Genomic DNA, 72,089 nt, shown 5'->3' with positions numbered 1-72,089 from the left:
ATGAAATTTTGGAAAGTCAGAGGATGCCTGAAGAGTGGAGAAAAAGTGTTTTAGTACCTATCTTTAAGAATAAGGGTGATGTGCAGAGCTGCAGTAACTACAGAGGAATAAAATTGATCAGTCACAGCTTGAAGTTATGGGAGAGAGTAGTAGAAGCTAGGTTAAGAAGGGAGGTGATGATTAGTGATCAGCAGTATGGTTTCATGCCAGGAAAGAGCACTATAGATGTGATGTTTGCTCTGAGAGTGTTATTGGAGAAATACAGAGAAGGTCAGAAGGAGTTGCATTGTGTCTTTGTAGACTTGGAGAAAGCATATGACAGGGTGCCTAGAGAAGAGTTGTGGTATTGTATGAGGAAGTCGGGAGTGGCAGATAAGTATGTAAGAGTGGTACAGGATATGTACGAGGGTAGTGTGACAGTGGTAAGGACTGCAGTGGGAGTGACAGATCCGTTTAAGGTGGAGGTGGGATTACATCAAGGATCAGCTCTGAGTCCTTTCTTATTTGCAGTGGTGATGGACAGGTTGACAGATGAGATCAGACAGGAGGCCCCGTGGACTATGATGTTTGCAGATGACATTGTGATCTGTAGTGAGAGTAGGAGTCAGGTTGAGGAGATTCTGGTGAGGTGGAGATATGGTCTAGAGAGCAGAGGAATGAAGGTCAGCAGGGCTAAGACAGAATATATGTGTGTAAATGAGAGGGAGGGTAGAGGAATGGTGAGGATGTAGGGAGTAGAGTTGGTAAAGGTGGACGAGTTTAAATACTTGGGATCAACAGTTCAGAGTAATGGTGAGTGTTGAAGAGAGGTGAAGAAGAGAGTACAGGCAGGATGGAATGAGTGGAGAAGAGTGTCCGGAGTGATTTGTGACAGACGGGTACCAGTAAGAGTGAAAGGGAAGGTCTACAAGACAGTAGTGAGACCAGCTATGTTATATGGGTTGGAGACAGTGGCATTGACAAAAAGGCAGGAGTCGGAGCTGGATGTGGCAGAGTTAAAGATGTTAAGATTTGCACTCGGTGTGACTAGGATGGATAGGATTAGGAATCAGTATATTAGAGGGTCAGCTCATGTTGGACAGTTTGGAGACAAAGCAAGAGAGATGAGATTGCGTGGTTTGGACATGTGCTGAGGGGGGATGATGGGTATATTGGGAAAAAGATGCTAAGGATGGAGCTTCCAGGTAAGAGGAAAAGAGGAAGGCCTAAGATAAGGTTTATGGACGTGGTGAGAGGACATGCAGGCGGTTGGTGTGACAGAGCAAGATGCAGAGGATAGGAAGAAATGGAAAAAGATGATCCACTGTGGTGACCCCAAACGGGAAAAGCCGAATGATGATGATGATGATGATGACTGGTTAAGTGTGTATAAGTCCATAACCATCCATAAACAGCATTTTCTCATTTTTACGCATGGGGTTGAGGTGTCACATCATATCAGAAGTGACCATCATCTACAGCCAGTGTTCATACCACATACCACTGGGTGGCTAGCCTTGCCATGGTTTTGTATATATATATATATATATATATATATATATATATATATATATATATATATATATATATATATATATGTGTGTTCTACTTCTCCTTCTAAACTGCACTTCTCTGAAAATCAAAACCATTAAAATTTACATTTCAAACATATTTTTACTGGGGGGGGGGGGGCAAGCCCCTCTGCACCCCCCACACTCCCTGTAAATTATATATACCAACTCGAAGATCGCACTACATTGGGAAAAAGTGTAAATTTCCTTATCTTCACTGTACCACGATCTTTAGCAAAAAGCTCCAACCGCTGTAAACATTTCACTCCCGTTACTACTTTCATTACTGAAAGAAAAGCACCGTACCTGTTGTTCTCCAGCATACTGTAAGTGCTGATCATTGTTCGACAAAGTGTGCTTTGGAGTACTGTGTTTTCTTTGAACTGCACTTTCGCTAATTTGGAGTTGGGTTTTTGAAGTTCGGTGAAGTACAAATTCAGTGAGGAAAAGTATATATATATATATATATATATATATATATATATATATATATATATATATATATTTATATAAGGATCTAGGACTTTTGATCGAAAGCTCAAAAGTCCGAATCCAAAACCACCGAGCACACTTTAATGAAAGCGCTTTCACTGAAAAAGCGCTTTTGTTAAAGTATGTTAAAAAAAAAAAACACAAACTCTACTTGAATGCAGGGGAGCAAGTCCCCAGAACCCCCTGATGTGGGGGCTGTGCCCCCCCCACCGCCCTATTTCCGAGGTTGCACTACAGTGGGGAAAAGGAAATTTTCCTTTACCGCATCATAGTATGACCGGAACAACAACCTTACTTACGCGAAAGTGCTGCTTTGGTGAAAAGCACTTTCGCGCAAGTATGCTCACCACTTTGGGATTCGGTGAAAGATGCAGTCAAGCATCTGTATGGATCCCATATATATAAAGAAATCCAAATCCCTCCAAGCTACATGCTCTAGGGACCTAAACCTTGTCACCACAATAAACAGGACACGCTGGAGGGATAGATTCCTGTCCCAGAGACTTCCTATACTCTGGAACAAGCTACCCGTCTATGTCAAGCAAAGTTCTTCATTAGCACTCTTCAAGAAAAATCTTGATGAGTGGATGGGAAATAGGAAATACACCCCGGGATCACTTCTGTGTCTCTGCTGGACAGTGGCACAGGAAAATAACTTTCTTGGGTGGCTTAAGCTATGGAACTTTGCTGGCTAGGCTTACGTAGGCCCTTGGGCCGATAGCCTAGTACCTACCTATAAACCTATGAACATATATATATATATATATATATATATATATATATATATATATATATATATGTTTACTATCAAAATGTTGACTGGCAAAACATTTTTACGATCACAATATCAAAGAAAAGGGCGAATGTGAGAATTTCCGACTGTACAGAATGTCAAATCAGCAGAACAAATTCAGCACAGTCAACATTATTGTTGAGCAGTGCACGACTTCCATACATGAGCACACTTATGTGAAACTCCTATACTTTATATCATGGTTTTGCAGGGTGGCACCCCCCACACCCCCTGCTACCTATATATTCCAACTCCGAGATCGCACTACAGTGAGGAAAGGGCACTGCGATCTCTGTGCAGTTTTTCAAGTTCATCTCAGCGAATGCACAGTAGCATTCGCTGATAGGAATTTCGAACATGGAATGTTGGACCTATGTAATTAGTTTTTCCATCTGAAGAGCATCCACGTTCGACATTGTGATAGTAAACCAAAACCCCTGGGCTTTTGGATATTGGCAAAGGCTCTTGCTACCCCCATAGTGCCTTTTTTAGGCAAGGCTCAAAAGACAAACCCACCTCCGTAGGTATCACAAGGGATAAGAAACTAAGAGTAATGCTACTCAACGCCAGAAGTCTAAACCTCAAGATGCATGCACTCGAAACTCTCCTTAGCATGGAGAACATCGATATCTGTGCAGTAACAGAAACCTGGTTCAAGGCTCCCGAGAGCACCCCAGCACTACCAGGTTGTACCTCATACCATGCTTTTCAGCCCCAAAACCTGGACTGAACCACAAAAGGAGGGGGGAGTATCAATATTCGTCAAAGATACCCACACCTCCAGGTTGGTGGCACAGCACGAAGCATCAGAGACTATCTATGTGCAACTAACAGTGGGTAAAACTGCCTTCCAGTTTATAGCCTGCTACAGACCACCCTCCCAAACCCAGGAACCCCACTCGGCCTTCCTGAGAACACTGGAAAATATGAAGGTCTTTCCAAACACCATTATATTGGGCGACGTCAACTACCCAAACATAGACTGGGAGCATTACTCTAGCTCCAACACCCTAGCCCAAAGGTTCCTAGAATTTATAAACTGAAATGCTATGGAACAACTTGTTACCACTCCCACAAGAGGGGAAAACATACTGGACCTGATCATCACCAACATGGGGACTCTATGCTCCAGACCAGAAGTGTATCTCTCACTGGTAAGATCAGACCATAAACTAATCTCACTGGATATTCACATCCCGACTCCACCCCCTGCCCTGAAAACCACAGTGAAAAAATTCTCTAAAGCAAATTTCACACTCCTCAAAACCGAGGTGGAATCCTTCAAAGCCCCCGGGCCTGTGGAAAATACGGGCCAGACCGCAGAATCCTTTATAAACGCATTCTATGAACACCTTCAGGAATGCATGGATCATGCAATCCCAAATAAAACCAAGACTCAATCCTCCAAAGGCAGACGTCCTGTCTGGTGGATCCCAGCCATAAACAAACTATACAATAGAAGGAGGAAGCTACTACATGATAGAGCAAAATCCCAAAAAGGGAAGGCATCTCTGATCAGTATAAGCAAAAAACTACAGGCACTCATAAAATCGTCTAAGGCCAGCTTCGAGAGAAAAATTGCACAGGACACTAAGGATAATCACAAGGCTTTCTTTAGTTATGTTAGGAACCTGGGTGGGAATTCCCAGATATGCTCAGAATTAGTCCAAAATGACAAAAATACACGAACCCACAGACATTGCCAACATCCTAGCTGACAGGTTCAGCGCAAACCCCCCCCCCCCACCAAAAGGGCAAATATCGATCCCAGCAGAGTGCTGCCCCCCTGACATCTCAGATGCTCAGGTAAGAGCTGCCCTCTCCAAAGCAAAAACACAGCATCAATGGGACCAGGCGGTGTCCCGGGCTGTGTCCTACATAATTCCAAGAAGAGCTAAACCCAAACATAAAACTACTGTTCAATCTCAGCCTTACTACAGGATATGTACCCAAAGAGTGGTGTGCAGCAACAGTGGTCCCTCTCCACAAAGGTGGTGCCTCAACGGATCCTGGAAACTATCGCCCCATAAGCCTGACTAGCTTGGTCTGCAAAGCTATGGAAAGGATCATCATGGACCTCATAAATAAAGATATTGGGGACTTACAGACACTGGATCCTACCCAGTTTGGCTTTGTTAAGGGCAGATCCTGCCTCTTAAACCTGGTTGATTTCTTTGAAACAGTCACCAAGGCCATTGACGAGGGGAAGGTGGTCCACACAGCCTACCTGGACCTCGCAAAAGCCTTCGATACAATACCCCACTCGAGCATTATAGATAAGCTCACCAGCTTAAATATAAATCCCTATGTCACTAGATGGGTTGCAAACTGGCTCAAGGACAGAACCCACATGGTTAGAATTGCTGGAGCCATGTCAGACTCCAAACCAGTTACAAGTGGCGTCCCACAAGGCTCAGTCCTGGGACCTCTCTTGTTCGGTATATATTTCTCAGAGGTACAGGCCAACACGGAAGGACTGTGGCTGACCAAGTTCACAGATGACTGCAAACTGGGCGCCATAATCGACACAAGCATCCTCCTAAAGGGCCTCATAGAAACAGACAACTGGTGCCAGAGCCATGGCCTCAAGCTAAATGCCAAAAAGTGTATAGTCATCCCCTTTGGCAAAAACAAAGTGCCCACAAATTACCACATAGGTGGTAATCCATTAAGTACAGAAGAAGTAATTAGGGACCTGGGGACCCAAGTTGATAGCAATCACTCATTTGACAACCACGTGGCCAAAGTGGTTAGAAAAACATTTTATATAGCCCACCTAATCATCTAGATCAGGGGAGGTCATCATGCCTCTTTACTCATCCCTCATCAGGCCCATAATTGAGTACAATGCCCCTTTTGGGATGTACCTTACCAGACACCTGCAGCAACTGGAAAGACCCCAAAAGTACCTCACCAAGAGGATCAAAGGGCTCAAACAGATGCCATATGCTGCCCGGTTAAGGAAACTCCAGCTCTACTCAGTGGCATTCCGCCTGCTCAGAGGCGATCTGTGCCTGACGTATAAAGCCATGTCCAACCCGAAGTTAATGGATATGCTGCACCTCAGAAAATCCAAATCCCATTGAGCTACGCTCTCGAAAAACTTGAACCTCAGCACTGAAATAAATAGGACATGCTGGAGGGACAGATTCATAACCCAGAAGCTCCCTTCACTCTGGAATAAAATCCCAGTCCAGGTTAGGCAGAGTCCCTCATTGACTCTCTTCAAGAGGAATCTTGATGAGTGGATGGGAGATCGTAGGTTTACCCCGGGTATCACTTCTGTGTCACTGTTAGACAGAGGCTCAGTATACTAACCTCGAAAAGGGCATAGCAAAATAAATTTAAAATGGGTGGCGAAAGCCAAACACACTCTGGCTAGGCTTATAAATACCCTAGGGCAGATAGCCTAGTATGAACCTATGAACCTATTTATAAATAAATATATATATATATATATATATATATATATATATATATATATATATATATATATATATACGCACAAAGAATGAAAATAAAATAGACAATGGTCAAGGCCACTGCCACTAAAGGTTAGTACTGAAACATATAAATAGCTCAAAAAACAAAGTACAATATATATATATATATATATATATATATATATATATATATATATATATATACACACACACACACACACACACACACACACACACACACACACACACACACACACACACGCACACACACACACACACACACACAGTCAATGACGGTCTGCATTCGATGTATAGGACCTGATAAAAAGGTACTCGATGGTGGCTACTATATAAAACGCAACACTCTATGGATCTAAAGAAGCATCTTAAGACAGTGATATGGGAGGCATGGAGGGGATAGTCATAAGAATGAATACAAAATCTCCAAGAAGCAAATATCCAGTCACTTTAATACCTATTATTTAATATATAAAACATCTGATGAAAATGATATCATAACTGAAAAAAAACTTTCATCCCTTCCTCAGACTGTGATAAAATGTTAAACCAGTTTTGTGAATCACTATATGACAATACAGGAGTCAGAACATATCTGATGCTCACCTTATATGAAAATTATTAAAGGCTATAAACACTTTATTGTTGCTTTTTTATTTGGACAGGCAGTGTGACATCACTTGAACATTTTTTGATTTATTTAGATAATATTGAGCAGCATTTACAATGCACATATACTTTTGGTAAGAAAGAGATTCAGTTCTGGGATATTTTAATCAGTAAGAAAGGCAAGAAGTTTAATACATGCTTGTATAGGAAAGGATTAGAAAGTAATAGTTATTTGTGTTGTGACAATCTACAGTCAAAAAAAACTAAAATAAAATATAATAAAAGGACAAAGGATTAGAGTGAGCATACTATGAGAAGCTGAACATGCATCATTTTCATTAGAAGCAGAAATATTAAAAGAAAAAACATTTTCACAGATGGTTATCTAGAAAATATAGAGGAATCACAAAGACAAGTGGTGTAGCTGGGGGGTTCCTATTGCGTGATCGCAGATGCATTTTGTCGAATGCGTCTTGATCGAACCTAAAAGAACAAAAAGGCAAAATAGCAAAGCGGCTTTTCAGCGAATTCTTTCCCTGGGAAAGAATTGGCCTGACCACTTTCATTACTTTGCCATTTTCTGCACTGTAGTGTGATCTCAGAGTTGGTTTATTTAAGTAGGGGAGGTGTCGGGGGGGGGGTGAAATCCCCCCACATTATGTAATGTTTTAAATTTATTTTTTTTATTATTTTGGAACAGCGATTTTGAAGTTGTAAGTTTTCGCTTACATGTGGCCGATTAATTATCGTTCGCTTTTGTAAGCGTGCGATAATATAATATAGACCCTAGCTGGGTTGATCAAGTAAGTCTCAATGAGAAATGGACAAATATACCAATTACATTTATACATATAGATAAAATGTGATATATGTTGCTCTATGCTTGAAATGTTCAACATTTTATATTGGTAGAGAGTAAACAAAGTTACAACTGAGAATATATGAATGGTTCTATCACAGGAGTTTGTAGCTTGCAATACACCTGCTCGTTGCCACTTCCTCGAAAAAGGAAGTGCTCAAACTTCTACTAGCCGATCTCCCACTTGTGCATAACCCTTCCCACATCCAGTCCTATACAACCGTATAGCCCTACCCTAACCTAAACTGTAATCCTAAAATTATCTCCCAATTTCCAGCCAGAGCCCTCTCTCCCTTCCTCTATATCTCCAACCCAACTCCCTAACCCTAAAATCTCTGTTCCCTAAACCTTAAAGTCCAACCTTCTTCCCTAAACCTAAATTCCTTGATCACTCCCTAACCCTAAGACTCCCCTTCATAAATCTAAACCCCCCTTCCCATGTCGTAAATCTAACCCCCATCTTGCTCCTTAAATGTATAGCCCCCCTCGTGCTCCCTCCCCTGACTCCTTGCTCAAACCTGTATTTGAATTTAAGCATGAGCACCAGAGTTTAAGACACTAGTGACACTGGTTTTCAAGCAGGTGGGCCTCGAAGGCCTGTGGTGTTCCCTCCATGAATATATATACATGTAGTGGCTGTGAAAAACAGTACTAATGTCTTATCTAAGCTTTACATGAAAATGTGCTAATAATTTTATGTTTGTGCCAATTCAAAAAAGCTGATTCTGTGCTTGATAAAGGTTTTGGAAGGGAATTGGCAAGTGTTCTTGAATGCATGTAAAAAAGTGTTCTGAATGAAATAGAAAACTTTAAGGCTTATTTAAAATTCAAAGCTTTCAACATTAATTTCTGGTGTCACTTAACTTTTGTTGTCATTTGTTGAATGTATTTACATGGCTTGATTTTACATTTTTTCTCAGTCTGATATAGTCCATACGAGGGATGAAAATGCTTGCTTTTTATTTTATTTTTTTATTGTTTTTTTTTTTTTTTTTTTTTTTTATTACTATTATTTTTAAGTAAAGTGTGTGTTTTATTGGCTATGTTCAGTCTATTAGGGTGTTTCTCCTTTCATTATGGATGTGTGATTGTGGAGTTGATATACTTAAGTAAGGGGTATTGAGGCAAATGTCGATGGGTTTACAAAGAACATTATTTTATGTTTTGTTTTCCTTTTTGGAGGTGTTTTTTGACTGACTCAGCAGCTTATTTTTGGGGTGAGATTACCATTGAGTCTTCACACTGGAAGCATTCAACATGTCTTCTGTATATTTCTGCCCTCACTAGTGGCATAGGGGGATAAATCCCTGAATATGTCCGAGGTGACCCTGACTCAATTAACACCTTAGGACTCTGTCGTCACAGGCAAGGATGGTGGGTGTGCCCATCTTGAAGTCAGCATGTGCACGCTGGGCTCCTCTTCGGATGATCGAGTCTTCAGAAAGTCAAACTTTATATGGTCGAGGCCATATGATCAACTTTCCAAAATGTCAAAGCTTTTGTATGGAATTTGTGATACAGTGGAGATTTGGGAATTTACACTTTTCATCTCTGTAGTGCAATCTTGGAGTTGGTATATATAACATGCAAGGGGTGTGGGGATGCAGAGGGGCTTGCCTCCCCTGCAAAAATGCAGATTTGTTTGTTGTTTTGTGTTGTTTAGTTTTTTGGAAATTGATCATATGGTCTCAACCATATGAAGTTTGACTTTCTGAAGACTTGATCTTCTGAAATAAATTTGCTCCCTGATATACCAGTCTATTAGATCACTTGTGGAGGACTGGGACATATGGGGGATGCTGTGCTGTAGGGGGCAGTGACTCACTCAATTAACTTTGATGAAAATTAGAAACATCCATACTACAATACTATACAAGAAGGCTGTAGATGTTACACAGTACCATGAGTCTGTCAAGCTGGTCACTGGTGACCTATAGTTCAGGGAGCGCTACTGAAAAAACATGATATTTCAAAGGCAGGGGCAGGGTGCCTGTCATTTCATTCTTTTTTTTATAAGTATTTTTCATGCTTTTCAAAATCATTCTTATCTTCCCCAACTAGATTAACCTGCCCATCTATGCATTTTCTAAATGTTTGTTCTGGTGAGGGTTGAAGTGGCAATAAATTAAGCATGATAAACAAGATTTTCTTTTCTTATTTACACCTCAACTATCTCCTGTCAAATGGAGGAACAGTGGCTGTATTCTATGGTCGCTCTAGACTGCCAGGCTCCTTACTTTATTATGGAGTGCGAGGCCAGATACCCAGCGACAGGATCTTAGTCGTGACGTTTGTATCCACAATCTCATCCTTTTGGTCTCTTCCCAAAGTTTCGGCTCTTAGATGAAGACAGAGCATAGAATGGCTGATAAAATAAGAACATTGATCATTAACTCAATTTTGATTTCACCACCATAGTCTGGCATTAAACATGCTCTACCCATCTTCTGTTCCATTGTTTGATGCACTCTACCTTCATTCATAAACAAACCTCCAAGGAAAAAAACTCCTCCACTTGAGGTAGCTGCCCAACCTTTCACTTCCACAGGGCATCCAGACCTTTTCAGGAAAGAACCACAACCTTTGATTTGGAGTTGCTGATTTTCATTCTGTTTTACATGCAACAGTAATGCAATATATACATGCACAAGTTAATAGTTATTTGAGGTTGAGAAGATATCATTTGCAAACAACAAAGATACAACTCTCATGTTGGCCAGTTTAACACAGAGCACTCCTACTATGACCTGTTATCAAGGTATGACTTTTACCAAGTAATGTAACCAGACAGTGCTCCTGATTCTCTGCTGAAAATGGCTCTCAACCAAGTTGAGCAATCTATTTAATGAAAGATAAAAATAAGTAAATGCAAAGTAAAAAAAAGATAGCATGTCCGAAAACTAGATACTCTGCAAAAACTTGGCTGTGCCTTCATAACCTGACCATGAAAATAATTAGCTGGAAGGGATGCAAGATACAGCCTTATAAGGCATCTGCCTCACCTTTAATGACTTCATGCAGAGAATGCTGTTACACCACTCGCTCCTGCAGTAGAAGGGCCAAATGACACATGACAGGGGCCCTGAAAGATTAATGAATACTTTAATGGCTCTTTATTGTCATTATGGTGATCACATTTTAACTGCATTCTCTCCTTGAATCCATCTCTCTACCACTCTACCATTGAAGAATAAGTACATTGTTGTCTAGTCACATTTCATTTCTTCACATTTTGGAAGTGCCTCATAATACATACTGACAGAGACTGTCAAGCATGCGAAACAGAAGCCTAAACTTCCGAAAAAGGTAATGAAAAGTTTAATCGTCTTCACTGCCCATGTCATTTGCACTGAATAGGCTTGGTATACTAGATAAGAATAAACATAATTAATTTTATTAACTTATTAACCTGGTAAACCCTTAAGGCACATGGGTGATCCAGAACCACTGCATGGTTAATGGGCTTGTTCAGTCTCACACCAGACAAATGGAGACTGAGGGAAGAGAACTTGGGTATTACAGATAGCTGCTCATAGCCTTAGTCCCATGTACTGAGCTGCCATGTGTTACATAAACATTTTTATTTTTGTGCTACAACAAGGAACATGTGAAAAGTAAATGCACCAACCTACCCAAACTATACACACTATTTACAACAGAATCAAATTAAAACACTCATTCAACATTCATGTTAGCAATTACAGGTTTCTTTGCCTCAAACAGACACATTGAGAGTTTATCATTTATAAAGAAAACATCTTTAATTCAGAAGCATTGTGCACTCATTCTTAAGAAAAATGAATATTACACCAAGATTAAAGTAGTTAAATACTAGAGCTGTGGTTCTGAAGAACACAATAAAAACAACCCAGACTTCAGCTAACGACTTAAAACTGTTGCATTTCACTACACAAGTAGACTTCATTGATCAAGGTGAATGTAAATATAAAACTTTTGTCTTATATAGCTGGATAGGCAGGCACACAATGATTCTTAAAGTGAGTGTTATATAACTGGATAGGTAGGCACACATTGATTCTTAAAGTGAGCATATAGTGGATCATGAAGCTATCCACATCTGGCAATGATGTTGCTGTGTTGACAGAAGTCTAATAATGGTATAACCAACTACTCCACTTCCAATATTTCTACTTCTCCAGGAGAGCTAAGATACTCCCTGAGATTCAATAACAATCTTGTAGGCTTTGTGCTAAGCCTACAGGATTTAAGCGTGTTAGTGTGATGAGCAGCAGCAGCAGCTCTAATTGAACATGCATACCGCTCATCACGCTTACATGTTTGCAAGCACCTTTTCACGGCCAACAATAGTGTCCGCAGACATGGAATGGGGCTTGCAAGCAGGAGCACAGAATTTAAACAAAACAGCTTGCTAATAGGCAAACCTAATATATGAACACATGCTGTAGCCCAAGAATATTAAGGGCAAGTACAGTAAAAAAAATATCTGAAGGAGGGGAAGTGAAATATGGGAAGTGTACACAAATAACATTGGTTATAATGCAGAAGTAATTAAGAGCGGAGGGGAAATGGGAAAAATGTACACAGATACTGCAGACAAATGTGGTGAAGCACCAGAGAAACATTTATAACGTAAATAAGCATAACATAAATGCTGCCATACTGATGTCATGATAATTAGTCTCAATGACATTACATGGCCTATGTCATTAAATAAAAACATGCATGCTAATAAAAGATGTGAGAGGGAAGCTGTGTTGTACAAAGGGGAGTTAATCTGATATACGTGTTAATTAGATGCTGAGTTGAGAAAGCAGCAAGGACAAAATATACATTGTGGGATGAATGCAGACTGCAGTTATTGCATATTCGATGTATATATATGTAGGCGTATAACCAGACATCACTGCTATATTCTCCACCTCAGGTTGTATACACAAAAACAAATTAACCTTACAGCAGTCATGTCAATTACATCAGAAATGGACATGTTTTTTTCAAATAAATTACAGTGACACCCATAGGAAAGGGGTTTATCACCTTCAAACATTACCAGACAAGCAAGTGTTGTATAGTCATATAAATGCTAAATGGTAATCTAATAACACTCAACATACTAAAATGACAAATGAAATGACAACACAGATTGGATGACATGTTATGATTACAAGTTTTCTACTGGTAATTTGCACACCTTAGACATTGTTATACTGGGCATGGTCACATGGAATTACAGGGAACAGTACTATAACAGCAATTCAACAGTGTGAACAGACAAAAAAGTGTCTTAACAGAGGACTAGTCACACTTCCTGATGGTCTGGCAATATGCAGTAGAGTAAGAAACCTTTTTTATGGAAGTCGTCATCTGCCATTGTGCTGCATAGTATAACAAAAATAATTGCAGTAATAAAGAAATGTTTGAATGGACATGCAATACATAGCATAATTATTTTGGAAATAGTTAATATTAGTGAGCAATGAATGACATAATGAACCTTAGCGCCATGTCATGTTTGAACAAATGCTAGAATAGGCATCAGATAGAGGCATAGCATATCAGTCATGGATGCCACATAGTTGTGTCATGAAGAACACCCTTAAAGAGCTTACAGCCCTTTGCTATCATAAGGGCTATGGATGTTCTACCTTGTATGACAATGGCCTGAAAAAGACGGCCATTTGACTGTGCCACAGCTATTGTTTGTGTGTAAGCCACTGCTGTCCAGCACAGGTGTCTTGACAGACAGATGTTATCAGATTCAAATCCCTGCTTATGATACTAGGCTCCCTATAGATCTCTGTATTGACTGCATGTGACAGAGGAGATAGCAATGGAAGCTGTCACAAATAACTGAAGTCAATGTGTGTAGTAAGAAAGGAGTTGTGTGCATAATTTGATCAATCTGATTTAGTCAGAATGCTGAAAAGGAGCTACATATATTACTGTCCACCCAACAGTGAACAGTACATTATTAATGCTTCTTTGACAAGGAAGCTGTTTCCATCACATAATACACTCACTGTTGCAGAACTGAACCACTTTCTATCTGTGTAGGTATGCTATTCCAACCAGCACGTGCCACAGGAGCACTCAAAGCATGACATGCCCGGAATAACCTTTTCACTGCCATGCATTCACAACCTGTGATTATATTGTCCAACATAAAAATGGATACAAATAACTAGATATAATGCTGTTTGAGTGACACATTCATATACTGTTGCTCTTTTTGTGAACTGAACAGCAAGCTATGCAACTCTACCAACTAATGCATGCGGATAAAACACAAGTACCAGAGGAAGTTCTAACACAAAAGTGACACTCCACCTATGCTAACTTATTATATCATATGTATGTGTTGTAAACAATCTCTGAAATAAAATGGATTGTAGAGGCCTCTCCCAGTGCATATGTACACATTATAAGTGTGGTGGAAGCCATTTATGCATTATTGTATAAGAATGCACAATGGTAGCAGTCACTGTCTGTGGCTGTTGAACACATGAGCATTTGACAACAGAAAATACATATCTCAGAGAACTAATGTGCCATGGAAGAAATGTCACTACAGTTGTGAGATTTGTCGGTATTTCAAGGCATTACAACATGTTATTGCTGTAAGGGATATGTGTGCCTGTAATTGCTGTACTAAGGCAGCAGCATACAGAATGTTGTCTCAGTCTCTCGGGATGGGGAGAAAGCTTACTACATGTTATGTAAGCAAAATTTAGTCACATGTCATCATTACTCTGAATAAAAGCATTGCTATTTGAGAAATTATCACAGATTTTTGTAAGAGGAATCAACATCTATACGTGTACATAGCAGATGTGTTTGACAACAGTGTTAGTGACGTGTACAGTCACAGTAAAACTGACACAATGTAGTCTGAGCAGTAATGAACTAAGTACCCAAGATGACAAACTACAGATTACTGCCTAAATCACAAGTGCCACTTGACATGTTCTGGTACAACTGTGAGAGTGCACAGTTGAATGGATGACATCACCACTGTTTATTACCTGTATGTTTATGGTACAAAGTAGTTAAAGTGCACAATAATACTGCACAGCTACACAGCATGCATGCATTGGGAGAGTAGTCTACACAGTATGAGGGTGAAATACACACTCACAGCTGGCATCAAGCATCCTACGTATGTAGTTACACAATGTACAATGAACAGTATCAAACTTACTCATCACAGGAGAAGTTGCACTACAACGGTGAGATACTGCAGTTGCAGCAGCATTATGCAAGCATTGTGCTGCCAGAAAGTTATTTTCCCTGGGGAATACTAGGATTTGCTTGTTTAACACTGTGCCACTGTAAATCCATCTCATATGTGGAAGTGTATATAAAAGTGGTTGTGAGGTCGCCAACTGTATGCGACAATAAACATGGTCACACTATTTAAGCAGGGAAGGGCTCAAATCACCTACCTATCTAGTTACATCATACATTCAACACATTATGAGCAACCAGTACCACAGGAGGATCCTAGGTACCAATGAGGCATACAGCATCTATGAAGGGATGACATCAGCAGTGTGTTGCCAAGGAGATGTGTCTGGTAAAATGACTTTTACAGCCATCTGGGGTTGTAAATGTTGCTACTACAAGTGTGTGTAAACCAATCCTGAATTTATTTTCAATCACAGACACAGTTGTAGAAGTTAATCACAGCTGTATTTGAACCCCATTCTATCTAGTTACACATTCTTGAGAATAGTGTAAGAAATTGAAGCGCCACAGGAAATGTCTGCCTTTTGAATTGTAACAGTGCAGTTTAAAAAGACTGACCTCATTGGTGTGTTGCAGAGAAGATGTGCTTATGAAGGGTGGGATAAGGGGATGATGGAGTCATCTAGCAGTCTAAAATGTTTCTTCAGAGTAGAAGTTGATTGAGTACAGCTGTGTTGGAGGACATGTTCACCTGACTCTATACCCCCCACATACAAACAGACACACACACAAGTTCCCCACATTGAGCATTGAACCTAATATATAGCTAAGTACCTAATTGATAGAGAACAGTATCATATGCAAGCACCACAGAAGAAGTCTGACTCTTAAGGGGAGAGAGTGCACTTTTGTCATGATGACCTCATCATTGTGTTGCAAATGGGATATTTCCATTAAAAGTGAGATAAGGGAGAAGTGTATAAAGTGAAAAGAATTCCTCTCAGTGGAAGAGGATATAGCAGAAAGAGTTGCAAACACACACACACACACACACACACACACACACACACACACACACACACACACACACACACACACACATACACACACACACCCCACACATGCACACACACTCACGCACCCCCCCACACACACATTCCCCACATTGAACATCAAACCTACCTATTTACACAGTCTATACAGCACAATATTAGTTGCAAGCACCACAGGAAAATTCTGACTTGTAAAGGGAGAGAGTGAACTTTTGACAGGATAACCTCATCACTGTGATGCAGAGAGGATCACCGTTAAAAGCAGGATGAGGGAGCTGTGTGCAAAGTGCACTGAATTTCCCTCAGGGGAAGTGGATACAGCACAAAGCATTACAGACACACTAACAAGTTCACCATACTGAACAACCAACCTTGTACTTATCTAGTTACACAATCTAGAAAGCACAGAATTAGTCACAAGCACCACAGGGGAAGTCTGAATTTAAGGGTGTGAAAAACATTTGTACTTTTTCGAAATCCACTGTTTGTAACAGATGGTACTGTACATCACAGGTTTTGGAGCAAATGCTTATGTGTGCACAGGACAATGTAACAGCACTGTAATTATCCTATGCCATTACATATTTCTCTACTAAGATTTAGATAAGTCCTTCATGTACATTGTGTTACCATGGGGGACATATACCTATTTCACAGTATGGGATGCCAAAGAAATTCACAGTTGTAAACTAGTGGATTATCAACCAAACTGTCCTGCCACTTCATTCTGGGATGACTGCACACTTGTCTTGTCTCATACTTGCACAAGGTGCATTGACAAGACAAACAAACAACTCCTACATCAGACAGTGCACTGCAGACTAACAGTGATGGATTTTGTGTGAATAGGTTAACCAGAGTTGTAACACAGTTGCAAGTGCAACTATTGGACAGCAGACATACATTAACTGACTAAACTGAATGAGTCAACATTACTCTGAAGTCAAGATAACCTGTTAGCAAAAGTACTACAGACATACAAACATGATGCAACCTAAACAAATAATTATTTGCCTTTCCTTTTTTTCTTTTACTGTCTGTCAGAAGTGCAGCAACACCAAGCTGAATTGCACTGCTGATGGCAAAGTATTAGCACATACATAATCATATCTTGAAATGTTGAACTTAGAATGGGAATTAGCAATAGTCTATGGTGCTCTCTGCTGACTTTTGTGCAAAGAAGCATTATACACAAACAACCATGTGTGACTGTGATGGAATACAGAAATGAAATGCGGTGTGGTCATGTCATGTGTCATGGTTCACACATTAGTTATGACAGTTGCATTTAGTAAATCTTTGTATGTATACTACAGGTGTATTATGAAACACATGAGGGACCAATCATATTATTGCTGGTGGAAATATGGTCTATGGAAACAGCTCTGAATCACAGGGAAGAGTTGAACAGCTGGTAACAGGAATACACAATACAGACATAATAACACATTAGTGTAATTTTCATTCCTGCGCGTATTTGTGGTGTATTACTTTTTGATTTATTAGCATAATTACGCAACAAGTTCTGTACAAGACAGGCTTCACAATAGGGAGCAGGCACATTACTATAGCAGTAGGATAACTGTGTGTGTTAATAAAAGGCATAGCCAACATTTACAGCCACAAGAGCGAGATAAAACATTCTAAAATATTTTTGCATCCATTTGGATTTGAATCTACAGAGCATTCTAAGAAAAAAAAATGATTATTTAAGCACACCATGGAGGATGTCATATTTCAGCAGATTTCAGAAATGACAATGCATGTATTCATACCTATTGACAACTGTAATCTGTACAATCAACTTTTCAGCTTGTTGAATCGTATATGAAACCAACTAAACATAGCTAAGCAAAGCAGTGCCAAAACCACAACACAGTAATGCATCTGAAGACGACAAATCACAAGCTATTGCTATAAGCTGCGTACTTCCATTTAGCCATAGTTGCATTTTTTGCTTGGCACCAGGCATTGTGCAAATGCAGAGGTGGAAAAATAATGATACAGAAAGGAGAAGAAACATTGGCAGGGTGACATGGAGTTGGGCAAAGTAGGTTATGACAGAAGAAGGATAACAGTAACAATATGTAGCTAACAGGTACACATAAAACAGTGTACCAAAAACAACCAGTAACTTTTAGCTGATGCCTGGATTAGAACCCTTGAAAGAAGTCAAAAATCTGTCTATACGTGTGAGTATTATTTCATCAAACCACAGAAGGATTACTACTTTGCACCACTTACATAACACAATTGAAGGACAGTCACAACTTACTGAAGCAGAACGGATAAAAAGTTAGAGACAGAGACAGAAGCAAAGAGGAAAGGCAACACTATGTTTTGTGGTACCTGTAGGAACATCTGTATGTTCTGTTACTCTTACTTATTAAATTATTATTCATCCCTCATGTTCTCTACAATAAAGTGCTGCTCTAGGGACAAATAAGGGGTAGGAGAGGGAAACCAACATGAAGACAGAAGCAGGATAAGGATGGCTTAATAAGTCTTCCTCTTGGGACTGCAATATTTTTACAAACAATATCTTGCTGCACTATTCAAATTGTATGTTAATGAAATGTTGTATGTGGAGAGAAATACAGATTTTTGCAGTTAACTATAGGTTAGGAATACAAAATATCATGAAATAATAACATGATGTGCAGCTGTACTCAAGTATTAGTCTACAAATAGGGTAATTACCTCAACAGTCCATATAAGATCTCCTAGTTCCTTACATCCAGCAGCCTAAGAACTGTAACAATAACTGTTTTACAGTAGTGCTTTTAGTCTGCCTTCATTCTGTATTCCCGTAGTGCTGCAGATTTAAGCACATTTGTGTGAAAGTAGACAGACCACTGCATCTGAAACTGAAATCTTCAGCTTTTGCAATAGGAAGTTAAACAGAGTTCACCATCACTCACCACTGTTGCACTCTGCCAATCTCTGCGCAAATGCTGAGGACATACATTGAAAGCTTTTCCATGGGCCATTTCAGGTCATGTGTGTTGTGTGGGGATCTATTTTTTGACCAGACTAAACATAAGAAAAAGAGGTGGCTAGGAAAATGGGGTTGGCAAGCTGAGGGTAGGAGACAGGGGAAATAATTTGGGAATTTTGCAGGAGGGTGAGTGGAGAGTACTATAGCTATCCACTTTTTCACAACATACGAGATGGGAGGCAACAACAAAATACTGCTGTACGGCCAATTGGACCAACTCAGGTGTGTCAGGAAGACACACAGGTGAAGCTGAGAGCTATGTATGGGGCATATTTTTTGTAAGACAGGTACCCATTTTTTGGGAGGGTGAGAGTAATGTTGTGGAAGGTGCTTAGGAAGGAATGAGAGGGTCAGATAGATAGCGTAGGTTAAGGAGCATGTGCAGACATACAGGACATACAAGACAAACAGGGATGTTGATGGAGACAAAAGGTTGGGAGACACCATGACAGGGGATAGGTAGGGGACATAGGAGGTGCACCCACATCTGGCTTGAGATCAGTGAGACTTTAGTCCACACACTCAGAACTATCATCATTGTCTTCTGTATCAGCTGTCTGGGTCAGTGTCAGATGTGGTACTGCTTTTGTAATTCAACACAGGACCTTTTCAACTCTGCTAATACATGTATTGAGGCCCCTCTCTATGATTTCATCCACCAGCCTGTGAGCACCTGCTAGGTAACAACATTACCACCTTTACAGGTACTGTTCTGGAGAGTATCACTGCATCAGCATCTGAGGCAAAGCTACCTGACATGGGTGGATTAAGTAGGGAAGGTATTGTGGAGGCAATGCTGACAGTCTGTGAACCTGAAGTGCTGGGTGCCTGGGATGCAATCTATGGAGGCATAGTGGCCAAGCAGTAGTGGTTGGTCTACCTCTCTGTGCTTTTGGTCATTTGAATTTCAGCAGCACAGTATACAAAGAGTAGAATGTTAAAACACCCCCACCTCTAAAAGAATAAAAAAGAGAGATAGACTTGGTGGCAGACAAAAAATAGATAATTAGATCTGTGGCATGTCACATTAATTTATTTACTCAATACACCTTTTTTGGCAATATGAAAACAATAATGATAATTAACTGTTGTACACCTTTGCAACAATATGATGTGGATGTATTAATGTGCCACAAACAGAAAAAAACTTACTGCTGGGATATAAGAAAGAGTAGCCTTTATTTTCATATGACTAAAAGGATGTATGCATTCAAATGTAATAGTTGTAAATACCATATTTGAATTGTTCCTGACATATTTTTCTTCTTCTTCTTTCGGCTTTTCCCGGTTAGGGGTCGCCACAGTGGTTCACCTGTCCGCTCATGATTGGCAGTGGAGTTTTACGGTGTCGAGTTGCCAGCCCGGCGCCCAACCTTCCACAGAAGGAACACACACACACTCACTCCTAGGGCCAATTTAGAGTGTCCAATCCACCTACAGCATGTCTTCTGGGATGTGGGAGGAAACCAGAGCACCCGGAGGAAACCCATGCGACCACAGGGAGGACATGCAGACTCCACACAGAAGGCTCCCTAGCCGAGGATCGAACCTGAGAAGCTGTTGCTGTGAGGTGACAATGCTAACCACTGCACCACCATGGCCGCCCGTTCCTGACATATTATTACTGTTACTATTTCAGAGATACTATACTGTAATGAAACTAATTGCTATTTCTGACTATTGAATCCACACAGTTAAGCTGGTGCTCTCATTGCCTAATGAAAGCAGCAAGAGTTATTGGGAAAGGCATGAGGACTCAATATCAGTTAGCATTGCCGCCTCACAGCAAGAGGTTCTCCAGTTCGATTCTCGACTGGGGTGCCTTCTGTGTGGAGTCTGCATGTCCTCCCTGTGGTCACGTGGGTTTCCTCCGGGTGCTCCGGTTTCCTCCCAGATCCCAAAGACATGCAGTAGGTGAATTGGAAAATTGGCCCTAGGTGTGAGTGTGTGCGTGTGTGTGCCTTCTGTGGAAGGTTGGGCACCGGGTTGGCAACTCGACACTGTAAAACTCCACTGCCAATCATGAGCGGACAGATGATCTGCTGTGGCGACCCTAACTGGGAAAAAGCCGAAAGAAGAAGAAGAAAGAAGGTATGCCTGATAAAGATGATGACTTGAATTTAGACCTGGGCCATACACACCTTGTGCCTCTCTGAAGTGAGTTAATCTTGCCTGGTGCACTTTATGATTGTCTGCTAGCTCCTCTGCAACTGTACAGTGCAAAAAGAAACAAAATATATATGAAAGCAGAATGAGTACCTGCATTGGCTGGCTAGATCATTAATGTCATATCATAGACAAGTTACAGGTCAGCATACTTAAACCTTTCAGCCTCTCATCAGCTTAGGAGGTCTTGTTTGTGCTTCTTAAGGTCACTATAGTGGTGACAACATTGTTACCAGTGCATGGAATGCCCGTTGCACTGGAGACAGCCTTGGCCAAGCTATTCCAAGCCTCAGCCTCATAGTGAGACCCAGTATAATCCCCCTGCAGCCGCCTATGGCTGTAGTATTTCATATCATCATTTTCATGTTTACAAAATTATGCACACATTAGCTTAATGTTATATGTGAAGCATTGATGATATATGCTAAATAGAAAAGTTTACTTATTCAAGCATTGCTGACACACTGATTGCAATAAACACATGTAGCATTCTCATTTGTCTTCAGTTTTACATTCCTAATGAAAACGTTGTGAGAAATAGGTTTCTAACATTCTTTGTAATGGTGTTATTTGGCCGGATTGGAATATTTTGTCACCTGTGTTCTTTAACTAAATTCACTGCACCTATATCTTGTGCCACCAAGATATTTAAGTGACAGATGAAATTTGTCCACTCAGTCCTGTCCAGAGTGCTGATGAAAGTGCTTTGTTGCCATGCGTGTTTGTGCTACGGGAGGCAGCTGAAACTAAAATTTTCATGTTTTTCCTTAGGCAGTAAACTGAGTTTCTGTGCTGTCAAGAGGAGAGCAAATGTAAAAGACACTGGACAAAATATATGAGAAAGAAAAAGCTGACAGTTAAATTAATTCGGCCAAAGGTATATATGATAATGACCACGGCAAGAAGTGCATGCAAGTGACACATTCATACTTCTCACATCTCCTTGTAACATTAGACATGTAGTTTGTGGAACACATTATCAGACTTATAGTTAATGATAAATGATGTAAAAGTGGACACAGATAACAGTTCAGATGCCATTAGCAATACTGAGAATAGTGGAGTTTTACACAATAAGTAGCAATACAAATAAATGTGTGCAAATATTCATACTGCCCTTCTGTAAAATTAATAATTACTTGCATTCAAACCCTGCATCACCTGTCTTATTTGTATCAATGTATTCAATTACACATTGTGCCACAAGGATAGTTATCTGAGATGTGGAATGTAGTCACTCAGTACTGTCAGGAGTTCTGACAAAAGCACATTGTTGCCAGGTGTGTTTGTACTACATAAACCTATTTAAAATATTTTATTTAAACTAAACCTATTTTTTAATTTTTTTTTTCTTAGGCAGTGATCCCTGCTTGTGTGCTGTCAAGCAGCATGCAAATCAGATTAAAAAATACATATTGAGAATAATTGCAATGTGATCTCTAAACAGGATTTGAACAATGCATCATATGCCTTATTTCTCTCAATTCACTTCATTTATACCATGTGCCACAGAGTTGGACATCTATGAGGTGCATTCTCTGCACTTATTACTATCCAGGTTGGTGAGGGTTACACACCAATGCAAGGCTTATTTGCACTATTGAAGGCAAGACAAATTTAATTTTTCACTTTTTCCTTGGGCCATGAAAGTTCATTTCACACTGCCAAGTTGTGCACAAATGCATAACGCAATACTTAGTAAAAATATATACAAAAATTGCTTTAGATAATAATTTGAAGGAACATGAAATTAATCAAAATGTATATCTGGCAATGAGCAGAGCTACTACTGCATTATGGGTTCATAGGTTCATAGGTGTATACTAGACTAATGACCACAAAGGCCTTTTTAAGTGTAGCCATGCATACAAATCTCTGACAAGTTCTGGTACCCTTGATAAGTATAAGCAGGGGCTTCGAAGGTGAAACATTTACAAGCAGGGGTCTGGGAGATAAACCATTTACAGGCTACTTGTGATCATTAGAGACATAGATGCTAAACCAGAGATGAATTTCCTGTTCACCATCCAGTTGTACAAGTTACATTTGAATTAGGTTAGGGAAGAACTCTGCTTCACATGGATGTGGAGTCTGTCCAGAGAAGGGATAATATCAGGAATAACCATCTCTACATGGTTAAGTACATATCAAATGGGGCATTGTACACAAAGACAGGTCTGATGACTACAGAATACAATAAAACAATGACCTCCTTGGACCTAAATGTCATACCTTTGTTTATAAGTGCACAACATAGAATGATTTCCTCACTACTGTAGACATGTGATGATCAAAGGCTAGATTGCTGTCTATGTGTGTCCCCAAGTCCCTGACTACTGTGTCATCTCTTAGGAGTTTGTTGTCAATATAATAGTTATCTGGGAAGGATGACTTCCCAAAGGATAATATTATTCATTTCTTGGCATTTAGATTTAGTCCATGGCTCTGGCAGAAGTTTTTTGTCTGTGTCAGCCCTTTCTGGGGATTATTTGTATTGGTGGGAGATTGTATGACTTTTCTAAGTTTGCAATCATCTGCCTAAAAGAATCAGTCCTGGGATCAATCCATGTGGGATTCCACTTGTGACTGGCATTTTGTAGATGTGGGCACCCCAATTTATTTATTTATTTATTTGCAGTTTGTTTGCCAGAATAGTCCATTGGGCCACAAGGAGCCCATTTTCAATGGAGTCCTGAGGAGAAAAGCTCCAGAAAAATGCATACATAGTACACATTGCACATATACATTACAGATTATCTCACAGGAATACAAAGTAAATATGATAAAAAAGGTTAACAATGATAGAATACATCAATATAGTTCATTAAACAGCAATAAAAAAACACTTTTTTCTTTTTTTTTTCTTTTTTTACAAAAAAGTAGCAGCATATGGTAACTGTTAAGTAGCTGGTCAAATAGTTCAATAGAGCTGTGGAACTATAGGAGGCAGTGATGGTGTATTTAGTTCTAGGAGAGTAGGAAGTGGTATTAGAAGGATTAGGTAGAATGGGAACAGGAGCACTTCCATTGTGAAGTTAGGTGTGAGTGCAGCAAGGTTTTAAATGAGAAGAGACTGCTGGTCATGCAGATAGCAGATGGTAGAGAATTCCAGAGGCATGCAAGAGAGAAGGACATTAGGTGATTTCCAGCTAGACATGTGGGTTTGTGCAATTTAATTCGTTTTTGGGAATTAGATCTTAGAAGTCATTCTGGTTCGTGCATTTCAAAGGTAGTGGCTAGGGAGGGACAAAGAGAAGTGTTGTAAATGACTTTGTGTGCTTGGATGAGTTGGGTATAAGTGAGGGGGTTAGGTAGCTCAAGCCAGTTTAGTTGGTGCAGAGAATTACAATGGTGAGAAATGGCTCTGTGACCTGCTGCAAATTTTGATATCTTGTTATAGCAAGAGGAGAGTTTTGTTTTGAGGGAGGATTGCAGGGTGGTGAGAATAGATGCACCATATAGGACGGATGGGATGAGATAAGTATTGGCTAGTATGAGCCTGGTGGAAGGAGAGATGTAACGATTATGACAGTATAGCATACCAAGTTTATTGTCTTATAGTCTAACTTCCTGGGTCCTATCTGTGAGCCAGCTGGCTGTACACTGTGTGACATAAGGGTTTATACCTATCCTCTTGATTTTGTCAACAATGCCAACATGGAGTATTCTGCCAAATACCTTGTCCAGGTCAAGGTAGGCAGTGCAAACTGTTTTGACCTTATCCATTGCTTTGGTGACCTTCTTAAACAAGTCCACTAGGTTGAGTAGGCATGATGTGCACTTGATGAAACTAAAATGGGTTTGGTCCAGTGTTTGGAGTTTTTCTAAGTCATTATTGATCATTTCCATGTTAATGTTTCCCATGGCTTTGTAAATGAGACTAGTGAGACATTGCACTGACACATTCAGCTTTCTCACATCTCCTTTTCACATCACTACTATCATTTATGTATCACAGTATCAGGACTTTAGGCAATGACAAGGGCATGGAAAAGGAGACAGGGAACAGCCAAAATGCTTTAATTTTTTACAACATATGCAATTTATATTTGATATAATTGAAAATGACATATCTGTCATTTTCAGTCAATACAGACCTTTCTTGTGTTTCTTACCTCAACACATTCATACATGAAATTGAATGCTAAGATTTATTATGATCTTCCTCGGTAAAATGATCTCTGAACAGGTTTCAAACCCTGCATTACTGGCACTGAATGTCTAAGCTGAATACATTTACAGATTATGAATCAGTGATAGGTGTGTGACAAGTTGAATTTTTTCACTTGGTTACTGTCCACAGTGCTGAGGAAAGTGGATCAATGCCAGTCTCAGTTGCGCTATTGAAAGCATTCCAAATTAAACTTGACAGTTTTACCAGCTGTCTGGTTTTGATTTTATTTAATTTGTCTGTTTTTACCTTGGGAAATTAACTGGCATTCATTGTTCTGACTGCTGCAAGTCAGATGGACACAGTGCCAAACAGTGTGCAAACAATCAAGAAAAACAAACAAAAAATACACATTTTAAAACAAGTAATTTAAATGTAAATTCTGATGTTTCTTTAACTTTGTTATCTTACAACAAGAACCTGTATGAATGTGAACCAAGGGTATTAAGAACAATCATTGGAGGTTATTTCCCATATTTGCCACAGACAATGACATATGTTGGCAAAGAGTTCAAGTGTTTAGATGTACTGAAAATGTGACATTGTATTAAGTCACATTTAAAGTACAACAGAAACAAGTTATGAAAGTTATCCTTTTTTACTTGCCAGCAAATATCTGGATGAGTGCAATATTGACAACAGTTAGGTTACCCAAGTACACACACAATATTATAGAAAGAGTGCAAACAATTTAGGTATATTTCTCTCTTACTTTATGGTGCCTCATTCCCTTTTCTATGCTTTCTTAACAGAATGCTATCTGACTTTTATTGCATATGGTATCTGCATTAATGCTTAATGTACTCACTTGAATATGCAAAACACTTCTTAGTAAGAGTCAGTAACAGTAGTCATTAAAACAGCATTTGATTGCTAGGAATGTTGTTCTCCTAACTCAGTCAATGTACTTTCAAAATTCTTAGTCTCTTTTCCCTGAAAACAACCTCAGTAAGTATATATCAAAGAGAGGAGACTGTGGCACCATGATTGTTCTTGCAGTCAGACTGGTCACAGGAACCTGCAAGCCATTAGCAGGTAACACTTCTCAATGATCATCCTTGCAGTGCTATGGTATGTGCATGCAATAGTGTACCTCCTTTTACCATGTTTACCTGCCCTACACTTAGTATACATAATGGTATTCAAGAATGCTAATGATTTAACACCATATTTGCATACTCACAATGCTCACAGGGCTAAGTCTGTACTATATAAAGATAATCATGTAGCTAACAAACTTGTATCATAGTGGAGAGACTGGATCCAGAGTGCTTGATACTGCTAAATACACATAACTTTTGAGATTTATCTATTTTCTACGCTGCTTTTTTGTCATGCATGGTGTCATTGCTTACATAATTCTTTTGCTGTAACATTTAAGATGAATTGAAATGATCGATACAAATCATTTTTTTATCTTTCTGCTTTTTCTTTATCCTTCACTGTTGGCATTGTCTAGGTATATCACTTATCGGTCTACATTACATGTTTTGGTATAGAATACTACCTGGTGTATATTTTGTAGGTTTTATTTTCTTAGAATTTATACAGTTATTTCAGACGATTGTGGTGTAAATTCGTAGCAAAGTCAGTTATTTTTACATATATGAGCACAAAGAATGTGTTAAGTTTGTGATTTGTACCTGGCTGCCCTACACAGCAGTGAAGATGGCACTATAATAGTTTTCTACATTTCTACTTGATCATTGTGAATAAGTATTGTTCATGCTATGATGTATTACACAGTTACAGAAACTGTTCTCTGCATTGCATAACTGTAATATTTCTTATTTTATTAAAATATATTTTTGGGGGGCTGTTCTAACCTGCGTGTACCCATAGGAAGCATTGCATTTTAAATCATTGTGTGACTGATGGATGCATACATTCATACAAAATTGACTCCACAGCTGTCCTGTCTGTGTTTTATAAATTTAATTTTGTGTCTGTTTTCTGTTTTATCTCATACAGGAATATCACATCCAAGAAGACATCTGTACCCCACAAGCCACCATTGACTGAAGAAGAAAATGAGGTCATTATCCAGGCCTTACATTGCCATGGAGCTTTTTTCTTAGGGAGAGGAAGAGGTGACCAATCTGCCTGAGACAAGATATGGCAGTAGGTGTACAATGACATCAGTGCTGTCAGTGGGTATAGGAGAAGCTACTCTCAAATATGACACAGGGCAAGTGATATGATGACCTCTGCCCATTATATGGTGGCTGCAGTTGCCCAAGAACAGGTGGCTATGAGTAGTGGTCTGCTACTGAACCACCATTAACTGAAACAGAGGAGTTCCTGTCCAGTGTAACAGATCCTGATAGCTCAGCAGAGGGTTCTCACAGACCCAGATTGACTCAAGCAGAACGTCCAGGTATGCAAAATAAAAATAATTGTAATTGTCATAGTTATATGCATATATCTTATATGAGCCAGTAAAATGTATGCGGGAGTCAGACAACACAGTAATAGAGAGATAGAGGAGGGTGTTCAAAGTAGGGATTTAACTGAACAGTGGATTTTTGTATGAGAACATTCTTAGTCTGTACATGTAAAGGGATTGTTCTTGGTTTCTTGTTTCATTTGCATTGTTATACTTATCAGCCTTCTTTCCTTTCTCTTCCTTACATACAGAGACATCTGGATTGCAAGACCACCTACACATGGTAAGCACACATTTAGTTATTGTTATTGCCATAAATAAGGACGATTCAGGTATAACTGAGAGTAATAGCTGTATTGCTTTAGCATCTATTATAGTGTAATGTACCTTTTGGATAAGAAAAGGTTCTGATCAATTTTATTCCCTGTTTCTCTATTTCTTATGTTTACTGCTTATTATCATAGCTGATCCTGACACTGTGGAACAACTACCGCCCAATGTCAGAATATCAGTAGCTTCTGATGATGATGATGATGGTGTGGATGAGGAGGCACAGTCTGGGAGTGTAAGAGGGTCAGTCTTACACTGAGGTTGTGGTTCCCACATCCCTTGCCCATATTGTGGACACAGTCAGTATGCCAATGCATACCCATGACACTGAGACCTCTGCTATAGGATAGATTGCAGGTAACACAGTTAACCAGGGTAGTGTGGTTACTTCAGTTGCATTGCTGACTTCTTCTCCCCATAGCCATCATGAGGGAGAGGTGCCACACAGAAAGGTTGATAGAGTGCTTGGAGAAGACCTGCTGTCCACCCACCTCTTGACACTGGTGTGTCATTAAGTGCCACCAGATGTAAATGCAAAACTGTAGTGGAGGCACAGGCATGTTCCACCAGGGCCTCAGGAAAAATAGTGCAAATACTAAACATTGTGCATTCTGATGTGTGTGACTCCCTGAGTGACATGGATGACTCCTTGGACAGGATGAATTGGATTGGGTAGTTTCTGTGATGGAATATCTGGTGGAGGAGGATGGTCATCCATGTGGCCAGAGAGCCACTACATCCTCTGGTGTTACCAGATGTGGCCATGCAAGATTCTGTCCCCATAGTGACATTGCTTCCACTGCCATGCCAGTGATTGCAGTGTCCGCACCTAGAAGTGGTGGACCATGGGTCATGGTCCTGGATATAATCATGAGAAGAACTTATCCAGCAGATGTCACTCATGTTCAGGTAGCACTCCAACTTCTATTCTGAGCCATGGAAGTAGCAGTGCAACTCCTGACAGAGGTGGTTGTCATGGTTGGGGGTGACAACGCTGAACTGACTATTCAACCATGAATGGCTCACAACTGTCCAAGATGCCAGAATACAGTGCTAGCACAATGCTTGATTGTGGTCATGCAGACACACACACATTGAAAAACGTTAATTTGCCCGTACCACCTCACACACAGATAAGCTATGTAAACAATGTTGCTGAGTGCTGTACATCTGTTGTTACTGGCCCTGAACACTGTATCCTCTGATAGATACATTGTTTCATACTCACACACACACACTCATTTATTTGGTGTTAACCTTACCCTCCTGCCACCCATCCTCTGCAAATGACGAGGACTGTACCCTGCCCTTTCCGCATGTCTTTGTGACTTAGGGTTGTACATATGACTGATGCACACAGTAGATAGGTAATGCTTGCTTACTCACAAGCTTGAATTTATCAATATGTGTTCCTGAAGAAAGGTTTTCGATTTCTTGTTCCTACTCATTTGTGAACGATTGCTTAGATAATTGCTGAACCTCATTGTATTTGAGTTAGTATTGTAAGTAAAGCAGTGCAACCAGTAGGTATGTCAGTTTTGCCTCTTGATATAGCTGTGCAAATGATGGTATAACTGACCTGTTCTATGTTTTACAGATGGTGGTTAACTGAAATGTTTGATGCACAGTATCGAGTGGAATACATAACTGTATATTGCAAACATCAGACATAGGAGCTGTTACTGATATAAATGTACACCTCAGACAAATGCTCTACTTAGGGGCATAAACATGCTTTCATATGAATGCACTCTGTTATGTAACCTTATTCTCATTACAAGTCTCACATTTACCTTGCCATTACTGCAGGTACACATTGTGTCCTCGGGGCAGTTGTCCCTGTCTGATGCTATCAGAACACAGCCATTGCATGGTTAAGTAAAGGTTGTGGAGTTTGATTGGCAACTGTTTTCCTAGTTGTATGTGCGTGGGATCTTATACTTTCACCTAGGTAGTTGTAGATCAATGTGTGTGTATGTACCTTTAAGAAGTTATCCAAGGGCTTGCACAAGTGTATAAATACTGAGCACGTGCAAGCTAGGCTGCCATTTTGTAGTAAGCAGTTGAGATGTAAACATGTATGTATATAAGGTCTGTCTGTTAACTAGTTCATTTTTATTTTATGATGCTGCTGTCCATCCTGATGTGTTTCTTTGTATTAAAGCATCTAAACAAAATACTCTACCTGTTTATCATCTATGTTAGAGAGATAGACAAGCAACAGTAGTGATTGTGTGAGCTATCCTTTGCCTCTTAGCCAGAGCCAGGGCATACTGTACATGCCTCCATCTGCCAGAACCATCTGCAGCTGGTGGTTCTTCCTCAGACTCCTCATCTGTATCTGCTGCTGCTGGCCCTGCCTGTGGTCCTTGAAACTGTAGTCCTGCCCCTTGCTGTCCTTGTTGAACTTGTTTCCTTCAAATTATATTGTGTAACATGGTACAGGCTGTAATTATTTTAACAGTGGTGCCACGGTTGTACTGCAGGCACCTGTACTGAAATAATTACAGTCTGTGACAACAGAACTTTGATTTAAGCAATCTAAACATATGTTCAATAATATTCTTAGTTTGAGTGTGGGCCTATTTATATCCTTGCTCAATGGGGTTGTATGGGTTTCTCATGAGTGTCATGAGCCAGGTCTGCAGTACATAACATGTATCCCCCACTAGATGCCCTTGAGGAATGTCACCCCTAGCAATCATGGTGTACAGCTCATGTTTGCCATATGTGTGAGTACTGGAAAATGCCTGGGTTACCTGCATAGATGTTGTGGATGATTCCTTAGGCATTCGTACAACCGACAGTTTATGGAGTTGAAACCTTTTCTGTTGATGTACCTCCTTCCCTGTTTTCCTGGTGGAGTTTTTGTTTCTATGTGCGTGTGCAATCTATGTCCTCAGCACTTCAGGGAAGTGTCCTACTGCATAGAATTCCTGTGTGGTTCTTGCTCTATCTCCTGTGCGTGGGAAAGAGATGTGATCTCTTGCATGTTGTAACACCACATTTAAAAACAGGTGTAATATTCTAAAGGCTGTTACCTGTGACACCCCAATATATCTTCCATGGGTCTAAGGAAAGTACCAGTAGCTAATATATGTAATGCTACACATACCTTTGTTTTCATTGGGATGGGTTCTCCTTGATTTCCCTGGGGCCTAAGGTAAGGGTGTCAGAGGCTGCATATTTTCTCCAGTGTTTCCCTGTCCACCCTGTAGATCTCAATAATTTCTGTGTCATGCAGTCCATTAGAAGTCAGATGGAGTCTAAACTCCCTTCTTCTTGCCTAAGGTCTGGCAGCAGAAGCATCACCCAGATTTAAAGCCTGTTGCACATATAGCATAATACCAATAGTGGCAAACCTGAATGTGTTTTTCTTGTTGTAATTGTGCCTGTATTCCAAAGAATTTTGGTGCTCAGGGCAAATGGCTGCACTGAGTGTACACAAATACTTAATAGTTTCCTGAATAGCTCCGCCATATTGGATAGGTAAATTAGCATGTACTTTTGGTCTTTATGCTATTAGCATTTTCTGCCATTTCCCTATGTGTGGCAGCTCTACATGATGTATAAAGCTGCTTAATAAATACTGAATACTGACTTCCCACCAACACTAACTACACCTAGTGTAGTTAACGAATCCATCCCATGATCTTGCATTCGTGAATTTCTTCACTTATTTTTGTGATAGTCTTGTATTATTTTTCTTCTATTTATTTCAGACATTTAGTAAGATAATATTAAAAGGAAAAGCAGAAGTAAAGATGCACATGACAGTGCTCAAAAAACAAATCTCTTTCATAGTTGTCTCACATGAACGCCTTCAATGTTTTGTGGAAAGTTTAAAAACAGATGCCTTTTTTCAAATGTTCTCAAGTAATAGGTATCTGCATTTGCACTGTTTCTCTGCATTTGTGATTCTTTCTTTAAATCTTTAGAGAAAGTATTTGAAAAAAAGGAGCTGTGTGACAGAAATGTGACGCTTGTGTGACTGACTCTCATAAATCTGAAGAAAAAATAGTCGTATTTTCTAAGTTCATCAAAATATAACACTGCAGAGGACAGTACAAAAGTGTACCCCTATCACACAGGACAGTGCTTACCCTAACAGTGCTACATAGGAGCTACTCTAACTTAGGTTAAGGAGAAATCCTTAAACGTGTTATGAGAATCCCACTTTAGTGATCACACATTATAGTGTCAAAACTCAATATGCTGCTTTAAAGCAAGACACAGGAATGAATATGTTACTCATCTTAATAGTACAGTATACCTGCTACATAACATCTATGAACAAAATAAATGCAATTCTGGTTTATGTAGCTATAGATATTAAAACAATAAACAATGCAATGTTTATAAATACTTTGAAATAATTCACCTTTATTATTGTAGCCATTGTACTTAGGTACATTTTTGGGATCAGTGTTCAGTTGTTTTGAGCTTGGTATATTTTTCATTCTATATATCCTAACTGGCTGTACAAAGAGTGAAAAGTCCAGAGGTAGAGTACAGGCCAGATACCAAAGCCACTGCTGTGGAAAAAATATAATGCCAGGCAGAGAACAGTTACAAATATATTAAAAGATCAGCAGATTGTGAAGTTGTAATCTTCACAGGTTAAGCAGATGGACTAGCAGTGATAAATTCACAATGCCATAAAGGGATATCCTCACAATCAAAGACAGCACCATCAAAAGAGTCCATCGCTATGCACAAAAGCTAAAATATGCTAAGATATACAAAAGCTACCTAGAAAATGAATGATTTTACAGTACAGATACATCTGCAAAATTGTGTAGCTGTAGTAAGAGTGTCAAGATGGTCCAAAGGCTATTGAGCACCACGTGCCTAATAGAAGGCCACTTATCAACACAATGACATTTATCAAAAGGTCATAGTGTACCACACGGCTAATAGAAGTCCATGTACCAACAGAATAACATTTATCAAAAGACCATAGTGTACCACGTGGCTAATAGAAGACCATGTACCAACATAATGACTTTTATCAAAAGGCTATAGTGTACCAAATGGCTGATAGAAGGCCACGTGCAAATGCAATGACATTTATTCTCATAAAAAATAACTTTTGGGGGGGGGGTAACAACAAAGAGAAAAGTGGGTTTGAATACCAAGCAGAGGAAAATATGAAAGGTATATCAGGTAAAAATGTTTAAAGAGTAGATGTCTGGAATGGAAAGGGGAAATGTTTTTGAGAGAGCAAGGCTGGGGAGGAAAGTAAAGGGTCAAAGATAAATGGTATACAAATTGGTCAGTAAAGAGGCACAAAGCAGATGTATTGCATAAATGCAACAAAAATGAGTGGGCAAGAGACTGAGATATATACTAGAGAAATAAGGAACATGAATGCATCAATACAAGATGAGCACTGGTGAGGAGAGAGTGGATCAGCAAAGCAGGATGGGATACAACACACAAGGAGGTTATATCTGCACTGACTTTCCATGCAGCTAGCCATTCAAGGATGTATCACCATGTCAAGACAGGATAATACTGTTTGCGGCTACAGGACAGCAAGAATGTGTGCATAACAGCAGCTAATTTACACTGATAATACATGTATAACACCTACTTGTGACAGCTGGACAGGCAAATGTACGTGTGACGTGTTAAACAAGTGTAGCTACACAAGGGCTACTGCCAACTGCGGTCATGCTAGAAAAACATATAGAAACTTATATAGCATGTACAGTACCAGGCCTTCAAGTCAAACTGTAGCAGTATTACCTGCAAGCAAATTCCCAACCCCCACACCTCCATGCATGCAAAAACTAGCATGCAGCATAAATGGGCAATGACATATGTGTCATGTGTAGCATACATATGTTTCACTTGAATTTGTCAACATGAGTAGAGCACTGATCACAATCGTCCAAATTCAGCATCAGACTGGACTTACAAAGAAAAACAATGACTGTTGCATCATAGGTCATGCAAAGTACTAATATAAGAAAACCAACAAAAACAGATTTATATCACTTATATTAAATCTCCAAAGAAAATGTAAAAATGGAAACAGATTACATGCAATATGCAGAAAAGAGCATATACAGAATTCTGTAGTGAGCAATTCTGAAAAACTGCATGTTATGACTGATGAATGGATGGTAAGGAATTAATATGTGAGAAGGTGGTAATAATGACGTTATGCATCCTGAAAGAGGGCAGCTGCATTTAGCTTGTTTTTGAAAATGATTTTATAGGTTTAACCAGAAGTTTTAGGCAGAAAGAAGTCTCTTTAAGAAAAGATGGGTGAGATTACTGGAGCTTACGGTATAGACTGGAGATGGAGTAGCAATGAAAGTATAGTTGTATTTGGTGGTTTGGAGAATGGGTTCTAAGCGGCTTCTAAGGGGGTTCTAAGTGGTTGTGACTTAGATTGTAGGAAGCAATCTGCCTTATGAGCTTAGCAGTTGAAGGAAAAGTTGTTCGATCAGTTAGAATTTTAAACAGTAGTCTGTTGAGTAGGAGGTCCCCTGTTTGACTGAAAGCCATTTAGCTTTTTCAGAGGGTGATGAATTGGCAGATGTTACTGGAAAGTGTCAGATGCAGATATACAAAGTCCCTCCCTGTCATGTCACTGCAGACATACATGTCATGTATAGTACATATCTGTCCTAACAAAAACAGAAAAACAGCCAACAGAACATGCATGCATGCGTGCAAGCCCCCCCCCCCACCCCCCAGCTAATGGCACACCACAAGTATCAGTTTATCACAGGCATATAGGGCTACACTCCTCCCTTCTCCCAGCTAAGGGCACACCCCATGTATCAGTGTATCCCAGGCATCCATGATTGTAAGCCCCCCCCCAGCTAATGGCACACCCCACGTATCAGTTTATCATAGGCATACATGATTGTAAGCCTCCCTCCCCCAGCTAATGGCACACCACAGGTATCAGTGTATCACAGGCATACATGGCTGCAAGTCTCCCCCCACAACTAATGGGACACCACAGGTATCAGTGTATCACAGGCATACATGGCTGTAAGTCTCCACCCACAGCTAATGGCACACCCCATGTATCAGTGTATCACAAGCATACATGGCTGCAAGTCTCTGCCCACAACTAATGGCACACCTCCTGTATCAGTGTATCACAGGCTTACATGGCTGCAAGTCTCCCCCCACAGCTAATGGCACACCCCATGGATCAATGTATCACAAGCATACATGGCTGCAAGTCTCCGCCCACAACTAATGGCACTCCTCATGTATCAGTGTATCACAAGCATACATGGCTGCAAGTCTCCGCCCACAACTAATGGCACTCCTCATGTATCAGTGTATCACAGGCATACATGGCTGCAAGTCTCCCCCCACAGCTAATGGCACACCCCATGGATCAATGTATCACAGGCATACATGGCTGCACATCTCTCCCCACAACTAATGGGACACCACAGTTATCAGTGTATCACAGGCATACATGACTGTAAGCCTCCCACCCCCCCATCTAATGGCACTCCTCATGTATCAGCGTATCACAGGCATACATGGCTGCAAGTCACCTCCCACAGCTAATGGCACACCCCATGTATCAGTGTATCACAGACATACATGGCTGCAAGTCTCCCCCCACAACTAATGGCACACTACAGGTATCAGTGTATCACAGGCATACATGGCTGCAAGTCTCCCCCCACAACTAATGTCACACCACAGGTATCAGTGTATCATAGACATACATGGCTGCAAGTCACCTCCCACAGCTAATGGCACACCCCGTGTATCAGTGTATCACAGACATACATTGCTGCAAGTCTCCCCCCACAACTAATGGCACACCACAGGTATCAGTGTATCACAGGCATACATGGCTGCAAGTCACCTCCCACAGCTAATGGCACACCCCATGTATCAGTGTATCACAGACATACATGGCTGCAAGTCTCCCCCCACAACTAATGGCACACTACAGGTATCAGTGTATCACAGGCATACATGGCTGCAAGTCTCCCCCCACAACTAATGTCACACCACAGGTATCAGTGTATCATAAACATACATGGCTGCAAGTCACCTCCCACAGCTAATGGCACACCCCGTGTATCAGTGTATCACAGACATACATTGCTGCAAGTCTCCCCCCACAACTAATGGCACACCACAGGTATCAGTGTATCACAGGCATACATGGCTGCAAGTCACCTCCCACAGCTAATGGCACACCCCATGTATCAGTGTATCACAGACATACATGGCTGCAAGTCTCCCCCCACAACTAATGGCACACTACAGGTATCAGTGTATCACAGGCATACATGGCTGCAAGTCTCCCCCCACAACTAATGGCACACCACAGGTATCAGTGTATCACAGACATACATGGCTGCAAGTCACCTCCCATAGCTAATGGCACACCCCATGTATCAGTGTATCACAGACATACATGGCTACAAGTCTCCCCCCACAACTAATGGCACACTACAGGTATCAGTGTATCACAGGCATACATGGCTGCAAGTCTCCCCCCACAACTAATGGCACACCACAGGTATCAGTGTATCACAGGCATACATGGCTGGAAGTCTTCCCCCGCAACTAATGGCACACAACAGGTATCAGTGTATCACAGGCATACATGGCTGGAAGTTTCCCCCAACAACTAATGGCACACCACAGGTATCAGTGTATCACAGGCATATATGGCTGCAAGTCTCACCCCACAACTAATGGCACACCACAAGTATCAGTGTGTCACAATAAGATCTACAAAGGTGTGCTGCCGGCACCTGCACATGGGACAGATGCTCTGTGCCAGGAGACCATATACTTGGAAGTGTCACGAGCATGTATGTGTGTGTGTGTGTGTGTGTGTGTGTGTGTGTGTGTGTGTGTGTGTGTGTGTGTGTGTGTTTGTGTGCCTCCAGTACTTTAAGAATTATCAGCACTCTGATGGCCACATCCGTCAGACTAGGAATCCCCACCCAAAAATGGCCTCCTCCACTACAAGGACATGCTGCTAGAGTTCTGCTAAAGAAAGTGCATGGGACACAGGTTCCTGCATGCAACCACTCTGTGTGGACTCATACCAAGTGAACATGGTGACTCACCTGATGACTCAAAGGTCTCCATTCTCCAGGCTCCCTTCCCCTTCGATGAGCAATCTTTGTTGATAGCTCTGTGCCTAACAACATGCATAAATAGTAGGATCACCATAAAGTAGAAGGAGCATGCAGAAAACTAACAGTAGAAACACTATCATGTACCATATTCATTTGGTATGGCAGATGATGCAGACATTCACAATACGCGGCACAACCTTCCATTCTCTCTGTTACCGAGTCTGCAAATGATTCTCCTGCACAATCATTAAAAATGAAACAGTGAATCTTGATTCTTCTTCAGATGAAATTCCCCTTTATTGTGTGATCCTTTCAGATCCTTTCAGATCCTTTCAGATCCTTTCAGACCTAACTTCTGACAAAAATGCACAGTAAAGGACAATCGTATTGGAAGAAGAACCAAGAATCACTGTTTCATTTTTTATGATTGTGCAGGAGAATCTTTTGCAGCATTTTGAAAAATAAAAATCTCTTAAGATCCATGTTAAGCTCAGAGTGTGACCTGCTGGTTTGATTAGCTTAAAGCTATTCAGACACACATCTAAATCTGTTACTGAGTATGGAAAACAAAGTTATAGACAGCAGTGATTGATCACATCCTTAAATGTATGAAGATAGGTATACATACTACGTGTATCAGACATCTTTAGGAAGCCGTTACAAACAGTGTACAACATATCTAACACAATGTGTCACATAATCCTTTTACATAGTCATGGAACACACCACTGTCATGATACATTGCAGTAGCATTACAATATGTCCCAAAACAATACAAAAGGAGCTCCCACTGTGGAACAGACTCACTAGCAAGATCTTTTTGCACAAGAAGGCATGACAGGATAGAGTTGTGGGAGTTGTGCATTTCTATAGCAGCAAACTTATGCAGATGGAAAATGTCAAACAACACACATTTCAGTGCCCAAAATATATGCAAATCAATATGATTTGGTAATATATATGCACAGTTCCAGACATGGATAAAAAGAAAATGTACATGTGCAAGAAGGAACATGATTAATGCCACTTATTGTGGGCAGGCATGCACATGCGGAGCACACTTAATGAATAATGCAGAACAGCAAAAGCATTTATGAGAATCCATATACAACAGCATGCAGAGGCACAGATCTGAAAGAGATGCACAAAGTTTACAGACCCACAACAATTCAGAGAAGTATCCTTATTTAAATAATTGTAACTACACAAGTGAAAGTCAAAAGCACAACAGCAGTCTTGTTGCTTAGGTAGGTAGATACTAGGCATACAGTCCAGGATATCATTAAGGAACCTTGCCCATATTCCCAATTGCCCTAAAGCGCTGTCTGGTCAAGTGACTTTCTCAAGGTCACAAAGTTGGCAAATGTCGATACTCAAATTCAAACCCTGTAGCCTTGGAACAGGACCTTTTTAATACCATTGTAGCTGCTATTTATCTTCACTGGTTTTACTTTGGCTAGCACCAGAGGTCATCCAATTTTCTGCTGCTCAGTAACCCTGTACGATGTTAGCTCACAACTGTTCAGATTTTCTCAGAATGTCCAGATTTTTGCTTCATATTTTGGGTCTGTTCCTCATAAAATCTGGTTTTCTGGATTTTTGTGGCAAATTAGTACCTACTGAATTGGGTCTATATTGGAAGAACGAAACAACGAAAGAGCATATGCTGTTTCATCAATACGTAAAACCCAAAGTCTGAAACAGTGAAGTTATGGAACAGCAATTTTTTTCCAAGGGAAAAAAAAAACGCTGTTCCAAAAAAAAAAAAAAAAATTATAAATACAAAATAAAGTGGGGGGGCTTCCCTCCCCACGTAAATATACCAACTCCAAGATTGCACCACAGTGGAGAAAACAGCAAAGTCCCGAGAACGGCCCAGTGATTTTTTTCCCTGGGAAAAAGAAATCGCTGTTCCGTAACTTCGCTGTTTTCAGACTTCGGGTTTTACGTGTCAACGAAAGAGCGTTCGCTCTTTCGTCACTTTGCTCTTCTAATAAAGACCCGCTGAATTCACTAATGACAGGCATTTATGTTTCAGACATTATATCCTTTAGAAAGTGCATGGTCACACAAGACTTTTTATTCTAGCAACTTTCTAAGTTTCTAAGAGCAATATTTAAAATTTGTTCCTGTTTTCTGGGATTTGTCCCACCATTATTTTTGTCTTTGTCCAGATTTTTTGTGGTAAGAGGTTGAGAGCTGTTGGATGTCAGTGGACAGATCCTCCAAGCAACAGGCAGTGAAATGAACTCCATCATAGTCCAAACAATCAATCCTCATGTTGTAGCAGGGAGGACATTGTAAGCATCTATTGCTTATACCACAATACAGTTTGTGAACCCAATCAGTTTTTAAATGCTCATTAACAGAATGTAGAATGTTCTGGAATAGCAAAAACCTTTAGCACTAATGCTGCATCAATACAGAATACAATGGCAATATTATGGCATTTGCTACAAATGGACTTACCGTAAGCATGACATACCAAATTCACATGATACTAGTCCAGATTCTGAAATACTTGCTCTCAGTGTAAGTGACTTACTTCAGTGTAAGGCCTATCTATAAACAAGATTTCTACAGGGTGTCAGATTGACAGCAGTTCTTTTGGAATTGGGTCCATTGCGTCAAATGACAAGAATCAGTACCTTTCTTGTCCCCAATATGATTTTTTATGTAGCATTGTAGGCATTTTCTATGAGCATTGTCGATCAGTACAGAATTTAGTCTTCCCGCTCCAAATTTGGATACTGCAGTACTATGACGTTTAACATTAAGTAATATTAGTATTAATATAAGATGAAATAGAACCTGTACGTAGGCTTATGTTCATTGAGGCACTATTCATGCCAGAAACTTCTTGCAAAATGTATGTCTTTGATCTTTAACAATTTGTGCACTGATTATCCTAATGAACGGTACACATTATCAGAAATATACCTGCTTGCTTACAAAACCTATTGTTTTTCAATAAAATAATGAAAAGGAACTACATTTAATCTGTCTGACAAAAGTGTTTTTGTTTCTTTCAAAAATGGCGTGGTCACTTTGTAAGCTCCTGATTCAGCATCAACTAGTTTCACCTTTTATGATGGGATTGTGTTGCAGATAGGAGCATTTGTGATGGCCAGTGGACTTAAAAAGTTAAGCTTATTCAGTGGAACTTAAATGTTAAAATGCTTCCAGTAGAGAAAGAGAGACATAGAGAGAGAGAGCGAGAGAGAGAGAGACAGAGAGAGCACAAAATAAATATTATTCTACTCAGCTTCTAATTTTGATTAATCAGGGAAATGTTTCATTGCACATACAAGTAAGATGTTTTAGAAATGATTTCAAGGGTCAGATTCATGCCATTTTTCAGAATGTCTGCATTAATTACTCACATCTTAGGGTATTTCTATAGCAGTGCTCAGTCAGAAAGAAAACAGCTGTCCCTTACAGAAATGATTATATTTATCGGGGTATTCCATTGCCTTTACTTAGTGATTACATGTTTTTCCTTTCATTTTTTTAACATGCCCCTGATGACAAGTGTGACATCAGAACCTTAACCAGTACAACCACTATGGGAATGCTAAGTCCAATAATTTTTATTTTCTGATTCCCTTTATTGTATTGTAAATATCTATTAATGAATGTTTCGTATTTTGTAATCACATATTCACCCTTTGTTATTTGGAGGTTAGCGGTGTCAGAGTTCTAACAACTACCACCTTAAAGTTTTGAACTTGATTAATACTGTAGATCAACAATTATCATCTCCCCCTCATATTATTTAATGCACCTGTACCAGAAGTAATCCCAGTATCACAAATACCTCTTCTTTGGGGTATTCTAGCCATAGCAACAAAGATAATTACTAAACACTGAAAGCAAAGACTACTACCTCTTTTGAAAATGAATTCATTGCCTTAGCTAAATTAGCTTGTAATAACAAAATACATACTATAAAATGAAAACAAAGAATGTGACTAATCAGTTAATTGCTTGGTAGAAATTACATAATTTATTAGACAAATATTAATGGTTTGTATACATGTACAAAATTGTTATGTACTCTGTAAACAGTTTGCATATAGTTTTAGTGTCTGTACTATTATGGTTATTGTTTTGAAAAATCAAATTAAAAAAACAAGAATCATCACCAAGAATTAAAGAGCAAATGATAATTTAAATATCTGCAGTTCTTGTTCTAACAGGGTTTAGCTTCATTAAATGCATTTACAGTTTAAATAAAGATTTGAGCCAGTGATTTATTACATGAAAAATATACATTTAGCCAACAACAGTCCTCATTACTTGGACATCCGCCCTCAATGTAAGTACTATAGTGGTTCGTATTCCCCTGTATCACCCAGTGAAATCAATGACACGTGTACAGCCCCTATGATGCTTTATCTACAGAGAACAGTGTGTATCTTAAATTGAAAGGAAATGCTCAATTGACTCAAGCTCACATCACACAGCAGTAGCAGCTGTTTCTGATGCATTCAGACTTCTTCAAAATCTAGCTCTTCGAGACATATAGACCACTATTTGTACAATGCACCATATCTTTACAATTCAGTAGATACATCTAAGTCTTAACATGTCATCTCTTTCATCCTCCAACCCATAGCCGTTCATTGATTACAGAAATGATGAGCTGGGACAGGATACATACACCATGTAACTAATCAGTGTATCTTATCCGTTGTCTTTTTCCAAGAAAAGCCTACAGAAAATCTAATGACCAGATTATTTGTCTCTCCTTACAAAGATAAAACTGCTGGAATTTCCCAGTGGCAAAGAGCCAGTTAAATAGACAACAGGCCAATAAATGGAAACTGCACTTTCATAAAGCCTTCTGATTAATTTCCAAAGAAAACCAAAACAAAAAAAGAGCATTGGCTACACTTCTCCTAATAAGTGTGGGATTCTTTGGACAGCTGTTGTGTGATATATGTAACAAAAAAGCAACACCTACGTGAAGCATCTGGAAGCTTGCAGCATGAACACAGAAATAACAATCTAATAATCAGTTTTTGACCACGCACTGAACAATTCACGTGGGGGAAAGGGCCATGAGTTTTACCACACCACCTTTAAATATTTTGCAAATTGTAAGATGACTATGAACCAAACAGATTATAGTTATAAGTGGCTAAGAAGTGAGTAAATGTCATTTGTCAGTCTGAATATGATACAAGTAGGTTCAGCTGCAGTTGTAAAAGAATGACACTCCAGACAAAACCATCACTTGGTAACACATGTACAGCTGTGCACATTACAAGTCTTTTTCTAGGATACAAATAGTGAAGTTTCCATAAAGTCAAAATAATTACTCTGAGTTGTATTTATGAGCTAATATTCAGTATGTACAATCCCCTCTGGCCTAAATACAGCTGTATAGAGCTGAGGGCTGAGCATAGTCTGAAATGAGCACTGATTATTTACTGTCATAAACAATTGAGAACACGTCCTGCATAACCACCTGAATGTGACTGCAGATAACAGAACAGTGTGGCGACCTCTTTAGATACCATAAAAATCATTCTCTTCGCTGCTTCCAGGAAATGCAGCCCTGTGCTTGGTCAGAGAGACAAGGGTTTCCTTCTGATTCTTAGTCTTTCCTATATTTGTGCCACAAACTCCACAATAAGCTTTGATTTTTCAGTATGTCTGACACTAATTCAGAATAGAAGCAGCTCTAAGCAGGGCCACATTATAAAGCAGCTCCAGTCCAAGTCAGGATTCAGATGAATTATTTCCTAGTACTGAAAACAATGTTGAAATGAGGTTATTTTCTTTTGAGGTGGCTGTTAAAGTAAGTTAGTGACATTATCTGTAATTTATCTAAGATATCAGTGACTGGGTGAAAGTTATTTATAGGGTTACTATGAGCTGCTCACTTATTGGTGATGTGTGATGGCTTCTTGTTTATTCTTTGCAGTTAGGATAATAATAGTTGTCAGAATATGGTTACTAGCCTTTTTTATTTTTATGAACATGATTGAAATTTACTCACTAAAAGGGATGATTTAACATTTTAACTTAAAACAGCTGTATAATTATTGCTGAATGGCGAGGAGTGGGTAATTCATATTTTATCCTTGGTAAGATTCCTTGTTTGGTAATAAGGGTGCAACATGAGTCATAATACATGACCCCCTTTGTGGGTATAACCATAAATGATGCATGAGTCAGCATAATGTATTACTGTCATAGAGAGGCATGATTTTAAAACAAAATGTCTTATCTTTTTTATGTATTTATTTTTAAATAAGTCCATTGTGTAGTACATATTCCATTATTAACTTTTCACTGTCATGATTTAAGCCAGTGGGAATGGCTCTCAGGTTGCCTGCACATATCATAAGCACAATGGCAGTTAGCTGCCATCACTGCAAGCATAGCATTAAAACACCCTAAAATAAGTCGTCTCAAAATGCAGGACAGGCGAGTTATGAACAGAATGAATAGAATGAGTGATGTTTTATAAATAAAAAAAAGAATGTATTTAAAGAGGATTATGTTATTAAAGAAGTAAGTGTTAACATGAGTTTCACCATATTACAGAAAAAAAAATATTTGTACGATTCGGGTAGCGACACTGATCTTGTTTCACGACAGCTACTAAAGTGATTGGTGCCAGATATCAGGTTTTACCTCTCATTTGCAGTGTAATGTACATCAGAAGGGGATAAAACTCTCCCACAACAATAGATTTTCTTTCCAGAAGTGAAGGTGGCAGTGATTTGTGTGTGTGTATGTGTTTGTGCATGCATGTTTGTGTGTGTGTGTTATATGCTGAGTCCTGGGACCTATATGTGTATGTTTATCTAGTGATGGAGAACATTGATATCTGTGCAGTGACCGAGACCTGGTTCAAGGCTCGAGAGAGCACCTCTGCACTACCAGGCTCTAACTCATAACACACTTCGGCCATGTAACCTGGACCGGAACACCAAAGGCGGAGGTGTGCCCATATTCATTAAGGATATCCACACCTCCAGGCTAGTTGCTCAGCATAATTCATCCGAGGTTATCCAAGTGCAACTAACTCTGGGCAAAACTGCAATCCAAATTGTAGCTTGCAACAGATCCCCCACCATGCCCCAGGATTCCAACTCCTCTTTTCTTGATGTACTGGAAAATATTAAGGTTCAACTAAACACCCTAATAATGGACAATTTCTACTACCCCACCATTAACTGGGAAAACTACTCATAGGTTCATAGGTTAGTACTAAGCTAACTGCCCTTGAGAGCCATTGTAAGCCTAGCCAATTATCCCTTGTGAGACGCAAACCCTGCACCTTGTGTTTGTAAGGCAAACACCTTAACCATTAGGCCACCCTCCCAACCCTACTCATGACCCAACTCCTTCGCTCAACGCTTTCTGGAATTCATAAACTCCAATGCCCTGGATCAACTTATCCACACCCCCACCAGGGGCAACAATGCTTAGATCTAGTCATTACCAACATGAAGGACCAGTGTTCCACACCTGAAGTCAATGCCTCATTGGTCCGATCCGACCATAAGCTAATCACCCTAGATATCCACATCCTGCCACCACCCCCTGTTAAGGAAACCACAGTAAAAAATTTCTCCAAAGCCAACTTCATGTTTCTTAAGACAGAAGTGGGGAACTTCATGACACCCATGCAGATGGACAATACAGTTATGACTACTGAATCCTACACAATTGCACTTTATAAGCACTTACACGAGTGCATGGATCGTGCTATCCCAAACAGAACCAAGATGCTATCCTCCAAAAAAAGGAAGATGATCTGGTGGTCTCCTGCCATAAACAAACTGTACAACAGAAGGAAGAAACTGATGCAAAAGAGAGTAAAATCCCATGAATGGAGGAGCTCCCTTGTCAGCCTCAGTAAGAAGCTGCGATCCCTCATAAAATCCTCCAAAGCTAGTTATGAAAACAAAATTGCCACTGATTCTAAAGACAACCACAAAGCATTGTATAGCTATGTCAAGAATCTCAATGGCAACACTCAGATCTGCTCTGAGTTACAGCACAATGACACTAAATATACAGACCCAACTGATATTGTCAACATCCTGGCAGATAGGTTCAGTGCTGACTTTACTCCCCTCAATCTATCTGCCAACATCCTGGCAGATAGGTTCAGTGCTAACTTTACTCCCCTCTCACCCCCTAAAGGGCCCATCTCTATACCGGAAGAATGCAAAGTTCCTGTAATCATGGCTGCACAGGTAAAATACACACTCTCCAAAGCCAAGAACACAGCATCCATGGGACCAGACAACATCCCAGGCTGTGTTCTACATGAACTACAGAATGAACTGGCACCCCACCTAAGTACCATGTTCAATCATAGCCTCGCCTCAGGCTTTATGCCCACTGAAAGGCGCACAGCAATGGTTATTCCACTCCACAAAGTGGGAGCCACCATGGACCCCGGGAACTACCGCCCCATTAGCCTGACGAGCCTGGTCTGCAAGGCCATGGAACGTATCATCATGGAACTTATAAACAAAGACATTGGTAATCTCCAAACTCTGGACCCCACCCAGTTTGGGTTTGTAAAAGGCAGATCATGTCTCCTAAACCTGATAGACTTCTTTGAAGCAGTCACCAAAACTGTAGATGAGGGTAAGGTGGTTCACACAGCCTATCTAGATCTTGCCAAGGGTTTTGCCACCATCCCCCACTCTGAAATTATAGATAAAGTCACTAAACTAGGTATAAATCCCTATGTCAAAAGATGGGTTGCCAACTGGCTTACTGACAGAACCCACACTGTGAAAGTAGCAGACTCCAAATCTGACTTCAGACCAGTGACAAGTGGAGTACCACAGGGTTCAGTCCTGGGTCCTCTCCTGTTTGGTATCTACTTCTCTGAAGAACAGGCTAACACGAAAGGTCTTTGGCTAACGAAGTTCACAGATGACTGCAAACTAGGAGCTATAATCGAAACTCCTAACGATGTGGACATCCTACAAAAGGGACTCACTGAGACAGATGCCTGGTGTCAAAGCCATGGCCTCAAGCTCAATGCCAAAAAGTGCATTGTCATCCCCTTTGATAAAAACTCTGTACCCATGAACTACAACATAGGCGGTAGTATACTTAACACCAAAAGTGTGATAAGAGACCTTGGGACACAGGTGGACAGTAGTCTCTCCTTTGATAATCACATCGCCACAGTAGTCAGGAAATCCTTCTACGTGGCACACCTCATCACAAAAGTTTTTTCATCCAGAAAAAAAGAGGTCATTGTTCCTTTCTACTCATTACTCATTAGACCCATTACAGAGTACAATGTCCCTTTTGGTATGTACCTCACAAGGCATCTACAACAACTGGAAAGGCTGCAGAAATACCTCACAAAGAGGATTACCAGCTTCAAAACAGATGCCCTACGCAGACTGTCTCAAAAAACTCCAACTTTACTCCATCGCATATCGCCTAATCAGAGGTGATCTCTGCCTAACATACAAAGCTATGTCAAACCCAGAGCTGTTGGACATGCTCCACTTAAAGAAATCACAATCCCTCCGAGCTACACACTCTAGGGACCTAAACCTTGTCACCACAATAAACAGAACATGCCGGAGGGACAGATTCCTGTCCCAGAGACTTCCCATACTCTGGAATAAACTACCTATCTATATCAAACAAAGCTCCTCATTAGCACTCTTGAAGAAAAATCTTGATGATTGGATGGGAAATAGGAAATTCACCCCGGGGATCACTTCTGTGGCTCTGCTCGACAGTGGCACAGGAAAATCATTTTCTTGGGTGGCAAAAGCCAGGGTACCTTTTTGGCTGGGCTTGTATAGGCCCTAGGGCCGATAGCCTAGTACCTACCTAAGGTGTGCACAAATGTGCAACTGTTGGATTACTTCTGCAGCACTGTAAATATAATTGTGTTACATCACAGAAGTTATGCTTTAAAAATAAAAAAAATGTGAATAATGCAGTATAGGTGCTGCGTTGCTTGATTTGTTTTCTTTGTGATGCAGTACCCGTGCTGATAACAAGGGTTGAGATGTAAATAATATTCTTGAATTTACAGAATGAAAAAGGCAGTTGCTCCTGACTGACATTTTTTCTTCTTGGGTTATTTAAACAAGTGTGAAGAGTGCTTTTTTTATTTATTTATTTTATTTTTTTTTTAAATTGTTAACCAGGATACAACAATGATGACAAATGACCAAATTCAGTCTGAGCTTGGGAAAGATTTAACATTTGACAATTACAGAGACAGATTACAAGAGGCAAAGAATAATTATGTAATTGTTGAACATACTGTATGCTGAAATGGTGTACAGTATTAGAGATAACACATAAACATACAGTTTCTGCAGAGATACAGAGACAGGAGAGCAGGTTTGTAAAACGTGCATTGGATTGTTGCATACAGTTATGTACAAATGAACATATCTTTTAATAGTCCAAACTGCAAATAGCATCCAAGGAACCACCAAAGCAGCATGTCTGAAGAAGCCTTAGAGGTGAAACCGCTTACTGTTTTTCAATAAAAGTTCGATCGTTTACAAGTTGCTCTTCATTTTATACTTTTAAGTTTTAAAGACGCTATTTTTCTGCTTATACGTTTTAACGTGCTGCTTTGGTGGTTCCTTGGATGCTATTTGCAGTTTGGACAGTTATATTTTGTTTCGTTACTGCGTCCTTGGGACCTTTGTTCGTAGGGAGCTGTGCCTGTTTGCTGTACTGTTTTTTATATATCTTTTAATAGAAATGAATAAAGATGCAGGGAACCACAGGTGACACAGTACCAATCCACAAAAAAGATTTAGTTAGCACTTTCGTCTTGGTCACAGACGTCTACTGAATGACAATCAATTCAACTTAATAGGTGGTTATTTGGTTATTCAGATGGTTGACACTCTTATATAGTCCAGATGCAAAGATCACTAGTATGACATGAGTTTTAAGTACTGAGGGGTTAAAGGAGAGGGAGTTGGAAAGGTGCCATTAAGTAGGAATGTATGACTTGATTTGGTTATGTGTCTTGAGGTATCATACTGGCATTTTACCATTCTACTTTTAATGTTTTTTTGCAGGGGGCAGGCCCCCTGCATCCCCCCCAACTGCCTGCTAATTAAATATACCAACTTTGCGATTGTAATACATTGTGGAAAAGGGTAAATTTCCCATTTGGCACTGTACCTCAAGCTGAATTCAAAACATTTAAACTTTCAAACCTTCGATAATCTGATAGGGACCCATATATATATATATATATATATATATATATATATATATATATATATATATATATATATGGGTTCATGTCATTCCATCGACAAGCGGAAGATCGACAGTCACTCCACCGACACATGAAATAATCGAAACCGCAAACACGGACATTTAACAGGTAAGAGGTTTACATTTTGCTAATCATGCCTACCACACATGCATAACACTGCTACACTTACTAAAACATGGTAGGCATAATTAGCGAAATTAAAACTCTTAATTGTTAAATGTCCGTGTTTGCGGTTTCGATTATTTCATGTGTCGGTGGAGTGACTGTCGATCTTCCGCTTGTCGAATGACATGAACTATATATATATATATATATATATATAGATATATATATATCTATAGATATATATATATATAGGTATATATATATATATATATATATATATATATATATATATATATATATATATATATATATATATATATACCCACACACACACACACACACACACACACACACACACACACACACACACATATTTTTTTTACTACTTGAGTCCTGACAGCCATGTTTTAGAGTTTGTACAAGTTTTGATTTGGTGGTTATCTATGCATATGGGTTTTCTGCAGACTTCTGACTTATCTAAGTTTTCTTTACATTGTTCTCCTGGCTGAGGTTTACAATGCCTTTAGGCTGATGAACAGCGCTATCCTGAAAATGTAGAAATCACCGTCTAAGCAGCTTTTCTTCCTATGGAAAAGTAAAAATGGATATTAATGAAAGCAGCAACAGACCACCTGCTTCTAAGAAATGGGCAAAGACATTAGAGACATTTTATAGGCAGCTGTTAAACATTTTCTTTTCATCTATTAGTGATTACTCTGTGTTTTGACCACATACTGAGCTAGATTTACATTCTTCAATTAAATATCTAGAAAACAAGCAGTTTAACTACAAATCTCTTATGCGTGGTAATGTATTTTTGTTTAAATATATGAAAAAACAAGAATGTTCTGAAACAGTTTCAACTTACAGGGTTCTCAATGGTGTAGATAAAAATGATTCATTATGGAATCCTTTAACACAATTTTATAATAAACTGGGTCTTGAATTAATGTCTGTTTTAATTTATTAGAATGCACTATCATATGATGGTTCTGAACCATGAAGTTGAACATCTTAACAATGGCATTATCCATCCAAAAGATACTTATTTCCAAGAAGCCATGTATGGAAATGTCTTGTTGGACTTGATAGGAAGTATAAAGCACTGCAGAGAAAGAAAATCATTGAAACTGCAATGAGAAAAAGAATATAAAGACGGGGTGGCGTATACTATCCTTCAGTTTGAGAGTAATAATATTGGTATAAAAAATGAAGACGGCTTTCAAAAATAGTTAAATAAATAAAATAAAGCCTTCCAAAGTTCCATCTATGTGGAAGGAACTGATATTTTTAAGTAAAAAAATGTATACTTCTCCACCACTACCAAGCCGCATGATAGACTGCAAAACAATGAAGTAGCTCTCATCAAGATCCACCTTTGGAATCCATCCAGGAGCACAGAGTGTAGAACTCAGAAGATCCAGTAGATTTCTGGTGGACATTTATACAACAAAGAAGAAGGTGATTGAATCTCAGGAATAAAGGGAGAAATTACTAGTAGCACAGCATCAGATAAAGCAGCAGACATTGAGACATCGTAATAATTTTAAGGTAGTTACACTTTCTGATAAAGCATTTTTTTGGAAGAACAATTTATTGTGTTTCAGTAGGGCTTCACACCTCTACCTTTGGTGAGAACCACTCTAAGATTTTGTACGAACTTAAAAAAGGTTTAATCATAAATTTACTCTAAGACTGCTACTTAATCCCTAAAAAGAAAAATACTTTTAACCCTCATATGCTTTCAGTATCACCTGTTTTTGAGCAAGCTTATGAAAAACAAATTAGAGGCTTACTTAATAAATCTCCTCATCCAAGGTTTTTTAACTTAGCATCTGTTGAATGCGGGACTTCGGGAGATTTAAAAAAACATGTCTAATATATGTGGTATGAAGGCAGATGGGTGGAATGGGAGTATATCGATGTAATAAGACAAATGTAAAACTGTTATGATGGAGATGTTAAAAGACAGAAGTAGTTGCAGGAAGTGCAATTATATATCACCAGCTTATAAAAATATTAAATGTCAGGAACGTGAACTGTTTAATCAAAATTTAATAGATGCTGCCACCTTCCAGTTTTTTTGAAGTTAATAAACAAAGAACAGGTATTATTTTGGTATGTCAGTGATCATTAAGATCATTGTAACCCCCAGTTTATATCAGCTGTGACATTAGGGGTGATTTGAAAGAAGAACCATTTGGTATGCTTGTAAAAAATGTCCACTTGGCACCTTCTTACTGAACAGACTCATCGCACTTTTTTTAAGAGTTAAGCAATGTCCAGATAAATAATATATAAGGAGATATCTTATTAGTAACTGTAGATGCTGCTCTTCTTTATATCTGTATCTCCCGGATGGCAGTTAACTAAACATTTAGTTTGGAACCAATATTTGTAGTATATAATTTGATTCAGATGATTCTGTTTTTTTGTTTTTTTTTAAGGACAAATATTTTATGAGTCTTCAGAGCATGGCTGTAGGGGCCAGCCTTTGCAAATTTAGTTTTAGGTAACTGGGGAAGTCATTTTGATACAGATTGTTTTTCTCTCTCGCTTTTTTAACTATGTTAAATTACTCAGTTTTATCAGCTATGATGCTGTCATGTAATTCATGTTGTGACTACATACTGAATTTGTTAAAATGTTAATGTAAAATGTTTATTCTTTTTTGCTTTTTGTCAATTCTTTTTATATTATAACCTGTACTTTCTCACTCATGTAATACCTCTGTATCTGTTACTGTATTATGGAGCCATAGGCCTCTGCTGCAAATGGGCTACTGGCCCACTCGGACACTTCCTGATAAACAAATGTAAAATAAATAAATACATAAAATACATGCGTCAAAAAGCATTTTATAGACAGACCCTAAGGCTCAGATAAACTCTTACCACTAACAGTAATTACCTGCAATGAGGAATACATTACTGGCACCTTACTATGTATCTGACTCATACTCTAGGTAACACTAGCACTGCCAAACATGATGGTGATAGTATTTTACTTAGTGGCCCATGCATCGTGTTTGCAAAAGCACTCCTCTCCACTCACACACATTCAGACACTCATGCATACATACACACACGCATGCACACACACACACACGCACACACACACACACACACACACACACACACACACACACACACACACACACACACACTCACTCAGCTATTACCAGACATAAGTATACACACACACACACACACACACACACACACACACACACACACACACACACACACACACACACACACACACAGAGCCTCTCACTTCTTACCTACCCTCCAGTACAACCAGTCAAACAAATACACACACACACACACACACACACACACACACACACACACACACACACACACACACACACACACACACATACACACACACACACACACACACACACACACACACACACACACACACACACGCATGCACACACATACACACACACATTCACACACAAACACACACACACACACGCAAACGCACGCATGCGCATGCAGACATCCCCCATGTGACCACTCATGCAAGCATATATACACACACACACACACATACACACACACACACACACACACACACACACACACACACACACACACACACACACACAATCACATTATTGCGTTGCAGGTACCAATTGGCACTCTTCTAGGGTTTTGTTCAGATCTATATTAGATTGTCATAATTCATTGACCCCTATCCTTCAAAACTAACTTCAGCAAACATCAACATTTTTTGCAGGGTAAGTAAGCAGTTGGCCAACACTGAAACTTTGCCTTAATTTGCGCCCAGTAAGTTGGCAAGTTTGTCCTACTGTCATTACATTAGTTCAAAATAATTACAATATATAAACTGCAAACTTAGGAAATCATTTTATATAGTGTGCTATGTCAGGTTTTATTTTGTGTAATACCAGCTCATACAGTTGATATATGGAGCACAGAATAATTAGAAAATAGATATTGTTTCAAATGAAGGAGTAGAGATGGAGATTAAAGTGCAGAGAATGATTATTAGGGAACAGAGCATAGTGATATTTTGATGTACAAATCAAGAAGACACTAGAAAAACTACTGTGACTAATGAGAGATTATAGAAATAGATTAAGGGTAGGAGAGGTTGATGGGATACCGCCTTTTTAAATAATGTACAATTAGCTTCTCTAAATAAGATTTTTTTTGTTTTAGTTGGTACCGGAAAATAATATAATTTTAATGGTAGATTCCCACAACTGGTGCTCCATTGTTGAAAAGCTATAAGGTGTTCTTTATTTTGGGGGTTACATAAGGGAGAGTCAATAAGGTGTGGGATTCTAGGTTGTAGGTGCAAGATTTTTGGGAAGGCTGCTGGTGAAAAGCAAGAATGATTACATTAGATAACCCATCTTTTTGGCTCTTAGAGTTAGAATCCTCACACGTGGGATATAACAAAGAGTTGTTTTATTTTATCAGAGTGGTTGCTGTGGTAGTGCTGGGACTTTTGTTTAATTCTTGGAAAATGACTAGTGTAGATGTAAACACAGAAATGGGAAATTAATCTATAAACAGAAGGGAAATGAGAATTCAAAGCTGTTACAGACATTGATGAATGACTGCTGGTTGATATTTTTTTATTTTGCTGGATGTATATAGTATGATAGATAGTATAAATTAAATTTCCAGTCTTTCTTACTGTTCCTGCTAATTTTAATTGTTTGTACTTGTTTATTTTGTGCAGGTAAAGGCATGCAATGTTTACATGTTTTGAGCAATAAAACATTCCCTTTAAAAAATGAAGAATGATTGAAGACTCATTAAGGTGAAAGCCAAGGATAATGAGTACATTATGATTTTATAATTGGCTATTTTGCTTCGGCTAGGAAAGTGAAGTGATCTATTTCGAGAGGTGAAGGTGATGACTTTATATATGTTGTTATTGGGTGGTGACCTTTAGGGATGTCATTTTTTTTCTTTGAGGCATTACCTCCCAATCCAGAATCCATACTTGAGCTGGGCAAGTAGGAGTCTCCTGCCAATGTTCGACCTACATTCTGGAAAGCAGAAATATTCTTTAACCATCAGTGATTGTCAGTTTTTAAAAAGGTTACATTTATACAGTACTGAAATTTGTGAATTTCAACTAGACAGACTCTTAGGTGTATTTAAAGAATTAATTAGTTTCTATTTGTTTTTGTTTGCTCTTGAGAATTTTCCATTGTTAAGGAGTTGTTGATAACCTTTGTCTAGTGCCACAAAGCCTAACTTTAGTCATTTTTTTGTTTGTTTTGCATTGAGAGTTTATTTTTAACTAGTTTTTATGTTGCGCAATGAATGGACTCTAGACATTACTATGCCATCTGTATATAGAATACAGAAAATAGAGGATGGGGATAATATTGACTCTTGGAGAACTAGTTTAGCTAGTGGTGAGGAAGGAGAGATTTTTCTACCCTATTTGGTCTTTGAAATGATTGCAGCTTGGTAGCAGGAATAACCAGTAAAACATCTATAGAAAATGTGACTATCATAAACAGTTTTATGTAATAAGTGTGTGCATTTAACAAAATGAAATAAATGAATTAATGGTCATTATAAAGTTATTTTTGGTTTCATTCTCAAGATTGGATTCAACATATGGTAATTCAAAATTCTAATGGTATCTTGGCATAGAGGGATAAAGCCTTAGCTATAGCCCAGGTGACCCGGGTTTGATTAGTGGCTGAGTTGTCCGAGGTACTGCAGAGAGGGATGGGCATACCCACCCTGGGAGGGGTGCTCATCACTGATGCTTCCTGGGGGAAACATGGTCCAATGAAGGGAGTAGTCCTTTGACAATGTGTCAATAACCACAGGAGGTGGAAAAAGAAACTGGGTAGGTCATTACATCATTTTCTCTTATTTCTTGCTCCCAGCAGTCTTCCTATACAATTTCCAGTTGTACCACCTCAGTAATATTACTCTCACTGTTTGTCCTACCTTACATTTATGCTAGTTACTTACTCTCCTTGCTTATGTCTATTCTAGCCTTTTACCTCTACTTTATTCTCTCTCGCCTCTGTCCACTTCTTCCTTTAAAGCCACTCATTTCTCCCTTTCTCCTTTCTCAACTTAATTTTTACTCAGACTGTCATTCCTCTAGCATCTGTATCTGCTCTATCTATTGTCATCAAACAATGTACTCTGCAATTAAAAAAATACCTACATACTCTAAGTTAGCATAATTTGACTATTTTCTCTTTATTTTCTTTCTTCTTTTTTGGAGACTATGTATAATAATTATGCCATCCTGTGTATATGTAAATGTTTATTGTTGTGATATTGGAACTTTCTCACTGGCCCTCCATTGAAAAGGGACATGTTTTACTTTTCCAATCAGATTACCATCGTAAACAAATGCAATAAATAAAATACATGCAATAAATAAAATAAATAATAAAGAAGAGCAAAAAAAAAAGAATCTCCTCACTGATGGTTAGTGGCTGAGACCTGGTCCCAGGATGTCCTTAAAATGAATGCCGGCCTCAGCCCATAATGGAGTAAATGTGGAGAGTGATGAAATAGCCTAGAAAACCTAAAGATGGACTGCCATAGGATGAAGCAGTGGGCAAAAAAATGGCAATTCAGCATTCTGAGAGTAACAAAAAGTAATTGTATTATACCTTAACATCTTATATGTCAGAAGTCTTCTACAACATTTTTAATCTATGCCCATTTATTTAATCTGAGTCCTGAATGCAATTTGTAAGGGAAGCATAAATGTATGTGGAAGAAACAGTAGCCAACCAGCCAACAAACTACCCATGTTCACCACAAACTACCTAGCCAATCAATGATGTTACAGCAGATGCTCAACAAATAAAGCATGATGTGCCCTAAACAGGTAAATCCTATCAGGCAAGCCCATATTGGCTATGTACCATTGCATAAGTATAGCACTAATGAGCATATTAAGAATGAGTGTAATTCCCTTCCTACAGAGGGGCCATTGCAAATTCATTCAATAACCTTTTTGTACAGGAGTTCACTTCTTGGATTGCAGAGGGACTGCAAAACATGCCAGATGTTTATCTTTTCTTCTTTATACAATACAAACTCACAGATTCAGCACAACAAGAATTGCTAGAACAATCCCTAACTCAACAGAAAAAAAAAAGAAAATCACTCTCCAGTTTCCCTTTTGCTGTTGTTTTATCTTTTACTAACACCCAGATCATTAATGATGACTTCCTATACACAGCAGAAATTCTACTTCTGTTATACCACAGATACCGACCACCAGTACAGAACGACTGTACATATAATCACAAGATTTTCAGAAAGTAGTTGTATACCAGGGAGGCAGAGCAGGAAAAAGAACTTGGGCCAGATAGGTGTGCAAGCTCCCTGGTATCAGAGTTCTTATCAAAAAGGAAGAAAGCCAAGGTACAAAAAATATGAACAAAAGAGTGGCCCAGGGAATTTTGTGAAGAACAAGAATTTTGGAAACAAGGCACCATGGAAAAGATGAGGCTGTCTTTTCCTAATAAAGGTACTGTCAATGACTCTTTTAAAATTGTAAATTTGTCTAATACATGTTTAAATGTTGAGCAGGTAAAAGTATGGATGTTGTTTCTTCAATTAATTCTTTGCGAGATTATGTTCCAAAATTACATTTGAAATGTTGTTTTAGTGGTAACAGTCATAAAGGTAATGTTGTTTTAGTGGTAACAATCATAAAGGTTATTAAGCTTTTAAGAAACCTATCATTTTCAATCTGCCTTTGAAACCAGAGTTAAAAGCGTTTTTGTTGACTTGTGAAAATGAACTGATGAAGCTGTTAAGTAGTAAAGCTTATTATTCTTTTTATAGTATGACAGTGAAAGAAGTGCTCTGAAAAAGTTAAAGTATAATGATAAATTGTATATTACAAAGGCAGATAAAGGAAAAGCAGTGGTAGTTTTGGATATGAAGTATTATAATAATAAAATAAAGACAATGTTGAATGATATGGAATATTATAAAATAATAAGTTGGGAAGAAGTTAAGAGAGCATTTAGTTTGATAGATTTCCTGATAGAAGATTGGCTATTAGATGGGCTTGTTTCTTTGGAAATTGAGGAGTATTTTAAAATATGGAAACCTAAATTGGGTAGGTTTTTTGGCCTACCCAAGATTCACAAAAATTTAGATGAGCCTACTTTTAGACACATAGTAGCTAGTTGGGGAAGTAAAACTGAATCAATCTCTATTTATGTTGATACGTACTTGCAAACCTTGGTTGCTCACAGTGATTCTTTTATAAGAGATTCCTTTGAGTTTAGTAAATTTATTATGGACTTTTCAGTCGATGATTGTATGATTCTAGTAACAACTGATATTGTATCTTTATACACTAGGATTCTGAGTGTAGAGGGAATAGAAATGGTGAATCAAGAATTATGTTCCTCTGGATTTTTTTCTAAAGAACAAATCAGATCGTTTACTGAAATTTTGGATGCAATATTGTCATGTAATGTTTTTGAATTTGACAATGAAATTTATAGACAATTGAATGGGGTAGCAATGGGTGCAGCAATGGCCCAAGCTATGTCAATGTCTTCATGACTGCCTGGGAAAAAAATATATTTATAAATCTGAGTTTTTTAAGTATGTTATAGTTTATAAGCGTTGTATTGATGATCTTTTTATTTTGTGGAAGGGACCTGAGAGTGTTTTAAAGTATTTTATGACATATCTAAATAATGTTACTAAATATTTAAACCTTACCTTTAAACAGTATAGCAGTAGCATTAACTTTTTAGATTGAACTATCTATTAGTCCGCCAATAAATTAAAAGTAAAGATACATAAGAAAGAAATACAAAGTAATGGCTATTTGTTTTATAATAGTACGCATAGTTACAGTTTAAAAAGGAATACAGTGAAGGGTCAGTTTTTAAGGGTGAGTACTTTAACAAATGAATCCTGATTTTTTATGCTGAATGTGAGGCCCTAAAATCTAACTTCTGAGATAGGGGGTATCCAAGGAATATAGTTGATGGAGTATGTCAGAAGTAGTAGCTAACAGAAGTGAGGGGAATGGGACCAAGTGTATCTGTAATTCAGATTCCAGATCAATTAAAAAGATTTTTCTCTGGTTTGTATACTTGAAAATTCAGTGGATGAAAAGAGGATTAAGGCTATTATAACTAATAACTGGAAGTTTCTTATGAATTTCCAAGACTAAAAAGAGATGGTAAGAGAAAACCCTATTTTTGTATTCAGGCAGGAAAGAACTTCAAAGGGCACCTACTTAAAAGTAAGAGTAGAAATAAGTTGGAAAAAACTAATGGAATGTTTAAGTGTATAAATTGTAGTTTTTGTAAATATATTTTGGTGGGAAGTAAAGTCAGGTTGATAGGAAGGAATTATGAAATTAGGTTGTGGAAGAAATGCAATTTTAAGTCTACATTTGTAGTTTATATTACTTTATGTGGCCTCTGCCCTGCCTTTTATATTGGCAGGACTGTTAGAGATTTTAACATGACAATTTATGAACATTTAAAGGCAGTAGAGGGAAAGGAATTAAATAATGCCTTAGCCAAGCATGTCTATTGTTTTCATTCTGAGAATATTAAAAATGTAATTTTTTTATTTTCTGTGGTAGATCAAGTTTTAAATTATCAAATCAAAATGGATGCTGAAGAAGAGTTGGATTTGAAATAATATTGTTGGCAGGTGAAGTTAGATACTTGTAATTCTCCAGGAATGAATGAGGGAGAATTACAAAATTGTGCTGAAATGTGAAGGGTTAACTCTTTAGCACCTTCATGTGATCATGTGACAAATAATTTAGTATTTACGTGTGCTAGGGTTTTCTGTGGTTAGGTATGATGAAGTTCTCTGTGAAGAACAAAAGCACTTATTGAGTGTTTTTATTTTTACTTGTATTAATCAAAGTTCTAGGTGTTTTGGAAGACTTTTTTGGATAGTTTTTTATTATTGATTGTGCATTTATGCTTTAGATTTACAAGTTCATTAACCTATGGGTCATCCATTTCCACATTGTTTGGTGTTCTGTGCTGATTTATCCCTCCTTCCTTTGCATAGCCACACTGATCAGTTTTTTTTGGATGCAAACTAACCCAAACTCTATTGAGCTTCCTAACGTTTTTCTGCTGGCATCCTTTCTACTATAAAGCAAAACTAGCAAAATGAATTTTCCTGATTTCCTTGAGTAGACAGCTTGCTGTGGCTAGGCTGTAACATTCAATGGCCACTTGAAAACAGTGACAACTGTGTCCTACTCTCCATGGTTTGTAATGTCTATGAGTACCCACAGTTCTTATCTGCCTGCTGCAATCCCATTGATCTCTGCAAGGGTCATCAGGTAGTACAAAAGTATTAAATATCCTTTAAAAAGTCTGTTCACTGTATACCTGGCCACTGAATACCTCACTGCCTGCCCTCTGGTAAAACATGGTTTTCACAATAGAGCAATTATAGCTTCATTCTAAAATGATATTAAATACTGTTAAAAATTCCATTTTGTTCTAACTACATTAAGCGACTATTTTGTAGTGCACAGAGCACTGTGATTACACTCTGATATCTGAGAAAAGGCAAATCAGTTAAGCACTCCTATAGCATGACACCTGATCTTAAGAAATGTTAAGCACCCCCTGCTTCACTTGTTAAGATTAGGTATCCCACTAGGCAGTTAAATCGGCCAGTACTGGCTAGTAGCAGACAGGGACAGAATTTCTGCCTATTGTCTGTGGCAGTAATGTGTCCCTGACTTTGTGTGACATTAGAGAGTGGATTACTGCCTTTCTGACAGTACTTACTAGGTGCTTTATGGTTTTAAAAGCTAGCCAAATACTTATATCTTTTTTATCTGTAACTAGTAGTACACGGAACAGGTAAAGTTCCATGTACTACAAAGAATTACAGTCAGGTCTCTGATCATAACCCTTTATTATGTGTTCCTGACATGGGTGGATTCACCTCTTGAGGTGAATTTCTTGGCATCCATGATCTGAACACATAAGCAGGTTATGCTTGGCGACATGCTCTATGTTCCAAACACATAAGCAGGTTATGCTTGGCGACCTGCTCTATGTTTCCAACACATAAACAGGTTATGCTTGGTGACCTGCTCTATGATTTGAACACATAAACAGGTTATGATCGGTGACCCGTTTATTATTCTTGATATTATTCGTAGCAGTGCTATGTTTTTCAGCACTGAGGGAAAGCGTTATGCATACTGTCTAAATATGTGAAAATGCCACTAATATCCAATGCTCATTTTCCATCAAGCTTGTGTGAAAAAGGTCTACTTGGTTCATTCCATTACCCTGTTAAACAAATTTAAAGAAATAAATATATTTAAATATGTGTGCGTGTTTTATAAAAATGCATGTTTACTAAATAAAGGAGTAAAGGATAGCTAGTTCAGTGATTTTTAAGTTGAACAGATTTACTCCAAAAGCTTATTTTTTTGTTTGTTTTCATAGCAATAAACTTTAACACATCATCATAAAAGTAGCAACATTTGAACATTAAACATCACAAAACTCAGCTAATAAAAAGGACAAATGTTATACATTGCATAGAACATTAATCAGATTTCAAGTGAGTGTATTCACATTCAGAAATATTGATAGTAACAAAAAAGAAAAAAAAATTCGAATAGTTTTGAAATATTTTTGTGCGAGCACAATTTTTACAATAATTTAAAAACGTTATAAGCAGACAATAACAATTCAGTGCCCATAGGCCTAATCTTTCAATTCTTGAAAAACATAGCTATAAAAAAAAAACAGTACAAGCCTTAACCACAACCTTTCTGTTTGTACTGTCAAGATTGTTCAAACAATGAAAAATGTACCTTGTCTGAGGGGAGCAAATTTCAAGCTAGTACCCATATGAGCCTCTGTCACCCTCAGTCAAATGTTGGAGACCGTGGTGCACAACCATATTGAATGTAAATAACCAGCATTATCTGCAGAGCACTCCCAGCGGTATGCTTCCTTCTCTCTTTTCCTTTAACGTCACGGGGGTATCTTGGCAAAGTTGTACCATCTTAAACTGAATAACATCTACTGCAGGAGGCTAAGTGACTTTCTCCATGATTTATTTAACATTTGTTTACTGGGAAAGTCGGACTTGGAACAAAGCTAATTTTCAGCAGAGGCTCGGGGAGAAACGCTCCAGAAGCAAGTCTTTGAATTGTGGGAGGAAACTGGCATAAGCGCTTTTGTATTAACTTCTTAAATTATAATGTTAAATGCAATAGGAATGTCAGGGGTTGCACTTTATATATTTTGATGCACTTTGAATGTTTCTGAAGCACTTTACTGCTCAGGATGCGCTTTATATATTAATTTTCTTGACTCACTGATTAATTGATCAATTATTGTATAATTGAATTGAATAATGAATGTAGTGAAATGTATATAAAGTACACCATTCTTGTGCATGATTATTCCCTGGAAGGCTTGATGATGAAGTACTAGGAACACAGTAAAAGTGGATGGTGACCGTTTCTCCAGTTGTTCAGTGTGTTTTTTTCTTTCTTTGGTGAGTTGGTTCGTGGAGTGGTGTTTTTGGAGTTTTCTGACAGTAAGTCGGTTACTGGAACTTCAGATGGTGGAGACATATCCAATTCCATGTCCAATTCAGTAACTACCTTTCTTTCCTGTACAGAAACGTGGAGAGAAAGTGATGAGAAAGTGGCTGCTTCCGATTTGTGGTCTTGTAATGGACTGGGAGACCAGCAGGAAACCAAGTATGAGAGACTAGAATGTTTGCTTGTAAAGGAGGTGTCTTTATATTATGATACCCAGTTGCTGGAGAAATATATTAATCAGCCTGAATTTAACTCCTCGGGGTTTAAGGGTGGACAAACTTCCAGCTTCTGAATTTTCTGAAGCTGAAACTGATTTATTTGAGGAGTGGAAGAATATCTCTTTACAGTGTACTTTAGGGTGGCTTAAAGTACTTGTCAAACATAATAATAGACTGCATGAACAAGTAAGAAATTCAATTTTGGAGCTGCAGGATGAGCTTAAGGGGGAAACTACAACTGCCGTATTTAATAATAAAATGAAGGACATTCATGTGAGCGTGGGCAAAGCTGAGGCTGAAATACTTGAAAGGAAACGCAGTAAACTGGACAGAGATGATCGTGATTATAGGAACAACCTCATCTTTCAGTGGCAGAGAAAACCTAGGCAGCGCAGGTCCACCTTAAAAAATACGGCTATGAGGTCTCGGAGTTCGCGAGGAGTCATCCTTTTCATCCACAGAAGCAAGCAGCAGCATCAACGGCAGGAAAAGTGTTTCGTTTGAGAAATTGAGTGAAGGAGGTGTCCAGCAGGGTGAGCAGAGTAGTGGTCAAAGAGTGAGCCCACAGCAATCGAAAAGCAAGCATGACCGGAGGTGGCAGAACAGGAAGAAATGAAGAAAATCAGAGAATTGGACATTTTGGACTTAACATTTACTAATGATGCTGTTACATGTAATGAGGAGCATAACAACGGGTATGTCTTGTATAACGTAAATAGTTCACATTCAGTGAGTCAAAGTGAAACGTTAAATATTATTAATCTATCAGATTTGCAGTTAGATAACATGTATAGTTTACTTTTGAAAGGAATGAAATTTGTGCCAACATATTTTCCAGCCTTGGCAGACATAATTTTAGAAATACGTGCTTTTCGTCGAAAACTACATTTAAAGACATTTTTTTTCTAAAACAAATTCAGAAAATGCAAATGGTAATGCAAGGTGCAGCACTGATGAAGATGAGGAACCATTGCTCGTTTGTCACTGCATGAAAACAAGTTAGTGGATATTTTTGCTTATGAACAAGAGCTTGAAAGTAACAGGGACAGTATTGGGGATGGTTTTTCATATTATACTGGCTATGGAAAATTTAGTATATCTAAGGTTCCTTATGTTAGCACTTTTTATCCACCTAGAACTGTCTCAGCCATAATACATTTTGAGAAGGTGTTATACAAACAGTTGCAAGTTGAATACAAGAAGTTTTATGACAGTTATAAGCCCCATAACTTGAAAAAGCATGAACAGAATACATTAAGGCAGTTAAGAAGCTTGAATAAAGATTATGTTTTTACACAGGCAAATAAGGGGGGCAATTGGGTAATAATGTCTAAAGTGAAATACAACAATATGGTGAAGGAATTGTTGCAGAAAGGTGGTGTTTATGAACAGGTGTAGTCAAATGTTCTGGATGCATATGACTTGTTGCTGGAATTACTTGAAAAGGGAGACAGACTGGGATTTCTTTCCACCACTGATGTCAAAAAGTTACATGTAAAATATCCTAGAATGGCTAAGTTTTATGCCATTCCCAAGGTACACAAGGACTTAACAAATCTCCCTGGGAGACCCATAGTGTCAGGGGTGAAGGGATATCTCCAGAATATTGGCATTTTTCTGGATGCACAGTTGAAAGAGCATTTGAAGCAAGTCCCTTCACACATCAGAAATGGTAATGAGCTCACAGGCACTTTGGGAGGTACCGAATGGCAAGAGGATTTTTTTCTGGGGAACTGTTGATGTTAAGTCCTTCTATACCAATATTTCTCTTCGGTGGGGTCTGGAAGCAGTAGGCAGACTATTTGGGGAAGGTCCCAGAACAAGTTATATTTTACAGCTGTTGGAGTTTGCACTGACACATAATGTATTTAGTTTTGAGGACAAATTTTCTCTACAGAGAACAGTAACTGCTATGGGGGCATTTTTGCCCCATATTATGCCATAATTGTTATGTTTTTTTTTTTTTTTAGGAGAGCTGTGTTTATAGAAATACATATTTTTTGGAAAATGTTATAGTTTTCAAACTCTATATTGATTTGTTTTTTTATATGTAGAGGGGGGATTAGTCTTTTTGAACAGTTCATGTTGGAACTAAATCAGAATCAATATGGCATCCCAGTATCCTATCAAACTCATAGACATAAGATACAGTTTGTAGATTTGTAGATCTTTGCAGATTAAGACAAGCTAGTGTCTTTTAAATGATTTTATAAGGAAACAGCGGCTAATAACTTTTTGAGTGCAGACAGCGTTCATCCAGAACATTTACTTGATTCTCTCCGTTATGGAGAATTCAAGTGCACGGTCACAGTGGTGCAGTGGTTAGCACTGTCGCCTCACAGCAAGAGGTTCTCCGGTTCAATCCTTGGCTGGGGTGCCTTCTGTGCGGAGTCTGCATGTCTTCCCTATGGTCGCGTGGTTTCCTCCGGGTGCTCCCGTTTCCTCCCACATCCTAAAGACATGCTGCAGGTGGATTGGACACTCTAAATTGGCCCTAGGTGTGAGTGTGTACATGTGTGTGCCTTCTGTGGAAAGATGGGCACCGGGCTGGCAACTCGACACCATAAAAACTCCACTGCCAATCATGAGCAGACAAGGTGATCTGCTGTGGTGACCCCTGACCGGGAAAAGCCGAAAGAAGAAGTGACAATGTTCATGATGGATGAGGAATTCAACATTGTTAGATGCAAGCTGGCGAAGAGAGGGTATTCTAGCCAGGTGTTAAATAGGACTGCGGAAAAAGTGCGAAAGCAAATCGCTGGTCGGAGAGTATAGAGTCATGCAACACATCATGGGCGTGGAGATTATCATAAAGTGGGCAAGGATGATATATTTTTTGTTAATAAATGTTCCCCTTTTTCAGCTACATTGAAGGCGTTAGTGCACAAGTTTTGGCCTATTATACAGCAGGATAAGGAAGTGGGCAACATTTTCAAGGGCAGGGTGTTTTTTTTCTCATAATAGATTTCACAACATGAAGGAATTATTGAATAGTAGGGTAAGTAGGATGGAAACTGGTTCTAACACAGTAGGCACCTTTAGATGTGGAAGGTGCAAGGTGTGTGACAAGGTCAAGAACATTCCAGGTACTTTGATTAATGGAAAGAAGTGCATCACCCTGGGATCTTACAACTGCAGTACCAGTGGGGTTGTTTATGCCATTGGATGTGATTGTCTACCTGTAAAGTGGTATACAGGCCAAACCAGAAGAATGATGACAAGAATTATGGGGCATTTGGGGGATGTGAGGCATGTCAGGCTTAATAATCTTGTGGCCCAGCATTTCCACGCTGTTCACAATGGTAACACTGGCAGTTTATTTTTTTCTGTTTTAAACAAACCTTATGCAGCACAAGGCATGGAATATGGGTGCATTTTGTTAAGGATGGAAAGCAGATATATTATTAATTTTGGAACTTTGTGGCCCCATAGGCTTAATATGGAGTTAGATTTTCATGTATAGGATGACATGTTTTAGTATGCATTATTTTATAAATGCATAGACATATGGGATGAATGATTTATATGTATAGGGTAAAATATTTAAATATTTAAGCATTTGTTACTCTAAAGATGTATAGGTGCATTGGCATGAACTTCTTAAACTATTAAATTAAATCCAATAGGAATGTAAGGGGTTGCATTTTAAAAGTTTTTGATGCACTTTAAATGTTTCTGAAGCACTTTAATTGCTCAGGATGCACTTTAGATTTAAATTTTCTTGACTCACTGACTAATTGATCAACTATTGTAGGGCAAAATGTTTTAGTATTTGTTAATCTAGAGATGCATAAGTGCTTTTGTATTAACTTCTTAAATTATAATGTTAAATGCTATAGGAATGTAAGGGTTGCACTTTATATGTTTTGATGCACTTTGAATGTTTCTGAAGCACTTTGCTGCTCAGGATGCACTTTAGATTTGAATTTTCTTGGCTCTCTGATTAATTGATCAATTATTGTATAATTGAATTGAATAATAAATGTAGTGAAATGTATATAAAGTACACCATTCTTGTGCATGATTATTCCCTGGAAGGCTTGATGCTGAAGTACCAGGAACACAGTAAAAGTGGATGGTGACCATTTCTCCAGTGTGTTTCTTTCTTGAGTTGGTTTGTGGGGTGATGTTTTTGGAGGAAACTGGAGCACCCAGATGAAACCCACACAAATGCAGGTAGGACATGCAGACTCCACACAGAAGGAACTCCAGCCAAGAATCAAACCAGAAAACCTCTTGCTGTGAGGCGACAACACTACCACTGCACCATCTGATGCTAGAATATTCTCCCCACTTATCCTCAGAAATGGATTCTTCCAGCATATTCTTCTTTCAAAGGGGTGAAAGACCCATGAAACCTGTGTCACAACACCCTATACCAACATGCAATTGCATGCTGTATAAAGTTTATTCATCCACTGATCTTATACATTTACAACTCCAAGATATAGCTTACCTCTACAGCTTGGGACTGCAGTTGTAATTACTACATCTTTTGTGCAGTTCTAGAATGAAATAACGGTATCTTGCAAAGCAGAAAGTAAGTCTCTCCAATACATAAAACCTTTTGCCAATCAAGGATACCAACGAATTGTGTAAGACTAACCCATGGCAAGGGGGTGGGGGTGACCATACTCTTTCCCATATCCATAATCCAGTTGCATAAAAACCTGCCGTACTCATCTCCTTCCACACTCTCTCTTCTAACCTACCCAGGTGCCAGACCTTGTTCATGTTACAGTGTCAGATGTAGTTGTTCAAATAAGAAAAAAAGCAAGAAAACCTCTAATTCTGGCAAAACCCAAATTGGACTAGGCAGGGTTCTAAGCTCTTCAAAATGTGACTGTCTGTGCTGCATTAGCATAAACTAGAAAATCAAGGAGCTTCCTGCCCCTTTCTAAGTTGGCACAATCAACTTCCTGCTAGATATCCCAGGATGCTCACCATCCCATAGAAATAACGCAACCGACTTCTGCATTTTGGTGGGTTAGTGCAAGTAAGTTACCTCCAATAAGTGCCTGATCAAAAACATATTTTGTCAGGCAGCACATTTTAATTGAACCTTTGCCATAAAAGGGGGAGTTAATCTAGAACATCTTTTCAAAAATACTTTCATAGCCTTCAAATAAGAGTCCATGTTTTGTTCCACTATTTAAGATAGATTGAACATTAACTTGACCTACTATATTTCAGAGTGCACAAGGGGGAAGGGTCCTTCCCTTCATTCATTTAGTTGCTCTCAGCCTTCACTATTCAGAAGAAATAACACTGATTGTTTTACATTTTCATTCAAATGTTCAGGATTGATATAATGGTTAGGATGTTAACCGCACAGACAGAAGGTACAAGGTTTGATTCCCATTTCTCAAAAAGGAAATTGGCTAGGCCTAAAATAGCCAACAAGGACAGCTAGTCTAGTAGTTACCCATAGTTGCCCGTAATCCTGAGCTATCACCTAACTGTGGTGATTGGGATATTCATTTACAGTACTCCATCTTCCTCAGACCAAGATGATGTTATATTATCTGTCGGGATAATTCCAGCATCCTATTCTGAGGGATTTTGCCTCATGAAACATGGCAAAGTTTCAATATCTAAAAATAAACATCAGACGAGATAGTGGGAAACCTTATTTAACCATCTCTGTAATATAATGGGCTAAGTGCCCTCTTTATAGCATTTTACATTGCTGAAAAAATGTCCCTGTGTGCTGCTCTTGTGGCTTAGATGGATAAAGTCCTGATTATGGCCCAGCCGACCTGGGTTCGATTAGCTGCTTGGGTGGCTGATGGAGAGACAAGGAAAGTATGGAAGAGGGTTCCTGTTGATATGCTTCATAAGGGGAGTCTCAGTCCAAAGAGGGGAGTTGCCCTTGGACATAATCAGTGAGTGGTGGGGAGTGAGTAAATGGAGTGGGTAGGTCATTAAAAAAAAAACAGATGGAAGCTCAGATGAACCAAACCCCCAAGACACTGTCAGCATCCATGACTGGCCCCAACAAAAATGGAGTAAGTCCAGTGGGTTGGAGAGGAGCTGGGTACTTGGAGCCAAGCTGGTAAAAACGAGATACAAATGCATCCCATATGAATGCCCATTTTTAGGGAAGCAAATCATTTCTACACTCTACATCTATACTTGTGCTTAGATTGCATGAGCTGCGCCATGTTAAACCATAAACAAACCAAATCTAGTCCTTCTTGTCTCCCCTTTACAAAATTAAACTGCATAGGGTATGTAAGTGTCAACAAGATCTTCTAGGAAGCACCTTTGCATATATTTTAGTCTCCAATTGTAGGAGAGAGCTAGTATGAAAAACGTGTGATTCAGGATCTGCGGATCTGCAGTAACAGATTTAGGTAATAAATTATCATGGTCAAGCTCAATATCTGAGGTAGCAATCCTTTTGACTCAGTCTCCACAAACAACTCTAACAGGGGTTCTACTAACACATCTTAAAGCACTTATAGAAGGTAAGCCATCTGGCCCTGGAATTTTCCCATTAGAAGGTCACGTATACATGTTTCAACCTGTAGAATAGACAGAGGTTTGTTTATTTCCTGACACTGTCCATCTCAAACTTGGAGTAACATTAATTTAGATAATAAGAGAACCTGTAGGCTCGAGCCCTCACCTCACACTATTTAGTGCCCTGTACAACTGGGAAAACATGCTTTCACACAGTCATTAATTTTGTATATGTCCATATGTACAGTTGCCTTCTCATCTTTCATGGAAGGGAATGCTTCCTTCTTTTTTCTAATCTGCTCTTGTTTAAACAACCTCATGACCTTCACCCAATGAAAACGTCTCTATCTTTCTCATTTACAGTTAACTTGATTAAAATACAAGGCCTTGCAGTCTCTCCTGTACTGGTAAATGTTATTGTTAAAGGCACTTTCTATCACCCCCTGAATTCTGGTACTGGAATGGGTATTGTGTACTCCCAGTCTCTCAGTCTTTGCTTTCAATTCCTTAACCTTAACCATACTCATCCATTGGTTTCCTTTTCTATTCCTAACCCCTCCTGCCCACATCATAACAAAATTGTTTATGTGTACTCAGACTTGAAGAAATTCTCCAATGTCACCTGCAATTGCTCCAATAGCTCTGAATTATTTATTCAAGCCCTGACCTCAGCTGCAAAGAATGGCCAATTTCGAAGGCAAAGACCTTTTCCTACAGCCTAGTGTCATAATATTAAAACTGTACATAGTTATGATCCAAAAGAGATGAGGTTTGATTCCCACAGCCCCCATTGAGTAATGGTGTGACTCTGAGCAAGTCATTTAACCAGACACAGCTCCTGGCCTGAGTGTGATAACGGTCCCCAGGGGAATAAATAAATAAATAAATAATTGAATTGAATTAATTAATTAATTAATTAATTCCATGACTCACAGCTTTGACTTCAGAAGGAAAACGAGGGCTACCAAGAATATAGCCCTCTCTGGCCATAGTACCTGTTTGGTGCACTATAGTCTCTGTCTTAGGATGTAAGGCTCTTCAAACATCTATTAATTATAAATCCTTAAGAAACCATTTATTTATTTATTGTTGTTTGTTAACTGGGTTGGTCCAACTGAGCCAATGGCCCATTTTCAGTGGAGACCTGAGGAAAAAAGCTCCAGTTACAATTACGGAGATAGAACAAAAGTAAAAATTACAATGGCTATAATAGCAAGAACTTATTTATCATTAATACAGTTAAACAGTGTTGCACGGTTGTTTTATACTAGCAGAATATATATACAGTAAAAGCAAGGAAATTCAAAAGCAATAAATATTTACAATGCAATAAATATTTACAATGCAATAAATATTTACAATGGAAAAAGTATAAGTCTGTAGTAGATAGTATAATTAGAGAAAGAAAAGAGATTGCAGGTAGTTAGGACATCAGGTTGGAGCTAGACGGACAGGACCAGGTCTTTTGGAGATAGTTTTTAAGCTCAAGTTTGAACTGATGTTTATGGGGGATACATCTTATGTTTAGAGGAAGAGAGCTCCAGGAGTGTGCCGCAGAGTATTTATACAGGGACTTTCCAATATTTTTTGATGGCTTGTAGATGTCCAGGAGATATTTGTCAGATGTACGAAGCTGAAGTTGTGGGTTATAAGGAGATACAATATTAGAGATGGAGGGGCAGGAGGTGGGATTTTAGAGAACTGAGTGTGTGATATGCAGTTGTGGAAGAAGAAGAAGTTTGGGGAATTCAGGCCATTGTAAAGACTGGAGTGTGAGGCAGTGGTGGGATTTGTAGGGGAGGTTGGAGGCAAATCTAACTATTTTATTGTATGTTTGTTCTAATTTGATAAGAAGAGATGACTGAAGGTTGGTAAGGACAAGTGCAGCATACAGAAGAGAAGTTAAGATAAGAGGTAGGGCAAGGGAGGGTTTGGTGGAGGGTGAAAGCAGTTTATGATTATGGTATAGGAGGCCAAGTTTTTGGTGTTTTTTTATGCGTTGATTAATATGAATGCTGAATTTTAGTTCATCATCAATAGTGACACCAAGTAATTTGATATGAAATTCAGGTCTGATGTTGGTTTTGTCAAGAGAAGTAATGGAGAAAGAGAATTTGAGATATGCCATTGCTTTAGGGAGAAAAAATAGAAGTTTAGCTTTTTTTGGATTTAGTATTAGTTGGTTATCAGTAAGTCAGGTTTTGATGGAAGTGAAAGCGTTTTGGGTAAGAGCAAGGAGATCAGGGATGCTGTGGGCAGTGGTAATAAAGGTCGAGTCATCAGCATATTGTAAAAGGGTAGGCAGGTTAGTAGCAGAGTATAATGTTAAGTAGGAGGGGACCCAGAATGGAGCCCTGGGGAACACCAGTGTTGACAGGCAGAAATGGGGAGGAGACAGTTTGCCAGCATACAACTTGTTGTCTATTAGATAAGTAACTACAGAACCAGTTAATTAAGGGAGTAGAGAGATGAAGGTCAGAGAGTTTAGATATTAGTTTAAGGTGAGAGACAGTGTCAAAAGCCTTTGAGAGATCAAGGAATAAACTAGACACAAGAAGGTTATTATTGCGGGGTTCTGCTATTGCTATTGCTAGGGTGAATGAGATTAAAGCGGTAGAAGTGCTGTGGTAGGGTCTAAAGCTATGCTGGGTGGGAGTTAGTTGATTGTTATCAAGCAGGCATTTAAGTAACCGAGTGTGGACACATTTTTCAAGAATTTTGTTAAGGGGGGAAAGTATAGCGATAGGGCAATAGTTGAATAGGTCAGTGGAGTTTCCTCCTTTATGAAGAGGGATAGTATAAAAGGATTTCCATATATCAGGGACTAGAGCTTCAGTAATAGAATGATTTATAAGAATAGAGATAGGGTAGGCAATAGAATTTGCAGCAATTTTAAGGAAGTAGGGAGGTAATTTGTCACCCAAGGGAGAACAAGGTTTGAGTTTATTTAGTTGGGATTTAATGACGGAAATGGGAGCAGGTTGTAAGGAGAATGAACTGGTGGAGGGTAGACTGGAAGGTACAGGCAGAGTCGATGCAGTGAGACTATGCTGAGTTAGTCTTTGAATTGTCGCTATGAAGTGTTTGTTTAATAGGGCAGCAGTTTCTTTGGCTGTATTTAGAGGGAAGGGGTTGAGGGTAGGAGGGTTACCAGGGTAGAGGATTTTATTAATCGTGCACCAAAATTTTTTTAGCGTTTTTATGTGGACAATATATACTTCCACGGTGGTGCAGCGGTAGCGTTGTTGCCTCACAGCAAGAGGTTCTCCCAATCAATTCCCGACTGGAATGCGGGGAGTGCCTTCTGTATGGAGTCTGCATGTCCTCCCCGCGGTTGGGTGGGCATTCGAAAGACATGCGTAAATGGGTGTGCCTTCGTTGAAGGTTGAACGTCGAGCTGGCACCTCGGCGTTTGTGAAAATCAACTGCCAATCATTAGCGAACCGGAGTTCCGTTGTGGCGACCCCTAACCGGGAAAAGCTGAAAGACAACAACAACATGTGGGCAATATTGGTTAGGAGCAAAGAATGCTTTTTTGTCTTTGATGACCAGCTTTTTACACAAGTTTCTAAGTTCTTTGTAATACTGGAGTAAGGGAGGAGTTTTATTTTTGACCCAATTTTTCCAACCAGCATTTCTCTGATGTATAATAGAGTGTGTTTGCATGGTTAACCAGGGGGCAGGGTTAGTTTTTATCCTGATTTTTCTGTATGGGACCATGGAGTTGAGTACATCAAGAAATATCTTATTGAAGGTAATGACTGCATCATTAAGGGGGAGGTTATAGAGGAAGGTCCAGTTTATGTTGGACAATGTTGAGTTAAACTTATCTGGATTGAATTGAGTCAGGTTGGAATGTTCTCTGTGAAGATGTTCTCTGGGTGAGTGTTGGGAATGTCTATGGATGTAGGTATAGGGCATTTATCACTCAGAGCAGTAGGGAGAATGCCTGGGTTATGATAGAGGCTGGGATCAGAAGTGAGGATCTAGTCTATTATAGATCCAGAGGAAGACGTTTTGTTGGTCATAGTGGGGGAATAGATGAGTTGGTGGAAGCCGTATGGATTAAGACTATGAGAAGGAGATGAGGAGGAAGGTGAAGCCCAATCTATGTTCACGTCACCAAGTATAATGGTTTTGTAGGAAACATGTTGGGTGAGCCAAGAGAGAAAGTTTTCAAGAATAGGAGCATTATCACCTGGGGGGATATAGATAGTTGCTATAGCAATTTTTTTTGTGAGGGCTAATATGGCAATTTGCAATAAGTATTTTGGCAGGAGCAAAGCTGGGTATAGAAGGCAGTGGTGAGAGAGCAAGTTGGTCTGAA

Source organism: Protopterus annectens, chromosome 7.part1 (assembly GCF_019279795.1).
Source record: "Protopterus annectens isolate FY-2018-M chromosome 7.part1, PAN1.0, whole genome shotgun sequence".
Taxonomy (NCBI): domain Eukaryota; kingdom Metazoa; phylum Chordata; order Ceratodontiformes; family Protopteridae; genus Protopterus; species Protopterus annectens.
Note: the sequence above shows the minus strand (reverse complement) of the source record.